The sequence below is a fragment of the Lepus europaeus genome, chromosome 20 (genome assembly GCF_033115175.1).
Source record: "Lepus europaeus isolate LE1 chromosome 20, mLepTim1.pri, whole genome shotgun sequence".
Lineage (NCBI taxonomy): Eukaryota > Metazoa > Chordata > Mammalia > Lagomorpha > Leporidae > Lepus > Lepus europaeus.
In genome coordinates this window covers 10,955,071-11,027,159 of record NC_084846.1, presented here as the reverse complement: position 1 = coordinate 11,027,159, position 72,089 = coordinate 10,955,071, and the positions used below count along the sequence as shown (strand labels likewise).

Sequence of the window (72,089 nt, the reverse complement as noted above, 5' to 3'; positions counted from 1 at the left end):
GTTCCTGGCTTCAGATTGGCGTAGCTCCAGCCACTGTGGCCAACCGGGGAGTGAACCAGTGGATGGAAGATCTACCCCCCCCCCCGTGTAACTCTGATTTTCAAGTAAATAAATACAGCTTTTTAAAAAAAGAAAGTAAAGCAGCCTGGGCTCAAACAGCATTCCAGTATGGGGTGCCAGCATTGCAACAGCAGCTTAACCCAAAGCACCTGCCTAGCCCTGGCCATTGCAGCCATCGGGGGAGTAAACCAGCAGATGGAAGATCTCTCTCTGTCACTCCCTGTCTCTGTAATTCCGACTTTCAAATAAATAAATAAATAAATAAATCCTTTTTAAAAATATTGTGACTGCAGGGTTGGCACTGTGGTGTAGCAGGTAAAGCCACCACCTGCAGGGCCGGCATCCCATTAGGGCACTGGTTCAAGTCCCAGCTACCCCCACTTCCAATCCAGCTCCCTGCTATGCCCTGGGAAAGTAGTAGAAGATGGCCAAGTGCTTGGGCCCCTGCACCCATGTTGGAGACCTGGAAGAAGCTCCTGGCTTCAGATCTGCTCAGCTCCAGCCATTGTGGCCATTTGGGGAGTGAACTAGTGGATGAAAGACCTCTCTCTCTCTCTTTCTCTCTCTGTCTCACTCTGCCTGTCAAATAAACAAACTTTTTAAAGTCCAAATCATAACAGAATGTGCTAATTATTAATTTTCTGTATTTGTGAGATGCTTATATCTTTGTATGATGCTGGTTTTGTTTTTATTGGCATTTGATCATTGGAATAGTAACATGTTTTTATTCCTTTTATTTGCTTTAAAAAGCAGAACTAGGTTTTTCATGTTAAAAAATTCAGAAATTCAGATGTAATTAAATTTGATCTTCTTCTTTTCTCAGAAAGTGGGCCAAAGATGAAATATTGAAAAAAATTTGGATGCTTAGCTTCTCTTTAGAAAAGCATAAAGATGGTTTAATCTTGAGAGTTTAAACTGCTGATAATCAACGCTTCTATCACAACAAGTTAATGTTGCAACAGAGAAGCAGGCGGAAGATTCCAGAGACTACACTCACAGAGAGTACTTTTCTAGGACATGCACTTGATTCCATATCGTAAAATATTACCTTTTGGAGGGCCATTGAGAATCTCTCTCTCTCTCTCTCTCTACCCCCCATTTCATTTTTTAAAAGATTGATTCATTTATTTGAGGGGCAGAGTTACATAGAGTGGGAGAGAGAGAGAGAGAGGTCTTTCATCTGCTGTTTCACTCCTGAAATGGCCACAATGGACAGAGCTGAGCAGATCTGAAGCCAGGAGCTTCTTCTGGGTCTCCCACATGGGTGCAGGGGCCCAAGCACTTGGACCACTTCTACTGCTTTCCTAGGGGCATAGCAGAGAACTAGATCAGAAGTGGAGCAGCTGGGACTTGAATCAGCACCCATATGGGATGCTGGCAGTGCAGGACATTGCCACAGTGCTGGCCCCTAACTCTATCTTTTTCCCCTGGCTTTACTTTGGATTTACTGAATCAGAGCTTCTGGGCTCAGAGACATGTCTGTGATGCTCCTACAGTCAAGGTTCAGGAAACACAGAGCTGAAGCCAGTGCCTCCCACAGTCTGACTCAGGAATCTCTGAACTTTGGGTTTTATGAGCAGGAAGAAGGTGAGATGAGGCATGGTGACTTAGCTGTAGAGCTGCACCACGTTGGGCCACCTCCCAGATGTGGAAAGACACACTCTTTCTCAACAGTTAGAATCAGGCTTTGCCACACCCTGATGTGAGCCGCCATCCCTTCCCTTTCCATCCTCTTTGGAGGTTTGCTGTGACTTCTCTGCCTTGTCTCCACCTGTGAAGCCTGACTGATTCCAAAGCCCATCTTGTGGTAACCAGATGTGGACAGAACTCCAGACACAGAGGGGACTGGCTTGTGACCACTCCTTGAAGCTTCTGTCTCTTTGAAGACAGAATAGCAATGCATGCAAGGTAACAGTATCTGATGTGCAGGATGAAGGGTGGATGTGGAGGACCCAGCACAGTGCAAGACCCTGGGTAGAAGGCTCAGGCTTGCTGTGCCTCCCTCTCCTAATGGGGGCAACGTGCGTGCCCCTTTCTTCCTCCAAGGTCAGCATCTCGGAGTAGAACACAGAACGGGAAAGGATTTATCCACAGTTCCCCGAGGCCTCTAAAATGCTTGCCGCGAATGTTTCTCAGGGTTTTCCAGCTGAGAGCCTGGGCAAAGCTTTTCTGGGAAGGACCACTGAGCAAGCATTTCCAGCTTTATGAGCCGCATGGTCTCTGCGGGAACTACACACTTCTGCCTCTGCCATTCCAGAGCAGCTCCGGACGGTGCATTAACAATGGTCGTGGTTTGGCACCAATAAAAACTTATTTTGTAAGGCAGGGAGTCTTGTTGTGGTCTGTAGACCCCTGGACTAGGCTGGCACCATCCTGCATAAAGCAAGGGTCTTTTCTGCAATACCCATGGCAGATGGTGGAATACATCTTTCTCTCTCTCAGGAGTTGGGTTCCTGCCACCCATGTGGGAGACCTGGGTGGAGCCTTGGGCTCCTGGTTTCAGCATGGCTCAGTCTTGGCTATTGTGGGCATTTGGGAGAGTGAAGCAGAAGATAGAATTTCTCTCCCAGGCTGATTAAAATGTACAGGGGCCAGTATTGTGGCATAATGGGTAAAGATGATGTCCCTGATGCTGGCATCCCATACAGTGCCAATTCCAGACACAGCTGCTCCACTTCCAATCTAGCATCCTGGTAATGCACCTGAGAAAGCAGCAGAGGATGACCCAAGTGCTTGGGCCCCTGCCACACACATGGGAGACCTGGAAGAAACTCCTGGCTCCTGGCATTGGACTGGTTGTTGCAGTCAATTGGGGAGTGACCCTGTGGATAGATCTCTCTCTCTCTCTCTCTCTCTCTCTCTCTCTTTCTCCTTCTCTCTGTGTGTGTGTCTCCCTCTCTTTCTGTAACTCTGACTTTCAAATAAATAAATAAATCTTAAAAGAAATGTGCCTGCTGTAGTTTTGTTGAATTTCGATTCCTGCCTGGCATTGCTTTGGCAGAGCTGGACCAGGTGATTCCATGGGTCTTGTGTAGTCTGTGGGCTGGACAATCCCCACCCCTTCATGAGACCCACAGAGATCCATTACCACCCCACTCAGCAGAGAGAATTGTCCTTTGTTGGGTGTTCCATGGGCTCGTAGCTGGAGGGAGATGACAAGCATAGAAACAAAAATCTCCAACTCAGTGAGGCAAAGGTTATTGCTGAGTGAATGTGCTAGGTGGAGATGGGGAGGAGGCTGGGTCTGGAGCCTGATGTATTCCTAGCTCCTAGAGGAGCATTAGCCTTCACCTGATGTTTATGGGATAAACGGGTGGATGAACACACAGGAGTCTGTCCTGTATAAGGTTATGGAGAAGGGTGAAGCAGCCTTAAATGGTGATGTGGGAGCCAGGACTTGAAGAAGCAACTGTGAATGTGTGTGTGAATCTTGTGCATTTGTGTGCCTGTGTGTGCATATATGTTTATGAATCAATACATTTGTGGAAACATGAAATGGTAGATTTATTTTTTATTTGAAAGGCATAGTGCTCATTCTCCCTCTCCCTGCACCTCCTTCCAGCCTCCCCTCACCAGAAATATGTCCAAAGGCAGATCTAGTTTGCCTTAAATTTCTACCCAAAGTAGGATAGAATAGAATAGAGTGCTTGAATGACAGGTGCCCTTGAACCCAGAGAGTTCTAACCCCATGTGCCAGGAGAAAAAGCAAGGCAGGCATAATATCAGAATATATGATTTGCCAGTCAGGAATTGCATTGTATTCTAATAGCACCACGTTACAACACACAGACCCATTTACATGGGTTAGATGCTCTGGCTCTGATTACTCTACTTTGCAACCGATGATGATGAAGACCTTTTGCAATCAGGGTGATAGGAGGGCAACAACAACAAAAAAACCCAGTTATTATTTTTTCCTGTCTTAATAAACTTTTAAAAAGCAATTTATTTATTTATTTGAGAAGCAGAGTTCTAGACAGAGAGAGGGATAGACAAAGAGAGAGAGGTCTTCCATCCCCTGGTTCACTATCTAAATGGTTAAATGGCTGGAGCTATGCCAATCCGAAGCCAGGAGCCAGGAGCTTCTTCTCAGTCTCCCACATGGGTTCAGAGGCACAAGCACTTGGGACATCTTTTACTACTTTCACAGGCACATTAGTAGGGAGCTGGATTAGAAGTGGAGCAGCCAGGACTCAAACCAGTGCCCATGTAGGATTCTGGCACTGCAGGCAGTGGCTTCACCCAATACACCACTGTGCCAGCCCATACACCTAGTTCTTGTCCACCCTTCATCCAGCTTCCTTTGATGTTAACATGCATTTGTTAGAACCAACACTGACCAAGGAGCACTAACTATGGACAGGATTATAGCCTGTCACATAAGGTGTCCCCACATCCGAGTGCTTGTGTTTGAGGTATCACCCCTGCTTCGGATTCCAGCTTCCTGCTAACGTGCACCCTAGGAGGCAGCAGGTGAGGGCTCAAGTAAGTTGAGTCCCTGCCACCCACAGAGAGACCTGGATGGAGTTCCCAGCTCCTGGCTTCTGCCTGGCCTGGTCCTGGCTGTTGTGGGCATTTGAGGGAGTGAACCAATGGGTGAACTATCTGTATCTCTCAAAGTCACACATTGATGATAAAAGAAAGGGCGATCAGCTAAACTCTGGACTTCATTCAGCTGAATCTTGTTTTTCTATAAATGTCTTTTTCCAGTCAGTCATTTTGTTTCCTTAATGGCTTCCAATTTGCATCTAATTTTTTACAACCATGGCCATGTTCAACAGCACTAGTAAGGTATTTTACAGAACGGCCTTCAATTTGAGCCCATTTTTCTCATTGTTAGCTTGTGGTTATGGCATTTTCAGAAGAAAAAAACTAAATTTATCCACTTCCTTTAAAAACTGAACTCTGGAACTGGTACTGTGGCACAGTGGATTAAGCTGTTACCTGCAGTGCCGGCATCCCATATGGGCACCGGTTTGAGTCCTGGCAGTTCCACTTCCAATCCAGCTCCCTGCTAATGCACCTGGAAATTAGCAAACATGGCTCAAGTGCTTGGGCACCTGCACCTTTGTGGGAGACCTGGAAGAAGCTCCTGGCTTTGGATTGGCATAGCTCTGGCCATCGTGAACATCTGGGGAGTGAATCAGTGGACAGAAGACCCCCCCCCCCCAACACACACACACTCTGTCTCAACTTTCTCTGTTTATAAGTCTGCCTTTCAAATAAATAAATGCATCTTTAAAAAAACCTAAACTCTGGACTTTAGTAGTTTTTCCTTTATTGTTCTGGGGTCCAACCTGGAGCACCACACTGATAGAGAAATATGTCCCTCCCGACTATCTGGTGAGAGGAAAACTCAGCCAGTCAGGTTCAGTGAGTAATGCTCCTGTCATGTGGTAGAACTTGTCATCAAGGAGCTCTGTGCTGTTGTCTAGGTAATGAGAACTCTACAAATCTTGGGGGGGATTTTCATGTGTTTTCTGTAGAGTCTCGCTTGGAACTGTCATTCAATTAGCCAACCCTAAAAATTTGTTTTAAAGATTAATTCACTTATTTGAGAGGCAGAGTTACAGAGAGGGAGAGTCAGAGATAGAGAGAGTGAGCACACCAGAGAGTTTCCATCCACGGTTTCAAACCCCCAATGGCATCAATGGCTAGGAACTCCATCCAGGCCTCCCACATTGGTGCAGGAGCCCAAGCACTTGGGCCATCCTCTGCTGCTTTCCCAGGTGCATTCGCAGGGAGCTGGATCAGACACATAGCTGCTGAGACCCAAACCAGCACTCCAATGTGAGAGGCTGGCATTGCAAGTGGCCCATGGGAGACCCAGCTTTGAGTTCTGGGTTCCTGGCTATGATCTGTACCAGTCCCAGCCATTGTGTCTACTGGGTAGTGCACCAGTGGTTGGAAGATCTCTTTGTCACTCTCCAGGTCAAATAAATGAACACATCTTTAAAAAGGAAGTCTTTCCAGCCTGCAGGGGGTGTGTGTTATCTGTCATAATGACTCAAATCTAACACTGGAAGGAGAAAATGGTCACAAACTGTATAAATGAGCATGCACAACTGTGTGTCAATAAAACTTTATTTATAAAGACAGGCTGAAGGCTGATTTAACAAATAGACCACAGTTTTATGAAATGCCAAAAAATCTGAGTGTATGGACCACAGGGATGCACAGGGGTGGGAGCACAGGACTCGGTGTGTGCGTCACCCCAGCTACCTGGCCCTGCATCCCCAGCCCTGCCTTGTCCACCTTCTCAGCTTTTCCAAGGATAAAGCTCCAATCACTGCATGGCTACGGCACCACCATGGCCCTAAGACCCATGAGTCTTCCACTTACCATGTCCTCACAGGAGTCACTTGCCAATAAGGGGTTCAGCTGGGTCAGGGAATGACATATCTTTGCTTCCTGGGTGCTGAGAGGAGAAACACTGTGAGGTTACAGCTGAGTATAGTAGGAAGGACGGTGTGATTGATTAGTCATGTCTGCACTGCACACCAGGATGGAGAGAGCAGCACAAGTAGTAAATAGTTGCAATCCTGTAACTAGTTGATTTCCAAGGTCCCTTATAGCTTTGAAACTGTGTGGTTGAGTGTCTGGAGGATTCCTTAGGGGATATTCTAGAGATGTCCAATCAAGTGTAGATTCTCCTAACCTCTGCCTTTATGACAGAAGCAGCAGGAGGTTCCTGATCCTCTCTTCATGATGGACACACCTGGGAGGCGGCTGGCCATCGGGAGGAAGAACCCAACACCATCATTGCTTTCCCATCATCCCCATGGTTGAAGCCCAGAAAGAAGATTCAAACACATTAATTCAAAGCTTAATGAGCTTTTATTGAATACTCGATACGCTGATCACAGACTCATTCCCTGCCCTCCAGACCTGGTGATTACAGATTTTGATCCTGAGTCAGAAGACAGGGATCAAGCAGAAGGAATCATTTTCTGCAGAAAGCAGGAGTGGGAGACAGTAGAGAGGGAGGGAGCAGGGAGAGGGCCCCTAGCTTGGTCAAATGTGAACAAATGTAGGGGAGCCGAGAGATGCATTTAGCTGAGTGTTGATAGGGGGTAGGATTGGAAGGATGTGAGAACTCGGGATAAATGAGATTGGCTTTGGTCTATGCATATCAGGAAGCCACTGAGCCTCCATAGGTGTTCTAGGGAGATGGTGGTGGGGAGGATTTATTGGACTGAGATAAGCTGGAAGAGAGGCAAGGGGAGACATTGGCTGCAGAGGTGCAGATCCGGGATAATGGAGCCTGGAGTCTGAAGGGTTACACTCAAGGGGGAACACAGGTGTGGACGTCACCCTAGGTTGGGCAGGATGGAGTTGGTGTGACTGGAGTTGCATAAAGTATCTAGGAAGAGAGAGGAATCGAAGGAAACAGCTGAATTCCCATCTTGGAGCCTGAGGTTGAAGATTCCATGGAATATTGGAGGAGGGACTGAGAAGGAAAGAGAAATGATCGCCATGAGGTTGCTATGGTGACAGATGTGGCTTCAGGCTTTTTGAGCAGGAAAGAGCAGGGCTGGAGACAGTGAGACACAGATCATAGACATGGAAGACAGTGTCTGTGATCCAGCTCCTGGCCTGCTGCTGAAATTCCCCAGAGGTGAGCTTGGCTGGAGTTCTAGTTTGAACATCTACACATCTTCTGGAAAAGACTTCTCTTGGGCAGCGCTTCCAATGAGAGACTAGGCTAGGCTGGAGGTGAGGACTTGGCCCTACTCTGTCTTACTGTGTGGTGTCTGAGAAGTGATTGAACCTTTCTGACCCTCTACTGTGTGTCCTGCAAAGAATGAGTGGATCCCAAGGGATTGGCCATGGCGTCAACATGGTTCCAGGTGGCTCGAAGTTGAAAGTGTGAGAAGAGATTTTTTTTGGATCTCCTTTCTGGGGTAGAATACAGAGTCCAGGTTTGTGGCTGGGGGAGAGGCATTAGGATGGAAAGAGCCAGAGCAGGAGGAGGCAGGGCAGCTGTGTTATCTAGAGAGGACATGAGGTCATTCCAAGGAGATTGTGTTGGGGCATCCAGCTGTTCGCCAAGGAAGAGAGGTCATGGAGAGACAGAGAGAGGAGGATTCTTACCTCCTGGAATCTGAAGTATTTGGGAGAAGGGAATGGGTATGTGTTCAGGAAGAGGTGACAGCCCCAGGTGAGATGCAGGATCCAGCAAGGGTGAGGTGGTTTAGCAGGTGGTGTGCAGTCTTGGCCTTGTTGGGGACACCCTTGAGCTTTATGTGGTTTCTTTGTGCAGGTGATTCCCAGGAGAAAGATAAGGAGAGGAGCAGAAAGTGGGATCTGAGAATGTCCTCTAGGTTGCACTAACCAAGGTAGAGAATCCATCCGGAGGGAGATGATGTTAATGCTGCTGTCATGTCCTGGGCTTGTATTTGGCTGACTTGCTCTCAGAAGGACAGAGGCTCATCAAAGTGCTAAAAGTGTTGTATGTTGGAAGATGGACTGGGTACCACAAAGTCTAGGGAGGAGGGAATGCAAGATCTCTATCTTCAGCATCTGAAGCTCAGCCTCTCCCTGCCTCTACTGCAGGTAGAGCTGTTTCCGGAGGGTGCTTTGGATTTCAGGGTTCACTTTTCTCACTTTGCCTTCCTGGGACACCTCTGCTTTTGCCATCCGCTGGGTCACCTGAAGCAATAGGTGTGGTCAGCTCAGGGGGGCTGGACTCTTGGAGGGGTGGGGCTTATGTGTAGAAGGTTGGAGAACAGGGGTTGGTAGATGTCTATGAGCCAGGATGAGAGAGCTTTATGGTCTCATCCTATGTCGTAGTTTCTATGCAGTCATTGATTGAACATCACTCACAAACACACACACACACATACATACACACACAATTTCCTCTTCCAGTTCTCTGTATAGACACATCAACATTAAAGAGCAAAGTCTGCCCAACCATTGGTTTCATCCAAGGGTTTTTTTTTCATAGACTCTTCCTCGAAACTCTTTGGGTTTCCAGTTGCTGCTGGAAGATGGAGATCCTAGTTTCTTGGTGGATCCCGGGTTGGGTTGGGTGCATAAGGGAGGGATAAAGGGAAGGAGGAGGCTCAGCCTATGCCACTCACTCCGTGCTTGGATTGGCCTCCTGGATTGGCCTCCACGTGCTTTGTCTGGGCTCACCTCAGTCAGAAGTTCCAGAATGGGGCCCGTCCTGTTCACGAACACGTCGGTCAGGGTCTGGATGAAGTAGGAGCCTTCCTGGTTGTGTCTGTAGGCTATGTAACCTGGGAGACATCCAGAGGTGGGCTTGGGGGAGCTCAGGGCATGGGGGTTTGGGGAAGACATTCAGAGGTCAGGAGCAGTGGGTGAGGGGGAGGAGCCGAGCCAGCTGGGAGCTCCTACCCTCCACTGTGGAGTAGACGTGGAGTGTGTCTGTGTATGTGGGGATGGTCTGGGGGCTGTCTCTGGTGATCATCATCATCTGGTCTTCACCCACTGTCTCACCAAGGTCTCTGTGTTCTGAACACCAAAAGGAGGGAAAAGCAAAGTCAGAGAGAAAGATGGGAAAGAGGTCCAAGTCTGGGATTGGGTTGAGCTCTGTTCCTACCTCCTCGGCAAACCTGCACGATGTACACCTTGGGTTTGGCTCTCAGGGCCTTGCAGTTCTTGTTGTTGAGGACCTCAAAGAGGTCCTCCAGCTTGACCATCTCCTCGTCTTCTCCCTTGAGGGCGCCCTCATCTCCATGAGCCATGAGGACCACGAAGGCACAACTGACCGGGTCTTCCCAGGCATCTATGGTCTGCTGGAACTTCTCCAGCTCTTCCTGGAATTGCTGGAGCAAAAGAGCAAAGAGCAGGCTCAGGGAGAGCCCCAGAACCCACCCACCACTGTGGTGTAACCCCTTCTTCACCAGCATTTAGGCTACATGGTCCCATACCTGGGCAGTGGGGTCTCTCTTCACAGCGCTCTCAAATCCCAGCTGCTGGAACATGCGCTCCAAGGCATCCAGATCTGCCTCGGAACCTTCCCGAGCTTTAGTGACACACAGCGTCAGGGCCAGGCGGGCGCCTGACATGTCATACCTCTCCTGGACCAAGGGCGACAAAAATCAGCAAGGGGAAGGAGATCAAGGGAAGCCGGAGACACCCTCCTAGGATGCCTGGGGTCGGGTCTCAGGTGAAATACAGGATGTCCAGTTACACTCAAAATTCCCACAAAAAATAAGTTTTTGGTATAAATATATCCCTGATATTGCATGGAATATACTTATACGATAAACTCATTTGTGGTTGATGTGAAGTTCAGCTTAACTGGGGAGGAGAGGGTCCTCTCTTTTCATTTTTCCCAACCTTGCAGTTCAAGTGTGAAATTGGACAAATCCCTGAGGCTCAGTTTCCAAACAGAGAGACAATGAGCGCGTATGAGATTTTGGAGGTCTCCTCCAGGCTCATGTTTGGTGGCTGCGCCTCTCTCTCCATTCTTCCTGAGAGAATTCTGAATATTCCTCCGTGACTTCCTTACTTGCAGAGATCTCAGAGTTTCTGAAGCTAACACTGAGCTGCTATCTACGGCATCTGAGACAGAAGGATACTGGGATCATAATGTCTTGTTTTTTGAAGAGGAGGTGGGGCTTCTCAGTAACAGTAGTGACAGGAGCTTCAGCTTTGTTAATTTCTCTCCACCTTGGGTTGCCCCTCTGATTTTTCTTTTTGCCATCTGGCTGAACACTAAGTTCCCTGTAGCTCTGAGTACCAGTCATAACTGTTTGATTCCTCCCACTCTTCATGAAACATTTAGCATCTCTCATCCCTGTTCTCCTTCTCCTCTCCCCCCTGCACCCAGCCCACCTCTTGCAATGGCCGAGGGTTGCTCATTTCTGCTTCAATTCCGAGGCCCACTCTCAGCACCCCTTTCAGATCCTGGTGATGAGAAGAAAGCAGGATGAAGATCTCCAAAGGAAGGCAGAGAGGATTGGAGGGCAGAAGGGTTTGTGTGTCTGGGTCTTTGAGACTGAATAGCACCGCAGGCATGGGGACGTGGTACAGAGTCAAACTGTTAGGAAAGAGGAACCAAATGTCGTGAAGGAGGCAGCGCCAGGTGCACAGTTCTGGAACCAGATCAACCAGAATCAGGTCCTGCTTCCATCCCACCCAGCACTGTGAGATTCAGCATCTCATTCCCCTTGTTCAGACCAAGTGTTCCCATCTTAAAAGGACCTGGGAAGAGCACTAGATTATGAGCAGCACTGGCAAAAGCAAGTTAAGTCTTGTGAGCCCCTGTCAACCTTCTGGAAGTTGCTTGCCCTTTCTGTTTTCCAGCTCTGCCAGTTTAGGCTTGTGTTAAAGCCATGCCTTGGATTCCTATTCTTGTGACTGACCTGGCAGCTGAGTTTGTGGGACTGAAGGCCTGACCCCTTTTTCTCTGTCTCCATCAGAACTGACAGTGTGGGCATTCATACAGAGGTGGTGTCCAGGAGAGAACTTGTTGGAGAAGCAAACAATAAACAAATGAACAGGTTAAGGAAATCTTGGGTGGATGAATGGATTGGGAATTTCTTCAGTTCTGCCCACACTGATGAGAGTATCCATTCATGAGAATGTGAATGTGTGTGTGAGTGTGTGTGTGTGTGAGTGTGTGAGTGTGTGTGTGAGAGAGAGAGTGAAAGAGAGAGGGAGGGAGGGAGAGAGAGGGAGGGAGTGTGAGAGAGAGAGATGAAGAGAGGGAGGGAGATATAGAGAGAGGGAGGAAGAGAAGGAGGGAGGGAAGGAGGGAGGGAGAAAGAGAGCTAATAGCTACCAAATCACTTACCAGTGGTAGGACAGTTGCCCCTTAAGTCCAAGCCCAGGCTTGCCACTCACCTAGCTGCCAGGGCAGGGCTGGTCTCAAGAATAGACTGATGGTGTGGGATCTTCTCAGGTGTCTCCTGAGAGGCCTGGCTCTGAATTGGGCAGCTCAATCCTCTGGCCCTTTATTGTCACTCAAGATACCTCATGACAAGACAGACACACCCTTGGCCAGCCCTGGTGTGGAAATATAAGCAAACATCCATGCGATAAGCAATGGCTCAATAAGCCCCTGCGGCTAAAGGGCTTGAGATCAGGCTCTGGTCCCAGCCCAACCAGAAGATCCCCCACTCCCACTCCTATTCCAGCTCATCTGGTTATCACCACCCATCATTCCCATCACTAAACCCATTGTGTCCATTCCACCACCTTCCACAGTGTACATAACACCAGCCTCACTTTCCTAGTGACTCATCGAGTCATCAAGAGCCCTACCTGTCTTCCTGGGGGGCATTGTCACCCCCTTTTTGCAGATGAGGAAACTGAGGCTCGTCGAGTTGAAACTGCTGCCCAGGTTGATGAGCCAGTCACTGGCACGGTTATTGTTCAAACCCAGGAGGGTCTGGTGCAGCTGCTTCCACTGGAATTTCATGTCTGCCTAACCCCTCTCTTCTTGTCCTTGTGACTTTCCTTCTTTATTCTTTTCCAGAATTTTATTTTATTATTACATTTCATGTTAATAGTTTCTATTATAGATAATTCATGTACCATCAAGTGCACCAAGGGTTTTTAGCATACTCAGTGTCACAATCCTACCAATAGTCTATCTTAGATTTATCATGTCAAAAAAAACACCCTGTAGCCATTACTTGTCACTCCCAATCCCTCCACATGGATCAGCTCTAGGCACTCACTAATCTGCCTTCTCTCTCTCTAGATTTCTCTGCTCTGAACATTTCACAGTAATGGAATCATATTACATGTGATCTTTTGAGCCCGACTTCTGTTTAGCATGACGTCTTCCAAGGTTCATCCATGTTGTAGCACGTATCATTCTTCTCCATGGCCAAATAATATTCCAACACATGGATAGCCCTCATTATGTTTGCCATTTATCTGTTGATGGACATTTGGATTGTTTCTGCAGCTTGCTAGCTTGAAGGCTACTGTTATTTGTGTGAAAATTTTCATTCCATTCTATTTCTAAGAGACGAATGCTTACACAAACTTCTTTCTTTAACACAACTGAACCATTTCTATTTCTCTGAATATTTATTTTGCAATTCCCAGCACAAGACTAGGAAGTTTGCCTTCAATTCTGTCTCAGTATTGACTCCCACATAGAAAGCTGCTTATGGGTCCAAATTTTTTTTTAATTTATTTAAGGTAAGTAAATTTCATATATTTGCTATGTACATATTTAAGAACATAGTGATACTTCCTACCCTCCGCTCCCTCCTGCCCATGCTCCCATCCTTTCTCCACCTTCATCTCTTCATTTTTTTTTGACAGGCAGAGTGGACAGTGAGAGAGAGAGACAGAGAGAAAGGTCTTCCTTTTGCCGTTGGTTCACCCTCCAATGGCCGCCGCGGTAGCGCGCTGTGGCCGGCGCACCACACTGATCCGATGGCAGGAGCCAGGTGCTTAACCTGGTCTCCCATGGGGTGCAGGGCCCAAGGACTTGAGCCATCCTCCACTGCACTCCCTGGCCACAGCAGAGAGCTGGCCTGGAAGAGGGGCAACTGGGACAGAATCCGGCGCCCCGACCGGGACTAGAACCCGGTGTGCTGGCGCCGCAAGGTGGAGGATTAGCCTGTTGAGCCACGGCACCGGCCTCATCTCTTCATTTTTAAAATGATCTTTATACTCATAAGATTAACCATACACAAGTGAAGGGTTCAACAAATAGTAAGAAAGCAATTGTTTCTCAACAGTAGAGACAAGGGCTGTAAACAATCATTGAATCTCAATCCAATTGTTCTTTAACTTAACTTTGTTCATTTAACTATATGTATCGATCATCTTATGTCAGTACATAGGGAACAAAACTATTTATTGTGTTCTTTAAAACAACTTTTAACTAAAGAATAAGCTATATGCAGGGGCAGGTCCTGCGGTATAGTAGGCTAAGCCTCTGCCTATGGTGCTGGCATCCCATTTGGGTGCTAGTTTGTGTTTCACTGCTTCTGTTCCCTGCTAATGGCCTGGGAAAGCAGTAGAAGGTGGCCCAAGTACGTGGGTCCCTGCTCCCACGTGGGAGACCTGGAAGAAGCTTCTGGCTCTGCATTGGCCCAGCTCTGGCTGTTGTGGCCATTTGGGGGAGTGAAGCAGTCGATGGAAGACCTCTCTCTCTCTCTCTGTGTGTCTCTCTCTCTTTCTCTCTCTGTCTCTCTCTCTCTGTCTGTAAGTTGGACTCTCAAATAAATAAATGAAATCTTTTTTTAAAAAAATAATCTATATGCAGAAAAGTGCATGTATTGTGAGTGCAACTTCATGGATTTTCACCAACTCAACACACCCATGCCACTAGCACCCGACCAGCCGAGGAGCATGACCAATTCCCTGCTTCTGAATTTCCTCTCCTGCTTCCTCCAGCTGCTACCATACCCCTCCCTTCCCCAGACATGTCCTAACACAGGACACTATAGATTAATTTCCTCTGCTTTTAATATTTCACGTGGAGTCACACCATGTGTGCTGTGTGTGTGTGCATGTGGTTGGCTTCATTAACTCAATCTTATGTTTGTGAGGGTCAATATTTTTAGTGTATCATGTAGATCTTGAGTCTTATTGCTTTACAGTCATGTTCCATTATCCAGACTTCTGATATATTTTACATCTATTTATCATCTATCTATCCTTCTGCTCATCCATCTCTCTTATGTCTATGTATCTATCATCTGTAATTTATCTATCCATCTCTCTTTCTTATATCTATCTATGTATCTGACATCTATTATCTATGTATCTATCCATCAATTTGTCTCTTTCTTATGTTATCTAACTCTATCATCTATCTATCCATGTACCCATCCATCTCTCTTTCTTATGTCTATGTATCTATCATCTATCTGTTATCTATCTCTCTTTATTATATTTATCTATGTAGACATCTATCAATTTCCCTCTTTCTTATATGATCTATGTATTTATCTATCTATCCGTCTGCCCACCATCTCTCTTTCTTATATCTATTGTCTATCATCTGTTATCCATTCACCCATCCAGCCACCCATATATCTATGATCTACATGTATGTATGTTTTTATTTACATCCATATCTATATTTATTTCTGAATCTATATACTGCACATATAAATGTGTATATATATATTTATGCACTGGGCTTAAAAATATTAAGATTGTTGCTACTCTCCCAACCCAGCTTTTACCCTATGGATTTGATACTGCTCTCATTGAGAGCATCTGTTCACTGTTGTGTCTGTCGATTGCATCTACCCTGGCCATTATTGGTGGGCATTGGGTGGATCCCAGTTTTCAGATGATGAGCTGTGAAGCCCTGAACATCCAAGTACATGCCTCCTTGGTGAATAGGTGTGTGCATTTCTGCTGTGTATACTAACAATGGAATCATGGGCTCAGCAGGAATGTTCAAGGGCCCTTCAACATGTTCATGAAAAATTGAGCTAAGTGTGATGTTTATTTTGGTGCAAAGACTGAAATTGGAATGTACAATGGGGGTCTTCAGAAACTTCATGAAAATGCATATTACAAAACAACAAGGCTAGGAGCCAGGAGCTTCCTCTGGGTCTCCCACATGGGTGCAGGAGCCCAAGCACTTGGGCCATTTTCTGCTGCTTTTCCAGGCACATTAGGAGGGAGCTGGATTGAAGGAGGAGCAGCTGGGACTTGATCTGGCACCCATAGGGGATGCTAGTGCCATAGACGGAGGCTTAGCCTATTATTCCACAGCATCAGCACTGAATGTTCTTGTGACTGATTTCAAGCTGTCCACACAGCATCACTGGGGAGGGAGTTAGGAGGAAGTGGCCTGGGAACAATTCAGGATGGGGAAGATGTCTCTGCTGTGGTCCAGGGAGGCTGTGTCAGACAACCCAACAACTAACTAGGGCTACCTTTAGCATTTGTTTATGTATTGGAGAGAGAGAGAGTAAGGAGAAGAAAAGAGAGGGAGTTTATTCACTCCCCAAATGCCCACAATAGCTGGGGCCAGGACAGACCAAAGGCAGGAGCCTGGGACTCAATCCAGGTCTTCCACATGAGTGACAGGGACCCAACCACTTGAGCCATTACCACTGCCTCCCAGAGTGCACATTAGCAGGAAGCTGGAATCTGTATGGAGTTGAGACTTGAACTCAGGGCACGGCTACCTTAAGCCCCATCTTAACCATTGTGCCCAATGCCCTCTCCTACTTTTGAGAATTTCATTGAATATGCAGGAAAGATGAGGTGGGTGGATGAGTGTGTTAGAATGTCCCAGTGTCTCTTAGAAATGGTTCCTCAATCCCTCCTTAGTTCATGGAAGTTTAGAGCTTGAGGGGGCAGGGGGTAGGGTCCAGGCTCCCCTAACAGACACATGTTTACACGGTGTCAGCGTGTGAAAGGGGGATGTGTCGCTAAGAGATAGAGAAATCATTAGTTCACTAATCAATCAGCTATATCGGTTAATCATATCAATCAGAGTTATTGGACAGCCAGAGAAGGTTACACAGACTCCATGGAGAGATGTAGGCCTGGGAGTTACAGGGTGACTTGTTGGCTTTTCAGTGGAGTTGCATTTTCCCTGGGGTCTGAGGGATGAGCAGGTGCTTTTCAGGTGGGCACAGGGAGGAGGCAGTCTTGGAGAGAGATCCCATCAAGGGTGCAAGGCTCCATGCCTCCTCCTGTGTGGCCAGAGAATGGGGTGGAAGGGACAGTAATTCTGAGAGGTAAGTCCAGGCAGGATTGGAATTCCAGCAGATCAGAACCAGCACTGTGGCACAGCGGCTGAAGCCTCAGCCTGCAGCACCAGCATCCCATACACGCACCAGTTCGAGTCCCGGCTGCTCCAGTTCTGATCCAGCTCTCTGCTAATGGCCTAGGAAAGCAGTGGAGATGATCCAAGGCCTTGAACCCCTGCACCTGCATGGGAGAACCGGAGGAAGCTTCTGGTTTCTGGCTTTGGATTGGCCCAGCTCCAGCTGTTCTGGCCATCTAGGGAGTTAACCAGCAGATGGAAGATTCATTCTCTCTCTCTCTCTCTCTGCCTCTTAAATAAATAAATAAATCTTAAAAATAAAGAAATCCAATAGTTCTATAGCAGATTATTATGTTGATGATTTTGTAGGGCTCAAGCGTGATGTTATCAATATCAAATGGCCCTCGGCAGAAGAAAAAAGATTCCTCAACCTTGGAAAAGGCAAATCCAGGGGTTGAGGGCTGAATCCAGGTATTGAGAAGTGAGTCCATGTGAAGACAGGTGAGTGCGGGTAAGAGATGCATCCAGGAAGGGATTGAATCATGGAAAGGCTTGAGGCCACACCAGCGAGTTTGGATTTGGTTGGGTTGAAGGATGATGGCTGCGTCGGTTTTCCCAGGACTGAGAGAGATTTTTCTGGTATGTGGAGATTCCAGTGCTAAGAAGCCACAAAAGTCTTTAACTAGGGAAGCGGGCTGGATCCCCAGTGAACAGGTGACAGGGAGCCATGGAGGAATCTGTACTATGATTGACATGACAATAACTCTTGTTTGTTTAAAGAGCTATCAGATTGTAGGTAAAATGAAGATTTTGCAAGAAACAGCCTCTGATCCATCCTGGACCACATCCGACCCCAACGTCCATGCCCCCTGTGCATGGCCAGGGCTGAACCAATCCTAAGCAAAGAACCAGGAGCTACATCCAAGTCTCCCACATGGGTGCAGGGGCCCAAGCCCTTGGGCCATCTTCTGCTGCCTTCCCCTGGAGCATTAACAGGGAGCTGAATCAGAGTGGAGCAGCCGGGACTGGAACTGGTGCTCATATGGGATGCAGGCATTGCAGGTAGTGGCTTTGCCTGCTATGCCACAGAGCCAGCCCCTGACTTATCTCCCAAGTGGATCAGGGGTGACGTGTCCAGGACCCAGACCCCCTACCTAGGACTGTTTTGCAAAAGAGTGAAGGGGTGACTTCAACATGCACCTGCTCCCAAAACTCCATTCTCATGGGGGCTCACAGGCCTGGGGGTTAGGCATGGCCAGGGAGTAGCCAGGGTCCCAGATGGCTCAGGCCTCCCCAGGGGCATCCATGAACCACAGTTCTGCAGCCACAGAGCACTTTCTCCATCTGCTGTTCCATTGGCTGCTCTCACACCAGCCCGGTGCTCCGGCCTCAGCCTCAGCCTCAGCCCCTGATCTTGGAGGTGGTGACAAAATTCAGGGTGGTGTCACATGGCTCCCAGACTTCTGGCAACAGTTGCTCATCCCGGCTCCCTTGAGGAGTTCAGCCATCTACAGGTGCCCTAACACAGATTCTTGGCATCAGATCAGACAGGGTGTTGTTAGCCACGATCTGATCCTAGGGAAAATGCTGAGGTGCCCCAGGCACTCTGCCTCCCTGAAATGCCTCGGAGTTGTGCAATCTAAATTCACAGTGCAACAGGGAAGGGCACCCATCCCAGCCACAATTGTCAGGCATTCATCTAGTTGGAGAATTTGATTGCCATTGTGTGTGTGTGTGTGTGTGTTCCTCCTGGTATCAACTGTCAGATACTTTTATAATAAAAGTTCCAAATTTGTTTAGGGCCATGATGAGGGGACTTCAGAATGTTTGTGGAGAGAATGGAATGAAAAAATAAGTTTCTCTGGGTGCAAAAAAATTTTGAATTCCATGCATAACAGAGATCTTCAAAAAGTTCATGGGGCTGCACTGGGGCACAGTAGGTGAAGCTTCCTCCTGCAGGACCAGCATCCCATATGGGTGCTGGTTCAAGTCCCGGCTGCTCCACTTCTGATCCAGCTCCCTACTAGTGCACCTGGGAAAGCAGTGGAGGATGGCCCAAGTGCTCAGGCCCCTGCACCCATGTGGGAGACCTGGATGGAACTCCTGGCTCCTGCTTCAGCCTGGCCCACCCTTGGCTTTTGTGGCCATTTAGGGAGTGCACCACTGGATGGAAACACACACACACACACACACACACACTCTCTCTCTCTCTCTCTCTCTCTCTCTCTCTCTCCTTCTCTCTCTGTAGTTCTGCCTTTCAAATAAATAAATAAATCTTTAAAAATAAATAAGTTCACACAAATGTGTATTATGATAAAACCAAATGTGGATTTCAAAAATGTGTTACACTTTAATAAACTGACTTTCAAAAATTATTTGAGAGGCAGACAGCCACATGTGCGTGCATGCACACACACAGAGGGATCTTCAGTTATCTGGTTCTCTCCCCAAACGCCTACAACAGCTAGGGCTTGGTCAGGTTGAAGCCAGGTCATTGGAACTGAATCCAAGTTTCCAATGTGGGCAGCAGGGGCCCACCTTATTGAGCCATCACCTGCTGCTTCCCACGGTGCACAGTAGCAGGAAGCTGGAGTTGGCAAGTGGGACTCCAAGCCAGGCACTGCAGTGTAGGACACGGACGTCTTAACAGCTCAGCCAAACACTCACCCTTAAACATTTCTTTTAATTCTATTTTGCATGAAATTTTAAATTTTTAAAGATTTATATCTTTGAAAGGCACAGTTATAGGGCAGGGTGGACAGGAGAGAGAGAGAGAGAGAGAGAGAGAGAGAGAGAGAGATCCTACATCTGCTGGTTCACTCCCGAAATGGGCCACAACATTCAGCATTAGGTCTAGAGCCAGGAGCTTCTTCCAGGTCTCCCACAGGGGTGCAGGGGCCCAGACTCTCGGGCCATCCTCCACTGCTTTCCCAGGCTACATCAGAGAGCTAGAGTGGATACAGTGTAGCTGGGACTTTGATCTTAGGCTGTGCCATCTGCCCACCCTACCTACCTCTACTTTCAGTCCCACAGGAATTCTGTTACCCGACTTTCTCTCACCCAGTTGTGTGGATTCAGGGATGCCCTCTATTCTGTAATTTAATTACAGGATTATATTCTGTAAATTTAATTATATTCTGTAAATTTAATTACAGGAACTCTAGTCCTGACAACTGTGCAGCCTCAGGGACAAGTGGAGGCTTGAGAGTGAAGCTGGGGCTGGCATTGTGGCATAGTTGGCTAAATCTCTGTTTGCAGTGCTGGCATCCCATACAGTGCTGGTTCGAGTCCCAGCTGCTCCCCTTCCCATCCAGCTCTCTGCTAGAGCCTGGGAAAGCAGAACAGGATGGCCCAAGTCCTTGGGCCCCTGCACCCATGTGGGAGACCCTGAAGAAACTCTTGGCTCCTGACTTCAGATTGGCGCAGCTCCAGGCATTGCAGCCATTTGGGGAGTTAGCCAGCAGATGGAAGACCTCTCCCCCCCTTCTCTCTCTCAAGTAAAATATGATCCTATAAAAAAGAAGAAGAGTGTAGCTGATTTCCAAGGGTGCAAACGCCTTCTGAGGTCAGCTCCTTTGGACTCCTGAGCCCTTTCACTTCCCGTCCTTCCTGGTCCAAGGACAAACGAGGAAGAAATTGAGTGAGGCTTAGCTGCCCTGTGTGCCCATGATGTGACCTCAGAGGAATGAATGAGCACCATCCAAACGGTTCTGCGGGAACCGGAACACATCCCAAACACTGTCCTTCCTGTGATGGTGAGCTCACCTTGCGTGTCCAATTTCTCCACCCAAATCCATCCCTGGGGCAGTGGCGCGGTGCTCCCATTCCTGCTTGCAAAATACATACCAGACAGAAAAATGACACATGGGTTTTAGAACTGTGTTTGCACTCAAGCTGGCTAATACTTACAAAAAATTTTTAAAATGTATTTGAATTTTCTTTCTTAAAAATATTTATTTATTTTATTTGAGAGAGAGAGAGAGAGAGAGAGAGAGAGACAGAGACAGAGAGGTATTCCATCCAATACTTCACTCCCCAATTGGCCACAATGGCCGGAGCTGCACCAATCCAAAGCCAGGAGCCAGGAGCTGGATCAGAAGTGGAGCTCAAAGTGGGATGCCAGCGCTTCAGGCCAGGGTGTTAACCTTCTGTGCCACATGCCGGCCCCCTCCAAAAAATTTTATTTGAAAGGTACACTCAAGCAGAGATGAGTCAGAGACAGAGGGATAGAGGAAGATTATCTACCTATCTATATCTATCTATCATCAGTCTCTCTCTTCCATCCACTGGATTACTCCCCAAATATCTATAACAGCCAGGGCTGGGCAAGATCAGTGTCAAAAGTTGCATTCTCTCTGGGTCTCCCAATATGGGTGACAAGAACCCCAACTACTTAAGCCACCCTCCCGCCTCCTAGGGTGCACGTTAGCAGGAAGCTGGAATTAGAAGCCGAGCTGCTGGGACTGGAGCCCAGACCCTCTGACACAGGTGTCCTAAGCAGTGTCCTGATGCCCAAGCTCACACTTCCAATTCCCTTTTCCCATGATGTTTTTTTTGACAGGCAGAGTTAGACAGTGAGAGAGAGAGACAGAAAGAAAGGTGTTCCTTCCATTGGTTCACCCCCCAAATGGCCACCATGATCCGAAGCCAAGAGCCAGGTGCTTCCTCTTGGTCTCCCATGTGGGTTCAGGGCCCAAGCACCTGGGCCATCCACCACTCCCTTTCCAGGCCACAGCAGAGAGCTGGACTGGAAGAGGAGCAACTGGGACAGAACGGGCATCCCAACTGGGACTAGAACCCTGGGCACTAGTGCCACAGGCTGAGGATTAGCCTAGTGAGCCACGGTGTTGGCCTTCCCATGATGTTTTTGAAATACCCCTGCCGAAGTGGGGGGAATGTCTCTAGCAAGCCTCCTATGGTGGGAGGTGATTGGACCAGAACTACGGTAATGCATGTACCCTCTGGAATTGGAAGCTGTCTCCGTGGGACTTCCTGGTTACAGCAATGCCCACTTGGAGCACTGAGAGGGGCTAAAGTACCTGAAACGCTCAGAACATTTCCTGGGGGCTGGTGTTCTGGTGCTGCGGGTTAAGCTGCTGCTCGGGATGCCTGCATTCCCTCTTGCAGCGCTGGTTCAAGTCCTGGCTTCTCTGCTTCGGGATCCAGCTCCTTGCTAACGCTCCTGGGAAAGCGGTAGCGAGAACCCAAGTGCTTGGGTCCTTGCCACCCGTGCTGGAGACCAGGGTGGAGCTGTTGGCTCCTGGCTTCAGCCTGGTCCAGACATGGCTGTTGTGGGCATTGAAATCAGTGGATGGGGGATCTCTCTCTCTCTCTCTCTCTCTCTCTCTGATGCACTCTATTTTACTTCCTAAATGTCTTGAATTCTTCTGTCCCCAACGTCACTTCCTCTACAACTAGTCCAGATGGGTGGCACCTGTGACCTTGTTCAGCAAGAGCTGACCCCTTGTGGAGCCCCCATCAGCTGCACATGGGTCTCCCCCTCATCCCCACCGAAGGCCCCTTCTGTGTCCCCTTGTGCTGGCCAGCCCTGGCCAGCTCGCTGCTGTTTTGGAAGGAGTGTGGAAGAAGGTTGGGCAGCTAGAAGCTGAGAGCGTCCATGACACTGAACCAAGTCCTCCAGGCGGGGCTGGCTGGCAGCACTGTAGGACGTGACACCCTCAGAGCAATTAGGGTCGGCTGCAATCATTATGTGAGGGCAAGATGGAGATAAGAGACTGACCTCAATGTGTGCCACGGGCAAGTAGAGATGGTGGCTGGCGGTGACTCTCCCAACCAAGAGTCACAAACATGTTTTTGTATTTGGAAATGGGCGAGGGAAGAGATGGAGGTGGGGAGAATGGGCGTGGGGGCACCCCCCTCCCTGGAAGGACATGCAAGGGCCCTGTGGTGAGAGATGACTGATGGAGAAGGGATTTCTGGAGACAGGCGCATGCACGAAGCCACACCACCATCCAGGGGTGGGTGCTCTTAGCTACCCATCATTCCACAGAGGACCTATCCAAGGTCAAGGGGATTTGTTGATGAGATGCTGAGGTCGCCAAGGACCAGAGAAGCTGGGGGTGGAACACGCCTGTGAGAAATCAGGTCTTGGAGACCCTGTCCTCACGGGCATGTCTGCTTGTGCGTGGGTGAGACCTGAGGTTGCTTCCTGGTGTTACACATGAGAGGCTCCTCCCCCATCTTGGGGGGAATGTTTTTATTTATTTAGAAATTTTATTTATTTGAGAAACAACAAGGAAGAGAGAGAGAGAGAGAGAGAGAGAGAGAGAGAGAGAGAGAGAGATCATCCACTGGTTCAGTCCCAAAATGGCCATAACAGCTAGTACTGGGCCAGGATGAAACCAGGAGCCAAGAACTTCATCCTGGTCTCCCACATGCATGCAGAGGCCCAAGGAGTTGGGCCATTCTCTAATGCTTTCCCAGGCACATTAGCAGGGAGGTGGATGGGAAGTGGAGCAGCTGGGACTTGAACTGGTGCCCATATGGGATGCTGGTGCTGCAGATGGTGGCTTAACCCATTACCTCCTACTATCCACTGGGGTTGTAGCATGAGGTCCAGTCCATCCTCATGGGGAGGCGCTTTGTGCAGGGCATGGACATGAGGAGGTGGGGACTGGGGTCAGAGCTGGAGCCTGCTCACCACAGGAGGAAATCCTGTGGGTTGCTGCCACACCATAAACTCAGAAGACATTTGCTCAGCGCAAGAAGCAGGGCAGAAAGACAGATGCTGTGTGAGCACATGTGTACGTGGGATCTCTGAAAGCAGGAACTAGAGCTCTTGGAGGGTGGGGAAGGAGACATGGGCTGGGAGGCAGGAGACACTGGAGCTGTTGGCCAAAGGCAACATTTTCATGCATGAGATGAGACAGTTCTAAGGCTGGCATAGGAGTGTAGTAGCTTAAGCCTCTGCCTGCAATGCCAACATCCCCCATGGGTGCTGGTTTGAGTCCTGATTGCTCCATGTCCCATCCAGCTCTCTGCTGATGCACCTACAAAGGCAGTGGAAGATGGCCCAAGTGCTTGGGCCCCTGCGCCCACATGGGAGACCTGGAAGATGCTCCTGGCTTCTGGTTTCTGGCTCAGCTCCAACCCTTGCAGCCATTTGGGGAGTGAACCAGTGGATGGAAGACCTCTCTGTCTCCTTCTCTCTGTAACTCTACCACTCAAATAAGTAAATAAATATTTTAAAAATATGTTAAAAAGAGATAGTCACATCTGATGTTGGGCCTGGGTGTCATTACTAGCTCCAGGAAGTGATTCCAGCTTCTTACTAATGTGCACCTGGGAGGCAGCAGTGATTCTTCAAGGACTTGGGCCCCTGCCATCCCCACGGGAGACTCAGATGGAGCTGCAGGCTCCTGGCTTCAGCCTGGCCCAGTCCCAGCCATTGCAGCAAGCTGGGAAGTGAACCAGCAGATGAAAGATCTCTCTCCTCGTAAAGCAAAATAATTTTTAAAATGATTTATTTGTTTGAAAGGCAGAGTTATGGGGGAAGAAGGTGGAGAGAGAGAAAGAAAGAGAGAGATATATTGATTTTTCATCCACTGCTTTACTTTACTCCCCAAATGCCTGCAACAGCCAGAGCTGGGCCAAGCTAAAGCCAGGAGCCTGCAGCTCCATCCAGGTCTCCCACATGGGTGCAGGGACCCAAGCACTTGGGCCATCTGCTGTTGCTTTCCAAGCCACATTAGCAAGGAGCCGTATTGGAATTATAGCAGCCAGGACTTGAACAAGCGCCCAGAGGGGATCGGGCTCTTGTAGACGGTGACTTTACTGGCTAAGCCACAGCGCTGCCTCCCCCAAAACAATTTAGAAAAATAAAATGTGCCTTCTGTAAAGTAGTAAAACAATGCTGATTAAAAAAATAACTGTAGAATGTGCTGGAATTGCATTTTCTTAAGCTAGGGGGAAACTGCCCAGGACGGCCCAGGCAGGGCTGCTCTCCTTGAGGTCCCTTGGCTGTATTGCAGATGGAGATGGTGCAGCCAAGACTCCATCCAGCCCCAGGGACAGATCTCTTGGATTTTGTGCTTGCATTCACTCCCTGAGAGTATGTCCCTTGCTCCCCGGCTGCACCACATGTGCCCTGCCCAGCTCCCTCGCCCCTCGGGTGGAACAACCGAGACACACGCTTTAGAATGTGGCACCTAGAATTTCATTTTTAATGGCTGAATGGTATGCCATTGTGTATTTTTTTTAAAGAAAATTATTTAAGGTGTTCAAATCTCCATTTCATGGGAGAAATTTCCTTTCATGTCATGTATGTATTTCATTAGTTTGTGGATTTGCTTCTGATTACTTCTAAGTAATCCTATGATCAATTTTTTTGAATTCCATTTCTGGCATTTCTTTAATCTCTTAATCTTCACAACCTAGTATTGAAGTGTTGTATTCTTTTGGTGGCATATGTTGTCTTCCTTATTCTCATTTCTTGATGCACTTAATAGGCATTTATGGGGATAGTTGTGGGCTTTTTCCCCTCTGTGATGGCTATTATCATTGGACTGTGGGTGAAGCTGAAGATGGAAATGGGGGTAGCAGGCATTTCCTGGAAAATCAGAACACGTCCAAGGAGTTTAGAGGGAGGGAATTGGAAGACTGAGTTGGGATATGGAAGGATATGCAGCAAAGTAAGGGTGTTTGTCCTTAGTATTCATTTATTTAAATATTTTTATTTTATTTATTTGGAAGAGAGTTACAGAGAGAGAAGGAGAGAGAGGGAGAGAGAGGTCTTCCATTTGCAGGTTCACTCCACAAATGGCCGCAACAGCTGGAGTTGTGCTGATCCGAAGCCAGGAGCCAGCAGCTTCTTCTGAGTCTCCCACAGGGGTGCAGGGGCCCAAGAATGTGGGCCATCTTCTGCTTTCTCAGGCCATAGCAAAGAGCTGGATCGGAAGTGGAGCATCCAGGACTCGAACTAGTGCCCATATGGGATGCCAACGCTGTAGGCGACGGCTTAACTTGTCATGCCAAGCGACTGCAACTGGGGGCCAGTGCTGTTGCAGTAGGTTAATCTTCTGCCTGCGGCACTGGCATCCAATCCAGCTCTCTGCTGTGGCCTGAGAAAGCAGTAGAAGATGGTTCAAGTCCTTGGGCCCCTACACCTGCATGGGAGACCAGGAATAAGCAGCTGGCTTCTGGCTTTGGATAGGCACAGCTCTGGCCATTGTGGCCGTTTGGGAAGTGAACCAACAAGGAAGACCTTTCTCTCTCTCCCCTACACTCTCTGTAACTCTAACTCTCAAATAAATAAATAAATAAAATACTTAAAAAAAGTAAAGTGACTGCAACTGAGCATGTCTCTGCATTCATCACAAAGATGAGACCCACAGGTTGCTACAGATGCCACTGTGCACCAGCAGCTCATGAGATGCGTATTCCACAGGATCTCCTCTTGTCTTGGGTGTTTACGTGAATGACGTCATCATGGTTTGAGAAGTCAGGGAGCAAACCAGAGAGATTGACATTGTGGCTGTTTCCAGGCTGTTGAGGCTGAGTATGTCTTAGAGTCTCAGTCTTTCTCTGTGTGAAATTGGGCCAGATCTTCGCTTGTACATACTGAGTCTAGGTGCCTTTATATTTAGGTTTCATTCTTCCACAGAAGGTACATACCACTATTTTCTCTTTTGTGGAAGTGTGTATGTGTGAAGTTAAATGAGGATGCCATGTTATTGGGTATATAGATTTTTATGTATGTAATCTTCACTGAATCAAACCCTTCCATAATAATATACTCTCCTTTCCTCATTTTATGATCTATATCATGAATTCCACATCCTGTGATGTTAATGTATCCAACCTAGCTTTCAAAAATAGTAGGTATCTATATAGATACAATTTTTACATTTGAAGCAGTTATGGGAAAAACGTGAAAATGATTTTATAATAAATTGGAAAAAAACCTTTTTTTTTTAAGCTTGAAGTGTCCCATTTATTTCTGTAATATATTGAGGGAGAACATGTGAACATTTTTTAAAGGTTTATTTATTTATTTGAAAGGCAGAGTTAATAGCAGTGGAGGCAGAAAGAAAGAGAGAGAGAGAGGTCTTCCATTTGCTGGTTCATTCCCCAGTTGACTGCAATGGCCAGAGCTGTGCTGATCCTAAGCCAGGAGCTTCTTCTGAGTCTCCCACATGGGTACAGGGGACCAAGGACTTGGGCCATCTTCTGCTGCTTCCCCAGGCCACAGCAAAGAGCTGGATCAGAAGTGAAGCAGCTGGGACTCGAACCAGCACCCATATGGGATGCCGGCACCACAGGTGGTGGCTTTATCTGCTACACCACAGCCTCGGTCCCATAAGCTTATCTTTTTTTTAAACTTTTATTTAATGAATATAAATTTCCAAAGTACAGCTAATGGATTACAATGGCTTTCCCCCCCATAACATCCCTCCCACCTACAACCCTCCCCTTTCCCGCTCCCTCTCCCCTTCCATTCACGTCAAGATTCATTTTCAATTCTCTTTATATACAGAAGATAAATTAAGTATAAATTAAGTAATGATTTCAACAGTTTGCACCCACACAGAAACACAAAGTGAAAAATATTGTTTGAGTACTAGTTATAGCATTAAATCACAATGTACAGCACATTAAGGACAGAGATCCTACATGAGGAGTAAGTGCACAGTGACTCCTGTTGTTGACTTAACAAATTGACACTCTTATTTATGGCATCAGTAATCACCCTAGGCTCTTGTCATGAGTTGCCAAAGCTGTGGAAGCCTTCTGAGTTCATCGACTCTTATCATATTTAGACAAGGTCATAGTCAAAGTGGAAGTTTTCTCCTCCTTTCAGAGAAAGGTACCTCCTTCTTTGATGACCTGTTCTTTCCACTGGGATCTCACTCGCGGAGATCTTTCATTTAGGTCCTTTTTTTTTCTTTTCCATGGTATCTTGGCTTTCCATGCCTAAAATACTCTCATGGGCTCTTCAGCCAGATCCGAATGCCTTAAGGACTGATTCTGAGGCCAGAATGCTGTTTAGCACATTTGCCATTCTATGAGTGTGCGGTGTAACCAGCTTCCCACGTTGGATCGTTCTCTCCCTTTTTTGTTCTATCGGTTAGTATTTTCAGACACTATTCTTTTTAGGTGATCCCTTTGATTCTTAGTCCTATCATTATGATCAATTATGAAAAATTTATCAAATGGATTAGTGAGATGGCATTGGTACATGCCACCTTGATGGGATTGAATTGGAACCCCCTGGTATGTTTTTCACTCTACCATTTGGGGCAACTCCAATTGAGCATGTCCCAAATTGTACATCTCTTCCCTCTCTTATTCCCACTCTTATATTTAACAGGGATCACTTTTCAGTTAAGTTTCATCACTTAAGAATAACTGTGTATTAATTACAGAATTCAACCAATTGTATTAAGTAGAACAGACAAAAAATACTAAGAGGGATAACGTATTAAGTTGTTCATCAACAGTCAGGGCAAGGGCTGATCAAGTCACCGTTTCTCAAAGTGTCCATTTCACTTCAACAGGTTTCCTTTTTGGTGCTCAGTTAGTTGTTACCGATCAGGGAGAACATATGATATTTGTCCCATTGGGACTGGCTTATTTCACTCAGCATAATGTTTTGGAGATTACACCATTTTGTTGTAAACGACTGGATTTCATTGTTTTTTTTTTTACTGCTGTATAGTATTCTATATAGTACATGTCCCATAATTTTTTTATCCAGTCTACTGTTGATGGGCATTTGGATTAATTCCAGGTCTTAGCTATTGTGGATTGAGCTGCAATAAACATTAAGGTACAGACCGCTTTTTTGTTTGCCAATTTAATTTCCTTTGGGTAAATTCCAAGGAGTGGGATGGCTGGGTTGCATGGCAGAGTTATATTCAGGTTTCTGAGGAATCTCCAGACTGACTTCCATAGTAGCTTTACTGGTTTGCATTCCCACCAACAGTGGGTTAGTGTCCCTTTTCCCCCACATCCTTGCCAGTATCTCTTGTTGGTGGATTTCTGAATATGAGCCATTCTCACCGGGGTGAGGTGAAACCTCATTGTGGTTTTGATTTGCATTTCCCTGATTGCTAATGATCTTGAACATTTTTTCATGTGTCTGTTGGCCATTTGGATTTCCTCTTTTGAAAAATGTGTCTTGAGGTCCTTGGCCCATCTCTTAAGTGGGTTGTTTGTTTTGTTGTTGTGGAGTTTCTTGATCTCTTTGTAGATTCTGGTTATCAACCCTTTATCTGTAGCATAGTTTGCAAATATTTTTTCCCATTCTGTTGGTTGCCTCTTCATTCTCCTGATTGTTTCTTTTGCAGTACAGAAACTTCTCAATTTGATGCAATTCCAATAGTTAATTTTGGACTTGACTGCCTGCACCTCCAAGGTCTTTTCCAGGAAGTCTTTGCCGGTGCCAATATCTTGCAGGTTTTCTCCAATGTTCTGTAATAATTTGATAGTGTCAGGTCATAGATTTAGGTCTTTAATCCATGTTGAGTGGATTTTTGTGTAAGGTGAAAGGTAGGGGTCTTGCTTCATGCTTCTGCACATGGAAATCCAGTTTTCCCAGCACCATTTATTGAATAGACGGTCCTTGCTCCAGGAATTGGTTTTAGATCCTTGATCAAATATGAGTTGGCTGTAGATGTTTGGGTTGATTTCTGGTGTTTCTATTCTGTTCCATTGGTCTATCCATCTGTTTCTGTACCACTACCATGATGTTTTGATTACAACTGCCATGTAGTATGTCTTGAAATCTGGTATTGTGATGCCTCCAGCTTTGTTTTTGTTGTACAAGATTGCTTTAGCTATTCGAGGTCTCCTGTGTCTCCATATGAATTTCAGCATTATTTTTTCCAGATTTGAGAAGAATGCCTTTGGTATCTTGATTGGTATTGCATTGAATGTATAAATTGCTTTTGGGAGAATAGACATTTTGATGATATTGATTCTTCCAATCCATGAGCATGGAAGATTTCTCCATTTTTTGGTATCCTCTTCTATTTCTTTCTTTAAGGTTTTGTAGTTTTCATCATAGAGATCTTTAACGTCCTTGGTTAAGTTTATTCCAACGTATTTGATCATTTTTGTGTCTATTGTGATTGGGATTGATCTTAGCAGTTCTTCCTCAGCCCTGGAATTGCCTGTGTATACAAAGGCTGTTGCTTTTTTTGCATTGATTTTATATCCTGCTACTTTGCCAAAGTCTTCTATGAGTTCCAATAGTCTCTTAGCAGAGTTCTTTGGATCCCCTAAGTAAAGAATCATGTCATCTGCAAAGAGGGATAGTTTGAGTTTTTCCTTCCCAATTTGTATCCCTTTAATTTCTTTTTCTTGCCTAATAGCTCTGGCTAAAACTTCCAGAACTATGTTGAATAGCAGTGGTGAGAGTTGACATCCCTGTCTGGTACCAGATCTCATTGGAAATGTTTCCAACATTTCCCTATTCAATAGGATGCTGGCCGTGGGTTTTTCATAAATTGCTTTGATTATATTGAGGAATGTTCCTTCTGTACCCAATTTGCTTAGGGTTTTCATCATGAAAGGGTGTTGAATTTTATCGAATGCTTTCTCTGCATCAATTGAGATAATCATATGGTTTTTCTTCTGCAGTCTGGTAATGTGGTGTATCACATTGATTGATTTGCGAATATTGAACCATCCCTGCATACCAGGGATAAACCCCACTTGGTCTGAGTGGATGATTTTTCTGATTTGTTTTTGTATTCTATTGGCAAGAATTTTATTGAGTATTTTTGCGTCTATGTTCATCAGGGATATTGGTCTGTAATTCTCTTTCAATGCTGCATCTTTCTCTGGCTTAGGAATTAAGGTGATGGTGGCTTCATAGAAAGTATTTGGGAAGATTCCCTCTTTTTTGATTGTTCTGAATAGTTTGAGAAGAAATGGAGTTAGTTCTTCTTCAAATGTCTGGTAGAATTCAGCAGTGAATCCATCTGGTCCTGAGCTTTTCTTTGTTGAGGGGGCCTTTATTACTGTTTCAGTTTCTGTGTCAGTTACGGGTCTGTTTAGGTTTTCTATGTCTTCCTGGCTCAATTTAGGTAGGTTGCATGTGTCCATCAATCTGTCCATTTCTGATAGATTTCCCTGTTTGCTGGCATACAACTCTTTGTAGTAATTTCTGATGATTCTTTTTATTTCTGTGGTGTCTGTTGTTACATTTCCTTTTTCATCTCTGGTTTTATTGATTTGGGTCTTTTCTCTTCTTTTTTAATTAGTTGAACCAATGTTGTGTCAATTTTATTCATTTTTTCAGAAAACCAGCTCTTCGCTTGGCTGAATTTTTGTAATTTTTTTTGACAGGCAGAGTGGACAGTGAGAGAGAGACAGAGAGAAAGGTCTTCCTTTTGCCATTGGTTCACCCTCCAATGGCCACCGCGGTAGGCGTGCTGCGGCTGGCGCACCGCGCTGATCTGATGGCAGGAGCCAGGTGCTTATCCTGGTCTCCCATGGGGTGCAGGACCCAAGGACTTGGGCCATCCTCCACTGCACTCCCTGGCCACAGCAGAGAGCTGGCCTGGAAGAGGGGCAACTGGGGCAGGATCGGTGCCCCGACCGGGACTAGATCCTGGTGTGCCGGCGCCGCAAGGTGGAGGATTAGCCTAGTCAGCCGCGGCGCCGGCCAAATTTTTGTAATTTTTTTGGATTCAATCCTATTGATTTCTTCTCTGATTTTTAATTATTTCTCTTCTCCTACTAGATTTGGGTCTGGTTTGCTGCTGTTTTTCTAGATCCTTGAGATGCGTTGAAAGCTCATTTATTTGGTGCCTTTCCAAGTTCTTGATGTAGGCACCCATTGCTATAAACTTTCCTCTCAACACTGTTTTTGCCGTATCCCATAAGTTTTGATATGTTGTGTTGTTATCCTCATTTACTTCCAGCAAGTTTTTGGTTTCTCTTTTGATTTTTTTCTATGATCCAGTGTTCATTCAGGAGCATGTCGTTCAGTCTCCATTTGTTTGCATACTCTCTAGGGATTCCTGAGTTGCTAATTTCCACCTTCATTCTGCTGTGGTCTGAGAAGCTGTATGGTATGATTCTAATTCTTTTAAATTTGCTGAGACTTGCTTTATGGCCTAGTATGTGGTCAATTCTAGAGAAGGTTCCACGCACTGCTGAGAAGAATGTAAAATCTTTAGATGTAGGATTGAAAGTTTTGTAGATATCTGTTAGATCCATTTGGGCAATAATGTCGATTAAATCTGCTCTTTCCTTGTTGATCTTCTGTCCGGATGATCTATCTATTTCTAAGAATGGCGTATTGAAATCCCCCAGTACTATTGTATTGGAATCTTAGTCTCCCTTTAATTCCCTTAACATATCTTTTAAATAAACCGGTGCCCTGTAATTAGGTGCATATACATTTACAATAGTTACATCTTCCTGTTGAATTGAACCCTTAATCATTATGTAGTGCCCCTCTTTGTCTCTCTTAACAGTTTTTCTCTTAAAGTTTATTTTGTCTGATATTAATATGGCTACACCTGCTTTTTTTGGTTTCTGTTGGCATGGAATATCTTTTTCCAACCTTTCACTTTCAGTCTGCATGTATCTTTGTTGGAAAGATGTGTTTCTTGTAGGCAGCAAATAGATGGGTTTTGTTCCTTAATCCACTCAGCCAGTCTGTGCCTTATAACTGGAGAGTTAATTCCATTAACATTCAATGTGACTATTGATAAGTAGTAACTTTGCCCTGCCATTTTCCCAAAGATATTTTCTAGTATTTGCTTTGAGCTTCCTATGATCTTTCACTGGTAGGTTTTCTTCATTTACCTTCTTTCATATTGATGACTGTGTTTCTGTGTTTCTGCATGTATCACATCTTTAAGCATCTTTTACAGGGCTGGACGAGTGGCAACAAATTCTTTCAATTTCTGTTTGCTAAGAAAGGTCTTTATTTCACCTTCATTCACAAATGAGAGCTTTGCAGGATATAATATTCTGGGCTGGCAGTTTTTCTCTCTTAGTACCTGGGCTATATCTCGCCATTCCCTCCTAGCCTGTAGGATTTCTGATGAGAACTCTGCTGTGAGTCTAATTGGAGATCCTCTGAGAGTAATCTGATGTTTCTCTCTTGCATATTTTAGGATCTTTTCTTTATGTTTGACTGTGGTGAGTTTGATTACAACGTGTCATGGTGAGGATCTCTTTTGGTCATGTTTATTAGGGGTTCTATAAGCTTCCTGTACTAGGATGTCTCTGTCCTCCAAACCTGGGAAATTTTCTGCTAGTATCTCACTAAAAAGACCTTCTAATCCTTTCTCCCTCTCCATGCCTTCAGGGACTCCTAGAACCCGAATGTTGGGTTTTTAAATAGTATCCTGTAGATTCCCGACAATATTTTTTAGATTTCTAATTTCCTCTTCTTTTCTTTGGTTTGACTTTATACTTTCCTGTGCTCTGTCTTCTGAGTCCAATATTCTCTCTTCTGCTTCGCCCATTCTGTTTTTAAGGCTCTCTAATGTGTTTGTCATTTGATCTATTGAGTTCTTCATTTCATTATGATTTCTCTTCACTATCACAGTTTCATGTTCTACTAGTTTCTGTATTTCATTTTGATTCCTCCTTAATATTTCATTTTCACGAGATAGATTTTCTATCCTGTCCATTAAGGATTTCTGTAGTTCAAGAATTTGTTTTTGAGAGATTCTTAATGTTCTTATCAATTTTTTTGAGATCTGCTGCTTGCATTTCCTCTATCTCATAATCGTTCATAATCTTGAATTTGGGTGTCTTTTTCATTTGGGGGCATCATAGTGTCTTCCTTGTTCTTGTTACCTCAGTTTCTGCGTTTGTTGCTTGGCATTTTGGAGATATTCTTTGGTTTCTTCGCTGTGGTGTTTTTTCTCATTATACTATGACTCTAGATTAAGTGGACTGTCGGCTTTTGATGGATCCTTAGAGGCTGTGATGGGTGTGGCCAGAGAGCTCTCTTTGGTTCTTCAGGGTTAAGGGTCTGCCAAAGGTGACTCACCCAGGTTGTTCTCACTCTCGTTCTCTTTTTTTTTTGACTCAGAAGGGAAGTAATTCCACACAGCTGAGTGGAATTGAGGGTAGTTGATGTATGAAATCTGGCCCCTGTGGGTATTAGTCTGCTCTACCCCATGGACCACACAAAGGGTTTATGCAGTCCTCAGCGTGGTCTCAAATTTCTCCGCAGTCTCTCACCTGGTTGCCTAGGTTACCAAGTTTGTGTACTTGGTGAATTCTCTCGCCCACCCTCAGATTTTCACAGTCTCAGTTCATTAGCTCCACACCTTCACTAGGTCCTAACCTCCTATTATTTCTCCCCACCAGAGTCAGGTTTTTCTGCTTGGCTGATGGCAGGTGCCGCTTTATGTATGTCCAAAATGGCGCCTGCTCTTTGGCTTGCTCGGCTTTGTAAGGTGAGTGGAGAGAGAGGCTAGTGCCCATGCCGGTTCCCCTTATTTATTTATTTATTTTTTCTCTCCTCCAGTCAGCCTGTTGAACTTTCCCCAGCGGGGCTTCAAGCCTTGTTCCCTCTAGGCTCTTTCTGCCTTTCCCTGCCAATGTCTCAGGTTACCAGGTTTTTGTCTCACCTCCACTTCCAGCACTGGCACCCAGACTCTGCGGCTGGTCTTCCACACCGTGGGCATCCTTGTTCTCCCCGAAGGTCCTCCGTGTCACATCCACTAGATCTGGAAGAGTTTTCTCTGCAATTTTTTCCCGAGCCTTTCCCTGAGACTACAGTAACTCCACTTTTATTGAACTATCTTTTCCCAGACTATCAGTGCACGCCCTCACTTTCCGCCATCTTGGCTCCGCCCATGAGCTTATCTTTTAACTTCATTTTTCCATGACCTGTTTGAAGTACCCTCACAGATCAGTGGTAAGACTAAACAGATAAAAGACTGTGCCTAATACCACTGAACACTGAAGCTCTGGGATCAGGTGAAGCTGAAAGTCATGTTCATTTTTGGGGACTGGGCAGTGTGAACGTCAGGCTGGGAATTTGGTCACAGAGAACTGAGTCCACAGAATTTCAGCGTCAGTCCCCCATAAGGCTTACCTGTAAGTTCTGAAGTTGGATGACCAGCTTTGTAATATAGAAAGATATTTCCGTCTCATGTAAAATGGGGCTGGAGTGGATCCAGCCTGCAGCATCTGCGAGAGATGACAAGAAGCTGAAATAAGGCCATGGAATTGGGAACCAAGAGCTCAGGAAGGAATGGAGATAGTTGGGAGGTAGAAGGAGAAAAAAATCAGTGTCATCTCATTGCCAGCAATAGCCTGTTCTTCACTGGCAGGAAGGCACCGTGTTAAGCTTTTACACATATTGGTTAAATCCGTGGACCACCTTATGGGCGTGGGTACCTCAATCCTCAATTCATGGGGATGATGTTGATGTTTAGAAGGGTTCTGCAGGTACCTCAAGTTCAGTCAGCCACTGTGTGGTAGATCTCAGTTTCAGAGTGTCACCATACACATTTAACAGGATTTATTAATGCATGTTACCCAGTCTTCACAAATTGTCTACTTTCACTACTTTTTGTTTTTGTTTGTGAACTGTGCACATATCCCTTTGCTCATCATTTTCCTGTGGCAGTGATTCCCTCTCTTAAAGTATGTGTTTATTTGAAACTAATAGAGAGAGAGTGACAAATTCTCTTCCATTCCCTGGTTCACTCCCCCAAATACCCACAACAACTGGGACTGGGCCAGGTTGAACCCAAGAATGGCAGAAATGCAAGTACCTGAGCCTCCCAGGGTCTACATTAGCAGGAAGCTAGAGTTAGAATAGAATTCAGGCCTCAAACCAGGGATGTGAGCATTCCCATTGGAAGCTTAGCAAACTACACCTCAACTCCTGTCCCGAATTTGGGTCTTCCTTAGGGGAAAGATGATGTATCCATGACCTGTGTCCATTCTTTTCCTGTCCTATCTGATTAAGGATTAAAAGAACATGGGGTAACATGACTTCAGGAGGCCACAGTGCTGTCTGTATATGCGTGTGTGTATGTGTGTGTGTATGTGTTATAAGGAATAAGCAGTTCTCCAAAGCAAGGTCTTAGTGCTAATCAACTCTGTGAAAGATCCTTTACATGCAGTTGAATTTGGTTTTGCTTGCTAGTATTTCCTTGAGGACTGTTCATCAGGATATGGCCTGTTATTCTTTGGGGGGGTCTCCTTCCTGTCTGTTAATGACTGTTACAACACAGATGCCTGAATGTCAGCTAAGTGAAGATAGGAAGGGTTCTATTCTGATGAGGAGGATACCTTTAAAACCAAAGAAAGAGTGGTCTGCAAAAACTTCATGAAAAATGTATCTTATGAAAAAAACCGTGCATGGATTTCAAAGTTTATTTGTCACCAAAATAAGCTTATCTTCTTTTTTTTTTAAAGGTTTGCTTTATTTATTTCAATAGGCAGAGTGACAAAAGAGAGAGAAAAAAGGATCCTCCTTAATAACCGGGTCTGGACCAAGCCAAAGCCAAGAGCTGGAACTCCATCCAGAGCTCCCCTATGGGAGGCGGGGGCCCAAGCTCTTGGGGCATCTTCTGCTGCTTTCCCAGGAGCATTAGCAGGGAGCTGGAACTCAAACCAGTACAACCATATGAAATGCCAGTGTTGCAAGCAGCGGCTTAACCCACTGCACCACAACCACAGCCCAAAGCTCATCTTTTAATTCCATTTTGGTGAACTTTATTTCAAGGATTCTCATACTACCTAGCTCTGTGCATAGGAGATCTGGAAACTGGTAGAAAATGGTAATTATCAGGGGAATGAAGGGTGAGAAAAGAGTTGTTTTTAATGGGAATAAAGTTACATTATATGAGGGTACGTCACTAAGCTCATGGATAAGTGAAATGAAAAGTTTTTTTTTTTTGGTGCAGAAACTCTTCTAAAAAGATTTATTTATTTGAAAGGCAGAGTTACAGAGAGGCAGAGGCAGAAAAAGAGAGAGATCTTTCATTTTCTGGTTCACTCTCCACATGGCTGTAACAGCCAGAGCTGGGCTGAACTGAAGCCGGGAGCCAGGAGCTTCTTCTAGGTCTTCCATGTGGGTGCAGGGGCCCAAGGACTTGAGCCATCTTCCACTGCTTTCCAAGCCCATAGCAAAGAGCTGGATTGGAAGTAGAGCAGTGCTGTAAACTGGGGCTTTAACATGCTGTGCCACAGCACTGGTCCAGGTGCAGAAACTTTTTAAAATTCCTTCATATAATTTTTCATTAGAGGCAATTCCATGAACTTTTGAAGATCCCTTAAATAGATGATTAATAGATTGTTAATTTCTGCCTCTCTGCCATTCAACCTAGTACCTGTCACTTCGGGCCATTGCAGAGCCAGGACTCCAGTCTCGGCACTTCGATATGGTCTGTGGGCAGCCCAGGCAGAGTCCTAACTGCTGCACCACACACCTCCCCCTGGGTTCCTTTTGGACTTTGACATGCATGACAAGCAGCACCTCTTGGCCTTTTGCACTGCTCCTTCCTCCTGCTAGGTGCACAGTTCTTACCCCGCACCCTCTCTGTTCAGACTATCTTTTTTAAAGATTTATTTATTTATTTGAAAGGCAGAGTTACAGAGAGGCAGAGAGATAAAGAGAGAGGGAGGGAGAGAGAGAAAGAGAAAGAGAGAGAGAGAGAGAGAGAGAGAGAGAGAGAGAGAGAGAGAGAGAGGTCTTCCATCTGCTGGTTCACTCTCCAGATGGCTAAAATGGCTGGAGCTGTGCTGATCTGAAACACCTGGGCCATCTTCTGTTTCCCAGGCCAGAGCAGAGAGCTAGATTGGAAGGGGAGCAGCTGGGACTCAAACTGGTGCATATGGGATGCCAGCACTGCAGGTGGCTGCTTTACCCACTATGCTACAGTGCTGGCCCCAGGCATTATCTTTTCTACCTGTGTGGCCTGGACCACAGAAACAACATTCACTCACATTCCCCTTTCCACCTTCATATGTGTTTTCCTGGAAATGATAGCCATCTGATATGTTATACAATGATCTCTTTATTTTTTCTCTAGGATAGAATTATAGAGACAGCACCATAAACTCATTGCCTAGGCATGCCAGGAGCAAAGTTTGGGCTTAATTTACATTGAAGAAGGTCATAAAACAATTTCTCGCTGAAATTGTGGAGGATGTGAGTTACGGGGGATGCCACAAAGAGAGGACCAGGAATTCCTAATGACATGGCACAGGAGACATCCTAACGGATTCATAAAGAATTAATCATGCTATTTTTTCTCTTTCTTGACAGTCACATACAGCACATAATAGCATAAACCAACACACAGATATCGGAATTTCTTCTCCTGGGATTCTCAGAGGGCCCAGCACTGCAGCCCCTCCTATGTGGGCTCTTCCTCTCCACCCACCTGGTCACTGTGGCTGGGAACCTGCTCGTCACCCTAACCATCCTCTCAGACTCCCAATTCCACATGCCCATGTACTTCTTCCTCTCTAATCCATCCTTATTGGACGTCTGCTTCACCTTCACCACCGCCCCCAAGATGCTGGTGAACATCCAGACACAGAGCAAAGCCATCAGCTATGCAGGCTGCATCACCCAGATGTTCTTAGTATTATTTGCAGGGTTCAGTGAGTTCCTCCTGACCTTGATGGCCTATGACTCATCTGTCCGCCCCTGCACAACACCATCACCATGAACCCCTGGCTCTGTGGACTCCTGGCTTTGGTTTCCTGGGTCGTTGATGTCCCGAATTCCTTGGTACAAAGCCCAATGATGTTGCAGCTGTCCTTCTGCACAAACTTGGAAATCCCCACTTTTTTGTGTGAACCTAATGAGCTGGTTCATCTAGCCTGTTATGACACCTTTCCAAACCACATGGGGGTATATTTTTCAGCTCTGCTGCTGGGTGGAGATACCCTGGCTGGGATCTGTTACTCTTTCTTTAAGATTGTCTCCTCCATCTGTGCAGTCTCCTCAGCTCAGGGGAAGTACAGGGCATTTTCCACCTGTGCCTCTCACCTCACTGTCTTCTCCTTATTATATTGCAGCTGTCTTGGTGTGTACTTTAGTTCTGCTGTGGCCCACAATTCACACTCAGGTGCCGCTGCCTCGGTGATGTACACCATGGTCACCGCCATGCTGAACTCCTTCATTTATAGCCTGAGGAACACAGACAGAAAGAGGGTTCTGAAAAGACTCCTTGGGGAGAAACTCTAAGCTCCTTTTCTTTAGGAAAGAGCTTTTGTCTCCAAGCATCAGAGAAATGAGAAGACTTTGATCAGACTATTGAAGCTGGATGTGTTCCCTCCTTTTCTGTGGTCCCATTTCTTGGATTTCCACTTCTCTACTGAAATTAACACACTTCACTTTAGTGAGCATCCTGCTGTGCTTTTTCTGGCATCTCACCTGTGTTCTCCTTGGTCACAGAACTTTCTCAAAGTTGTTTTCAGTCTTGGACTAGAAACATATTAATTATAATTATATAATTATATTAATTCACATTAACATAATGATGTTGCTCAGCTGGCTTAATTCAGACCAAGCCACTTTTCTTTCTTATGTGTTTATTCATTCATCTGTCTGTGGGCACCTGGATCGGGAATGTCAGTTTGGGTCCCTGCACCCAGGGAGACCTAGAAGAAGCTCCTGGCTCCTGGCCTTTGTTCCACCCAGTTCTGGCCCTTGTGGCCATTTGCAAGTGAACCATTGGATGCAAGACCTCTCTCTCCCTATGTCTCTCCCTTTCAGAGTCTGTAACATTGTCTCTCAAGTAAATAAATAAATCTTTTTTTAAAGTATTATTTCTTGTAAACCCTGAACATAGGAAGTATGTATTTTTGTGTGTGTGACTTGCATTTCTTTTTATCACTGTTTTATTATTTTACTATAGAATTTTTTCAGTTTTTTGGTTAACTTTTATTCCTAGATTTGAAAAGTATCACTTGTATATGGGATTGTTTTCTTGATTACTCTATTGTGAAGTTCATGATTAGTGTCCAAAAATACTCCTGTTCTTTTTAATGTTGATTTTGTACCTTGTGGCTTTACTGACTTCATTTATCAATTTTGACAGTTTTCTTTCTTTTTTTTTTTTTGCTAAAAAGGGCTTGGTTTTTCTTTAAAATATTTTTAAAGATTTATTTTATTTGAAAGAGTAACAGAGAGAGGCAGAGGCAGAGGCAGTGGAGGGGCAGAGGCAGAGTCAGAGGCAGGGGAGAGAGGGAGTGACAGGGAGAGAGAGAGAGAGGTGTTCCATCTGCTGGTTCATTCTCCAAATGGCTGTAACCACTAGGGCTGAGCCAGGCTGAAGCCGGAATCAGGAGCTTCTTCTAGGTCTTCTACGTGGGTGCAGGAGCCCAATCACTTGGGCCATACTCTGCTGCTTTCCTAGATGCATTAGCAGGGAGCTGGATTGGAAGTGGAACAGCTGGAACTCAAATTGGTGCCCTTATGGGATTCCAGCACTGCAGGTGATGGCTTTACTCACTGTGCCACAGCACTGGCCCCCAGTCTAGGTTTTTGTGTACATAAAGTCATTTCATCTGCAAACAGGCATAATTTATCTGCCTCATTTCCAAAAACTATGCATGGATTTCAGAAACTTTTTACATCACAATAAGTTTCTAAAATTTCATTCTCTATGACCTTTTGGAATTACATGCCTGTGACTTTAGGATCAGTAATTAGGGCAGGAGAGCCCTTGAAGGATGACTCACAAAAAGAGTTGCTTCAAATACATGAAAGCACAAGAACTGAAAGTGTTAGGTGAAGGAGGCTGGGTATAGGGGCCACTATGTTCCTTGTCTTTTCTTTCTGCCTCTTGATTGAAAGCACAGACAGCTTGGCTGGGTGTGGCCTGGATAGTTGTGGGGTTGCCCCCCTCCCCCAGCCAGGCCTCAGACACTCACAGATATTGATAAAGGTGTTACACGTGGTCCTCAGAACCCTGGAAGAATCTGGCCCTGGCCCTGAGCCAAAATTCCTTAAGGCTGGAGGTTGTTATGTTAAATGAAAAAAGTCAGAGAAATACATCTACTGACTGGCATGTTATCACTTGTACAAGGGTACTTCTGAACATTTGGGTAAAAATAGACTTCAAAGGTAAATTTACTATGGTGCAGGGTTTTTGGAAATTTGTGCATAGTTTTAACTTTTTTTCCAAATACATATTTTCCATACAAATTTTGAAGATCTCTCATCTGCAGGAGCAAAAACATTGGTCTCATAGAAGCAGAGAATGGAACTGTGGTGACCAGAGGCAGGAAGGGTGTGGGGAGAAGAATGGAGAGGGGATAGGATGCAGGGCTGCAGTTGGGTTGAAGAGAATTACATGACAATATTTTCTGGTGTTATTTGCCCAATTTTGGTTTTTTCAAATTATAGTAATATTATTGAAGTATAACAAATCAACAGAGACAAATACAAAATGCATGAGGACAGTTTATTGGCTTCCTATACAATAAGTGCACTCAGTATTAACTTAGGTCACGAAAACAACACTAGCATCTCAACCCTTGTCCCACATTCCCTTCTAGTTATAAGGAAGAGCCCCTTCTGGCACAGTATGGTGATTCTGGTTGACAACCGTGAACTGTAGCAAGACAGCTGAACTGTTTTCCTTCCAAGTTCTTCTGAGGGCCCTCTTTATGTGTTTGTTTCTCAGACTGTAGATGAAGGGGTTCAACATGACGGTGACCATGGTGTACATCACTGTGGTTATTGCAGTTGAGTGTGGGTTTCAGGTAACAGAAGAACCAAGGTTCACACCTAGTGTCATGTGATAAAAAAGATGATGGAGAGGTGAGAGGCACAGGTGGAAAATGCTTTGTACTTCCCCTGAGCTGAGGAGATTGCACGGATGGAGGACACTCTCTCAGAGCAGGAGTCAAGGATCCCATTCAGGCATCTAAAAGACAGTAGCAGAGCTGCAGCATAGATCACCACATCACTCAGAAATCTGTCAGGACAGGCACTGTGGACCTCCTGATGCATTTCACAGAAGTGGGAGATTTCCAGGTCTGTGCAGGACAGCCTCAGCACCGTTGAGCTGTGTGACAAGGCATGCAGGACACTGATGACCCAGGACACCAGAAGCAGCAGGACACAGAGCCAGGGGTTCATGATGACAGTGTAGTGCAGGAGTTGACAGATGGCCACAAACCAGTCACAGGCCATCACAGCCAGGAGAAAATTGTCCAACTCTGCAAGAAGCAGAAATAAGAACATCTGGGTGATGCAGCCTGCATGGGTGATTCCGGTGGAATGAGAAGGCCATGCCAAGATGGCTGCTGGCAAGTGAGTGTCAGTTACTCAGGAATGGCTTTGACACCCACCTGGCAATGGAGCCTGCCTGGAAACATGCTGTGATTAGATGGCTTTGGAAACCACATGGCAATGGAGCCTGCCTGGCAAAAGGCTGTGATTGGTTAGGGCATAAACGGCCCCTTGACCGGGTTGGCTGCCTTGGCTATTTAAACTGCTGTACCAACTGAAATAAACAAGTCTGTGGGCTGCTCACCTCTGGCCCACTTTCACCTGACTCCTGGGGTCTGTGTGGTGACTCTGTGCCTTTTGCCCCCACCACGCTCCTCGTCTCAGAACGAATCAACCTCAACATCTGGCGCCAATGTGACTGAGAAAGAGACAGCGTGTCAGACTCAGCAAGGTCCCCCCTTGATTTCAGCAAGAAGGCCCCTCGGCATTTTGTGTGATGTTCAGTTCTGTGAGGGTGAGCACAGGACCCCTTCCTATGCTCCTTTCCTTGTCCTTGTCCTTGGTCTAAGTGACCCCAGGTTAGGTACACACTGCCTAGAAGCATAACGCTGCTTCTCAGCTCCTCGTTTTACTTTCAGTTTGCCCGGTGAATTCACATAAGGGACTGGTCATTCCAGAATTTGGAACCAAGTCATCTTCCCTCACTCGAGAGAGGTGACACTCCAGAGACATGGAGTGTCCGTATGTGGGCATATGGCCTTGACCTAATGAATCAAGGAAGTCCTCCAATAAGCACAGGACATACTTACGATCTGATACACCACTGTCTGTTCGTCTAACATAGGGAACCTCCTGCATAATGCCATCAGCCGCTGAGGTGCTAGGAATTTGTTTTGTTATGGCAGCAGTGCTGCTCTTAAACACTCAAACATGGGAAAGATACCCCCCTCACAGAAGCACACACATATTACCAAACACAATGAATCTGTGATTGATAAGAGCCTGTCACTCCAGGCCTCTGCCTCACAAGTAACGGTTGATGACTTAGGGAGAGAGAGCTCTGACAGTGAAAATGACATGACAGCAGACAATGTAGCAATGCCTACTCAGCCACCCCCCCAAATACCCGTGGGATGAACTTAGATGACCTCAATGCAATAACCCATGTGAGATCATCCCATCAGCATGCAGTGAGAATCCCCACATTTGTGGCAGTCCCTAGACACCCCAGGTTCTCAGGGCAGCCGCTAGACCCCATCTCACCCGCATGTTTGCCGTTAATGTATGAGCGGACACAGAATTCAGGCTCTGGATTCCAACGCCCATAAATGAACTTACTAAGCTAAAAAAGGCTTCTCAAGAGTCAGGCCCCGACTCTCCCTGCTTTGAACAGGTGCTCATACAATGGGCAGCGAACCTTCAAACTCATTTTGACCGAGTTACACTGCTTGAAGCATGTTTGTCGAGACCACAGTTTTTACAGTGGAAAGCCTATGAGGAAGAGGCTGAAATTGTGGCAAGGAATAATGCTGCCTATGGAACAGCAGTAAACTTTGATATGCTTACAAGCCATGGCACCTACATATGTCCTCATGAACAGGCCCACATTGGAGTAGTTGGCTATTTTGATCAGGTCAGAGATTTGGCACTTAGAGCCTTAAAAAATATAAATCCTCCTAATTGTAGTCAGCTCTTTAGAAACCTAGTTCAAGGCCCAGGTGAATGGTTTCCCGATTTCCTTGCCAGAGTCTTGGAGGCAGTAGAGAAAAGATTACCACTTGGCTCTGATCGAGACAATTTGGTCACACAATTAGCTTGGGAAGGTGCTACCAAAGAGGCAAAAGCTGCAATCACCCCAGTCCATAATGAAGACATTTCTAAATGGATAGTAGCCACAAAGGAGGTAAACCTTGCTGATACACCCATATAAGCCCTAACTGCAGCCATTAACAAACTGAACACAAGAAAGTCCAATGACCTTCCCAGTTTGTTGGGGATGTCAGGAAACAGGACACCTATGGTGAAACTGCCCAAACGTTGACAGATGGGGCAAGCCTAAAACGCTGTGTCCCAGATGTAAGAAAAGCTTTCATTGGGCAAAAGATTGCAAGACCAAGCCTTTAAACTCCCAGCGGGGTGACCCTCAGCCCAGCAAGTAAGAGGGAGTCCCACCACCATTAACTGGTGATGCCTATCTTCAATCTGAGGCCAAAATTGGCCCTATATTTAGATGACATTGCCTTTGTGGGCTTACTTTATACGGGGTCATATGCCACTGTCTTAAAAGCTAGGGATGCAAGAAAAATGCAACATTGGAAGACAGTGCCCGGGCCTGACCTCCAAGGCACTGGAGGATTAAAATTGTGTTGATCAGGTTATCATGCCTGTTACGTGGTGAGATGATAATGGAGATATGGGAACCATCTTTCTACTAATTGCTGAGGTTCCCATGACCTTATCAGGGAGAGATATGCTCTCACAAATGCAAGCAGTCCTTACTATGGATCACAAATCTCCACAAGCCAATAGCTTTAATGAAGAGCCTACAAGTAAGATTCACCCCAAATTCTAGGGGCCACTGCTCACCTCATACAAAAGCCAGGCCCAGTCCCCATTGAATGGGAAAAACAGGAAACATCTGGGTAGAGCAGTGGCCAATATTACAACCCAAACTTTGCATGCTTAGAGAATTGATACTGAAACAATTGGAAAAGGGACATATAGAGCTCTCCACTAGCCCTCACAACACACCCATTTTTGTGATACCAAAGAAACAGGGAAAATATAGGCTACTACAGGATTTGAGAGCCATCAACAAAATTATAAAAAAGATGGGAACATTCCAGGCTGGCATTCCTCATCCAGGGGCCATTCCTAATGGATACCACATGGTTACCATTGATATCAAAGACTGCTTCTTTTCCATTCCTGTCACGGAGGAGGATAAGGCCTACTTCACCTTTACAGTATAGGAGCCAAATTTTCAGCTCCCCACAAAAAGATTTCAGTGGACGGTATATCCACAAGGCATTGGAAAAGCCCTGCCATTTGCCAAAGATACGTTTCTTATGTGACCAGCACACTTAAAGATCAGTGCTTGGTCATACATTATGTGGATGATATCTTACTTGCTCACAAGAATGCAGCAACTATGAAGGCCTAAGTGAGAAAGTAAGAAATTTACAATTCTTGGGTTTGTCTATTGCCACAGAAAAGGTACATTTTCCTCCCTTTCAATTCTTGGGTTATCGAATCTCCCATATATCTCCAATGGGCCCAAATCTAAAAGTCAAGCATAAATACCCACTTAATGAACTTTAGCAACTATGTAGCCAAATCAATTGGCCGAAGCCCTTCCTTCCCCTAACACCTGCAGAACTTAAACCGCTATTCAATTTACTAAGGGGAACAGCCCTTCTACAAAAATCAAATTGACACCAGAAGCCAAATCCGCTATAGAAAAAATCAACACCCAGTTGTCAAATTTAAAATCCTTTAGATATGATCCTCAGGTGCCTCTATTTGCCATAACCATATCTACCCTCAAGACCCCTTTAGGAGTTAATTGGCAACAACGTGGACCACTTTTTTGGGTGCACATAGTCTGGAGCTAGTGTTGTAAAATAGTTAACAATATAGATGCCATCCTTATGATGGGACTTAAATTAAGATATTATGCCAATAAGATATTTAACACAGAGCCAGACCTATCACAATTAGAACTGTCCCCATTAATGCAGAGTAGCACGCTCTTTCATACTTTAATGATAAATTTCCCAGGGGACAGGCTACTCCAGAAGTTACAAACCGTAGAAATAGACTATCCAAAACATGCTTTCCCTGCTAATCAACCTATATCCATGGCACCATGTGCATTTACAGACACCAACAAGCCACTGGAATAGTGATCAAATCCTCCACAGAAAAAGATAAGATACATGTAGAACCCCATGGGGGATCAGTACAATTGGGAGAAATAAGGGCAATAGTCAAGGTTCTACTCCTTAGCCAGGATGGGCTGGTAAATATATTTTCGGACAGCAAACATTCAGTACAAGTAGCGAAGACAATCCCTTTTGCAGTCTTTAACCCAACCAATAAGCCAATTGACCAGATGTTCACAACACTTTAAGAGCTAACTGAGAACAGAGAACACCCATGGTGTATCTCACATGTAAGATCACATACTGGGTTACCTGGCTTTATTTTCCAAGGCAACAAAAAAGGTTGATCATCTTATCACCTGCAACATGGCTTCCATTGGACACCTAGAACAAGCCCGTATTCTACACCAAAAATTTCATATGTAAGCAAGCAACATAAAATTGCTTTTCCCAGAGCTAACAATGAGCCAATGCAAACACCTAGTGTGCTCTTGCAAGAAGTGTGCACCCCTCTCCCTGTTAGACCCCCTGCAGCAAGCAGGAGTGAACCCGTGAGGCCTTGCTCCTAATAAGCTATGGCAAGTGGATGTCACCCACAATAACACCTTTGGTAAACTTAAGTTTGTCCACATGGTGGTAGATACTTATTCAAAGGCTGTGTTTGCAATAGCCCAATCCGGAGAAAAGACTAGCCTGTGTGTGGTCATGCCATTCCTGATTACCATTGTTCCTCATTCCTACCCCCACCTGAGCAAGTGCTCCTGTGGTCTCCTGTTTTGAGTGCTCATTAGTCAACAACGGGTAAGATCCCCTGGGGGACAACCTAAGACAGGCACAGTTGTGTACGGAGACTACATAGAAATGGGGTCAACAATGGTATGGCCAAGAATCATGCCTCCTGTTGCTCAAAAATAAACGAAAAGGGGGAAATGTGGTGGAATGAAAAGGACATGCCAAGATGGCTGCTGGCAAGTGAGCATCAGTTACTCAGGAATGGCTTTGAAACCCACCTGGCAATGGAGCCTGCCTGGCAACAGGCTGTGATTGGATGGCTTTGGAAACCACATGGCAATGGAGCCTGCCTGGCAACAGGTTGTGATTGGATGGCTTTGGATACTGCCTGGAAACAGGCTGTGATTGGTTAGGGCATAAACGGCCCCTTGACTGGGTTGGCTGCCTTGGCTATTTAAGCTGCTGTACCAACTGAAATAAACGAGTCTGTGGGCTTCTCACCTCTGGCCCGCTTTCACCTGACTCCTGGGGTCTGTGTGGTGACTCTGTGCCTCTTGCCCCCACCACGCTCCTCCTCTCAGAATGAATCCATAGCAACAGGTGATAGCTTTGCTCTGCATCTGGATGTTCACCAGCATCTTGGGGATGGTGGTGGAGGTGAAGCAGACATCCACCAAGGACAGGTTGGAAAAGCAGAAGTACATGATGATGTGGAGGTGGGGGTCTGAGAGGATGGCCAGGATGATGAGCAGGTTCCCAGCCTTAGTGACCAGGTAGGTGGAGAGAAGAGCCCACATAGGAGGGGCTGCAGCACTGGGTCATCTGAGAATCCCAGGAGAAGGAATTCTGGAAGTCATGTGTCATTCCATATTACTATGGTTTGGAGATGACTACCACAAATGAATAGCATTCACGTAAGGCAGTATTACCCATGTAGTTGATATGACACAATTTATATTTTACTCTCAAGAAATTAATTTTTGGGACAGGCACTTGGTCTTGTGGTTAAGATGTCTGTTAGCTCAACTACACCCCTTATGGGGGAGTTCCTGGGTTGAGATCCCAGAAGTCTTATTTCCTGTTCCTGCTAATGCACACCATGGGGAGCAGAAGATAATGACCCAAGTACCTGCATCCCTGTCACTAACATGGGAGACCTGGGTGGAGTTCCCAGCTTCTGTCTACATCCTAGTGTAGCCATGATTCTTGCAGGCATTTGAATCAGTGTGTGGGAATGGAACTTCTTTCCCTGTGTCTCTCAAATAAATTTCTATAAATAATTAACTTTAAAAAAGAAATTTCCAGGGGCCAGCACTGTGGTATAGTGGGTTAAAGCCCTGGCCTGAAGCACCGACATCACATACGGGCACCGGTTTGAGTCTTGGCTGCTCCTCTTCCAATCCAGCTCTCTGCTGTGGTCTGGGAAAGCAGTAAGAAGATGGGCCAAGTCATTGGGCCCCTGTACCCATGTGGGAGACCCAGAAGAAGATCCTGGCTCCTGGCTTCGGATTGCTGCAGCTCCAGCCACTGTGGCCAACTGGGGAGTGAACTATCGGATGGAAGAACTCTCTCTCTCTCTCTCTTCCTCTCCTCTTTCTGTGTAACTCTGACTTTCAAATAAATAATTATTTTAAAATAAGAAGTTGTGATCTATATTATGTGTGTGGGTCTGTTCTAGAAGATCATTATGGCATCTTGGACTCTATGTTCCTGGTCCTCTCCCAGCATTTTTCCTCAGAGGTTGCTCACTTCAAAGTGTTAATGAGAAATTATTTCATGCACTTGAGGAGTGTAAGTTAAGAACCAACCACATACCAGGAATTTTCTTTTTCTTATTTTATTTCTTTTGGAAGGCAGAGTGCAGGGAGAAAGAAAAGGAGAAGGAGAGAGAAAGAGGAGAGGAGAAGAGGCGAGAAGAGAGATAGAAATATTCCATCTGATGATTCACTCCCAAGATGGCTGCAAGGGCCAGGGCTGTGCCAGTCTGAAACCTAGAGCCAGGAGCTTCATCTGGGTCTTCAACATAGATGCAGGAACCCAAGGACTTGGGCCATCCTCTGCTGCTTTCCCAGGTGCATCAGCGTGGGGCTTAATTGAAAGTAGAGCAGCCAGGAATTGAACGGGAGCCCATATGAAATGCTTGCCCTGCAGGTGGTGACTTAAACCATTACACCACAACGTGGACCCTGAAGGTACTTTCAATATAATGTGTACAACATGCTGATAAAAAAAAAAACTCCCTGTGATCCAGTGATGGAGAAATAATATTAACAAATTAAGAAAAATTACACTTGTCAGATGGTGACAGTACAATGAAGAAAACACAGGTGATGAAAAGCAGAGAGGATGGTGGGTGCTGTCCAGAGAAGACCAGCTGTCATGGTGATGTTTGAACAGAGACCTTAGGGGTGGCAGAGCATGAGCTACAAAATTTATTCTGGAAATGTGGATCTGGGAGGGACTAGTCATTGCAAAGGCCCTGGGGTGATGCTTGCTTCCTGAAAATCTGGGCTTTGGGGGAGGCAGCTGGAGAGGACAGTGTCCTGTTGAAAAGAATCCCTTTCTTGCACCCTCTGTGGATTCAGCACTGGTCTCTATTGGCTCAGAACCACTTCAGAATTTTTGAGCCTGGGGCACCCCACTCTAAGGCTTGATCTCATTCCATGAGGTGGTCACACCATGTATTTGTGTGCACAGAGTTACCACATATATGCACATAAATGTAGAGGCACAAAAGCACACACAGAGCATGTCCACACACATACAGAGGTACACGCACACACAGGCATAGACACACATGCACAAACACACAGAAAGGCATAATACACTATGGACTCCCAGGCCACGTCACTCCTCACCCCCAGCCACATTGACACAACAGAGATTTTCTAGAAGCTAATGAAAGTGCATGTTAGGAAAATACTGTGCATGTGTTTCCATATTGTTTTGCACCAAAATAAAATCATCTTATAATTCCATTTTCCATGAGTTTTTGAAGTCCCCTGATAAATGCATTTATGCAGAAAGAGATACAAGTAAATGAGAACTCATGGAATTAAAAGAATGCAGGGATGGAGCCAGCACTATGGCATAGTGGGTAAACTGCCACCTGCAGTGCTGGCATCAATATGCATGCCAGTTTGAGTCCCCGCTGCTCCACTTTAGATCCAGCTCTCTGGTATGGCCTGGGAAAGCAGTAGAAGATGGCCCAAGTCCTTGGGCCCTGGCACCTACATGGGAGACCCAGAGGAAGCTCTTGGCTTTGGATCAGCTCAGCTCTGGCCGCTGCAACTAATTGGGTAGTGAACCCACAGATGGAAGACCTCTCTCTCTCTCTCTGTCTCTCTCTGCCCCTCCTTTTCTCTGGGTAACTCTGACTTTGAAATACATAAATAAATGTTAAAAAAAGAATGCAAAAAAAAAGAATGCAGGGAGAATACAACAGGGTTAAATTCAGTAGTTTCAAAACAAGTATCAAATAAAACTGAATGAAGCCTCAAACTTAATGAAACAAAATAAAAAGTGCAGAAATATTAAAATATCAATGTGTATTAACAATTCAGTTGACGAAGACCTCAGCATATCAGAATGTGATGTGTAATGTTCCTAGAATGCTCTAGATGGAGCAAATGCTCAAGTATCATTGGTTGAATGAATTGGGAATTAAGTCTCAGTATATGTGGACACTTAATGTATGGTGAGATTGCATTTTGATTTAGTAGGAAAAGAGGTTGATTATGGAAGAACAGGTAATGTAATTGGTTGTCTATCTGGAAGAAAATGGAGTTGGTCCCTACTTCAGCTGTCCAACAAATAGAGAGATTAAAGAAATCAGTATAAAATCACAAACTTAATTTTAGATGAACTTTCAGAATTTATGTTGAAAAAAATGTAAAAAAATAAAGGAAGAAGAAAGGAAGGCAGGAGGGAGAAGAGGAGGAGGGAGGCAGGAAATAATTATTCCGCTTTTAGAACTGTATTTACAAACCATAATGAATCTGTTAAACCTACTTAAAATTAAAAAAAAAAAGATTTGTGGTGGGCAAAATCATGCTAACTCATTAAATTCCAAGTTTTTAATTCTGCAACTATTTCAACAGCATCATATTTCTTTTTTAAGAAAGGTAGATTTATTTATTTATTTATTTATTTATTTTTATTTATTTGAAAGGCAGAGTTACAGAGAGGCAGAGGCAGAGAGACAGAGAGACAGAGAGAGAGAGGTCTTCCATCCTCTGGTTCACTCCCCACATGGCTGCAATGGCTGGATCTGTGCTGATCCAAAGTCGAGATCCAGGAGATTATTCCAGGTCTCCCACATGGATGCAGGGGCCCAAGGACTTGGGCCATCTTCTACTGCTTTCCCAGGCCATAGCAGAGAACTGGAACTGAAGTGGAGTGGCTGGGACTTGAAACGGCACCCATATGGGTTGCCGGCACTGAAGCCAGTGGCTTTACCACAGAGCCAGCCCCGTATAAGAATACTTTTTTTGAATTATTTTATTTATTTGAGAGAGGGAGTCTTCCAGCCGCTAGTTCACTCCCCACATGGCCACAAAAGCAGGAGCTTCACTGATCTGAAGCTAGGAGCCAGGAGCTTCTTCTGGGTCTTCCACACAGGCGCAGGGACCAAGCACCTGCCTCTCCTCTCTCTGTGTAACTCTGACTTTCAAATAAACTAAATCTTAAAAAAAATCATCATCCTGGAAGAAAAAAATTTTTTTTTCATTTTTCAACTTTTTTTTAACTTTTATTTAATGAATATAAATTTCCAGTGTACAGCTTATGGATTACAATGGCTTCCCCCTCCCATAACTTCCCTCCCACCCGCAACCCTCCCCTCTCCCACTCCCTCTCCCCTTCCATTTGCATCAAGATTCATTTTCAATTCTCTTTATATACAGAAGATCAATTTAGTATAAAGATTTCAACAGTTTGCACCCACATAGAAACACAAAGTGAAACATACTGTTTGAGTACTAGTTATAGCATTAAATCACAATGTACAGCACATTAAGGACAGAGATCCCACATGAGGAGCAAGTGCACAGTGGCTCCTGTTGTAGACCCAACAAATTGACACTCTAGTTTATGGCGCCAGTAACCATCCTAGGCTGTCGTCATGAGTTGCCAAGGCTATGGAAGCCTTCCAAGTTTGCCGACTCTGATCATATTTAGACAAGGTCATAAAAGACAGAGTGAGGATAGTAACCAATGATCCTAAGAGTGGCATTTACCAGGTTTGAACAATTATACAGCATTAAGTGGGGAAGAGGACCATCAGTCCACACAGGTTGGGAGTAGAGCCATTGGTGGTAGAGTAGAGGTTATGATTACAAAGGAATGAGGCCCAAGTGCACTAGACAGGGCCTAGGACAAAGGGCAGAGTCATTATTAGAGGAGCTAAGAAAGGTGCTGTCTAAGCTACAAGTAATTTTTCTGATTGAGAGGCAAATAGAACCTGATAGAAGGGGCTTTAGGCCTTGTAAGTTAAGAGGCCCAGACCCATCTGTCTCTTCACATGGGGTATATCCTAAGGGAGGTGTGAACCACCTAGGGGAAGGCACTCTGTTGACTTTCATTACTTGGCTGGCCTGGGAGGAGAGCTGGCCAGGTAAAGGCAGGGGGCATCTCTAACAAGAAATTTACAGTTCTGCCTGCAATGTTGCTGACCCTACTTGACCATCCCCTCAGCTGCAGTGGTCACTTTGGAAGTTGGGCTGAGTGAAGGGCTTTTCAGCTTAGAGCCAATAAGATCTGTGGCTCTGACCTGGGCATCCTTCGACTCCAGGGCAGGTCCATTTCCAGTGATCCAACTCTTGGCAGAGCTGCCAGGGCTCTGCACAAGCTGACTTCTGCTGAAGCCCAGGCTTACCGCATTGAAACCCACTGCAGTGGACTGGCCTGTTGGGTCTCCTTGAGGGCAGATCACTGTACAGATCAGCCATTAATAGGCCAGCCACCCATTGCTTCTGATGCCTAGCTTTCTTTTCCTCCTGGTTTTTGTTAAAGCAGACCAGAGGATGCAAGTCAAGGGAGTGCCCAAGTCCCATCTCTAATCTTCGGTGGCCTGAACTACAAGTCTATAATCACAGGAATGTTCTGTAGTAGTTTTTCTAAGGTTGACAATGCCCATGAGGAAAATTATATTCTCACTTTAAAACTTTCTTTCCCTTTGGTCTGAAAGGGAGGTTTTTTTCTACTTACTGTATACTTCGCTGATGGCGAAGTGAATCTAGCTATGGGATTATTATTTAAGTTCTTATTTTGGCTATGCTATTACAGAAAAATGTTAGCCATCTCTTTTATAAGGTCTAAAGATTAAATTGTGCATCCTACAGATTCCTTTATAATAGAATTAGTTTCCTACCTCGAGGAGAATAGAGAAATGAAAGAACAAGTTGGGCTTAGAATAGAGAAATGAGGGAGCAAGTCCTAGATCGCTTGCTGACAATAGCAATATTACATGAATACTTAGCAAACCGTTTCAACCATTAGATAACAACTTAAGAAAACATTTACCAGAAGGTCCAATGCCTTCTATAAATTTTAAGAATCATGTATTTGAAAACACCTCTTAAATATCTAATATGGTGTAGTTTGTTTAGCCAGTAAACTTAAGCACAACCATCTAAAATGTTTTTAGTTTCTTTCTACCAACAAGTTTAAAACATATGATACACAGATTCAGGTCACACAAATTAAAATGTATCTTTGATTAATTTTAGCAGCTTAAATTTATGGACAATCTTATCTATAAGCCAATTAAAATAAAACTCTTAATAAAATTTTCCAATGTGGACATATGATATGTACACACATATAACATAGCATAATAGACCAATAAAGCAATTTTAATAATAGCTTTTAAAATCTTTAACTCTTTTTGTAGATTGCCAATTGATTTGAATTGCTTTTTGTTTTTAGTAACCTCAGTTAACCATACTTTCTCTCAGTTGGTACTGTTAATACATTATTGGCTTCATCTGTTTAAAGAGCCATCCCAAAGTACTGAATACAATAAAAGTGGCTGGAAAGAGTCCATAGGAACCTATAGGAGGACAGCTAAACACAGAACCAACAACGCTTTAGTTTTATGAGCAGCAAATCATATATAACTGTGGATGAGAAAAGACTTTAAGTCGCCATGTTTAAAATTATAAACTCATCAACCAACAAGAGGCACTTGCTTACTTCACAGTATTTTTGAAAGCACCTGTAGGATTTTACAAGTGTTGAACCCTTTAGGCCTCTGGGGCTTTCTCATTAAGATAACTATCATGTCTAGTAACACAAGATCATTAGGCTTTTTAATTCTCAACCATTTGTATTAATAGCATTTTCCATTATAGAAACTTAAAGTCTGGTACCACATCACATCTTGACAGTCCTTCTAATATAATCCAAATAGACTGATTAGTTGGTGTCTCTATAAGATGAGAGACATAGGTCCTTCGATTTTTTCAGTTGGGCCCAAACTGGAAAAACCGAAGTCCAGGATTTACTGGAAATTTTAGAGACGAGATTGTTTGAAACTTTGATGTTTTGAATGCCTGTCAAGAATGCCAAGAAGGCTCAAAATCCAAAATATCTGGTTGAAATAAGATTCCTTAAAATCATGACATAACATAGACCAAATTTGATCATTGTTACAAGGTGATTATTCAAATCTTTGAAAATAAGCACATATTTAAATAACCCATAGCTCTTAATAAAAATTCAGCTGTTTTTGAACAATTAGAATTTAGCAGACATCAAGAGAACATAATAGATTACTTTAACACATTGCTTTAACAGAGCATCAGAGTTTAATTCTATGTCAAAGAGAAATTGAGCTTCCTGTGATCTTTTGCTGTGAGGTTTCCTTCCTTTACCTTCTTTCATATTGGTGACCATGTTTCTGTGTTTCTGTGTGTAACACATCTTTAAACATCTTTTGCAGGGCAGGATGAGTGGCAACAAATTCTTTCAGTTTCTGTTTGCTATGAAAAGTCTTAATTTCACCTTCATTCACAAATGAGAGCTTTGCAGGATATAGTATTCTGGGCTGGCAGTTTTTCTCTCTTAGTACCTGGGCTATGTCTCGCCATTCCCTTCTAGCTTGTAGGGTTTCTTATGAGAAGTCTGCTGTGAGTCTAATTGGAGATCCTCTAAGAGTAATCTGACGTTTCTCTCTTGCACATTTTAGGATCTTTTCTTTATGTTTCACTGTGGTGAGTTTGATTACAACATGTTGTGGTGAGGATCTCTTTTGGTCATGTTTGTTAGGGGTTCTATAAGCTTCCTGTACTAAGATGTCTCTGTCCTTCTCTAAACCTGGGAAATTTTCTGCTAGTATGTCACTGAAAATGCCTTCTAATCCTTTCTCCCTCTCCATGCCTTCAGGAACTCCTAGAACCCGAATGTTGGGTTTTTTAATAGTATCCTGTAGATTCCTGACAATATTTTTTAGATTTCTAATTTCTTCTTCTTTTCTTTGGTTTGCCTGTTTCCTTTCCTGTTCTCTGTCTTCTAAGTCTGATATTCTCTCTTCTGCTTCGCCCATTCTATTTTTAAGGCTCTCTAATGTGTTTGTCATTTGATCTATTGAATTCTTAATTTCATTATGATTTCTCGTCACTATCACAGTTTCTTGTTCCACTAGTTGTTTCATTTGATTTTGATTCCTCCTTAATATTTCATTTTCACGAGAGAGATTTTCTATCTTGTCCATTAAGGATTTCTGTAGTTCAAGAATTTGTTTTTGAGAACTTCTTAATGTTCTTATCAATTTTTTGAGATCTGCTTCTTGCATTTTTTCAATCTCATCATCTTCATAATCTTGAATTGGGGTGTCTTTTTCATTTGGGGGCGTCATAGTGTCTTCCTTGTTCTTGTTACCTCGGTTTTTGCGTTTGTTGTTTGGCATGTTGGAGATATTTGGTTTCTTCACTGTGGTGTTTTTTCTTGTTACACCATGGCTCTAGATTAAGTGGACTGTCTGCTTTAGATGGAGCCTTAGAGGCTTGAGATGAGTGTGGACTGAGAGCTGTGTTTGGTTCCTCAGTGTTGAGGGTGTGTCAAAGATGACACTCCCAGGTTAGGTGTGGTAAATCTCTTTTTCTTTTTTTGATTCAAAAGGGAAGTAATTCCACACAACTGAACGTAACTGGAGGTAGTTAGCAGGCAAATGATATACCCACAGGAGCCAGAGATCGGAAGCTCTTTCCCAAGGACCACACAGGGAATCTCTGCTGCCCTCAGTGTGGGCTCCAATTCTCCTGCAGTCTCCCACTGGGTTGCCAAGTTAGATGCTAATCTCCTGTTATTTCACCCCTCCCCCCAGAGTCAGGTTTTTCTGCTAGGCTCAGGGCCGGTGCTGACCTGAGGTCGCCCTGCTTATGACGTATGTCAAAATGGCACCTGCTCTTTGTCTTGCTCACCTTTGAGAGGTGAGCGGAGAGAGAGAAACTTGTGTCCGTATCGGTCACTTTTTAAATTTTTTTCCTCTCTCTCTTCTAGTTAGCCTGGTGAATTTTTCCCCACGGAGTTTCAAGCCTCGTTCCCTCTAGCCTCCTCTTTCCACTTGCCCGCTGGTGTCTCGGGCTATTGATGTTCGGCTCACCTCGCGTTCCAGCGCTGGTGTGTTGAGTCTGCCGCTGGTGTCCCGAACTTGGGCTCCTACGCTCTCCACGCAGGTACACTGTGAATCACTAGTTCCGGAAGAGTTTCCTCTGCTGTTTCATCCCCTACTCTTCCTTGACCCTGCAGTATCTCCACTTATATTAAACCGTCTCTCCCCTGGACTAATAGTGTGCTCCCTGCCTATTCCGCCATCTTGCCGCTCTCCTGGAAGGAAAAATTAAGGAGCTTTTGCTTGGACTGGGTTAGGGACTTTTGTATGTTCCCTGGTTCTGATGTGTTACATGGATTTATGACAATGATGGCTGATGATTTGTTTGAGATGTGTTACAGAGAAGTACCTGACCCTCTGAAGAAAGCTGCACTGCTCCATCCATTTCACCTCTGATGCTAACACAGCTGGTTTGGGGAGTGTCCAAAAGTAGCTGGATCAAGGGATATTCCAGGAGCCCTGTGGCCATCCCTGTATTCCAGTGCTAAGTCCCATGGAGGCAGCCATTGGGAATGCTGCCAACCACCTGGTAGACCACTCAGCTCTGTGTTCTCTCTTCTCTTTCCTCTTCAGATCTCACAGTTTCCTCTTGGGGAGAAGGAGTGCCCACTTCAGGCACTACATCCCAGCTAGAGACATAGCTGCTGGGATACCTCCAGGAAAACCTGGAAACCAATGTTTTTTTCTAATTACAGGGACAGTGGCATGAACTTTTTTCCATGAGTCCTATTGGAACCATGTATCTCAAGTCCGCTGCCAAGTGAAGAGACCAGAGCGGGACATCCTGCTGCTGCCACATCCCGATTCCTGCCCATCGGGGTCAGTCTGTCACTGCAATGAGACAGGATGAGCACTGGATGAAGTTACCTGGAGCAGGTGAGTGGCAGGCCCAGACCTGCTGCCGCTGTGTCCTGAGAGACTGTCAAAATGGTGACAGAGGAGAGAGCAGAGGATGCAGGATGGTTGAGGAAGAGAGAAAGCGTTCCCTCCTCAGTGGTTTCCAGGAGATGCAGCCCAGCATCAGCATGAAGTTGGTTTGCTTCCACTGTGCTATGCACTCTCTTGAAATTTTAAAGTCAGCCTGCAGCTTCTCAAAGACTTTTCTTCTTGAACTTGAGCTCATCATCTGTCTGCTTCTTCTCCTAGCCCTTCACAAACACCTGCTCACCAGGAGCAGAGCCTTCTGGAAAGTTCCAGCAGTTCAGCATGGTGGGTTACCCCCATGGAAGTGCACAGAGGCTTTTGCATTTGATCTTAGCCAAAAGGCCAATAAGTGGTAGGGGTTAGCTTTTGACAAATCAATGCCTTTGACAAACTGGAGCTTCTCCAAGGGCACAGAAGCGCCCTCCAGCGTTGCCTTGATCATAGTAACTTGTTCGGAGTTCTAGAAGCTCCACCTGAGGCTTTCCGGTTATCCATGTATGTGTGAAGTCTGCAGCCTTTGATGTGGGCATGAGTAAGTTACATGTGGGTTCCCTGTGGTTGCTGTGTCCCAGGAAACTTTTAAGTTCTTACTTCTGCACTGTCTGCTTCAATTTCTCTTCCCCAAGAACCTCTTGCAGGGTCCAGGATAAAGATGCATCTTCCCTTCAGGGCTGAGACAAATCAGGCAAAACATAGGATATTTGTCTTTTGGGGACTGGCTTATTTCACTAGCATAATGGTCTCTAGTTGCATCCATTTTACTGTGAAAGACAGGGTTTCATTTTTATTTTTACGGTTGTGTGGCATTTCAGGGTGTATATATAAATAGTTTCCTTATTCAGTCTTGAGTTGATGGACATCTGGGTTGATTTCATATCATAGTTATTGTGAGTTGATCTTGTATAAATATAGGGGTACAGATAATACTTTCATATGATAATTTCATTTCCTTTCAATTTCTGGAAGTGGAATGACTGGATCACAGGTACATTTATTTTCAGATTTCTGAGGAATCTCCAGAATGTCTTCCATAATGTTTGTACTTGTTTACATTCCTAACAACAGTGGATTAGGGTACCTTTTTCTTGACATCCTCACTGGCATTTGTTGTTTTTTGACTTTTTAAAAATTTTATTTAATATATACAGATTTCATGTATATAGATTATATATATATATATATATATATATATATAGGAACATAACATTACTCCCCACACTCCTACCCTTCTTTCTCTTCCCTTTCCTATTCTCACTCTTAATTTTTACAAAGATCTATTTTCAGTTTGTTTATACTCATAACATTAACCCTATACTTAGTGAAGAGTTAAAAAATAGCATGAAGAAATAAAACACTGTTTCTCAACAGTCGAGACAAGATCTGTAAACAGTCGTTGAGTCTCAGAATGTCAATTTCACTCCTATAGATTACCTACGTGATTGTGATTTTAATTTGCATTTCCCTGATGACTTATGATCCTGAGCATTTTCTCAAGTGTCTGTTGGCCATTTGAATTTCCTCTCTTGAAAAATGCCTGTTTAAGTCCTTTGCCCATTTCTTTTTTTTAATTTTATAAATTTTATTTAAGTTATAGAAGTTTTCTGTATTTCATATATACAGACTTAGGGACACAGTAATACTTCCCCTGAGTTTTCATTTGTTTATATATATTTTTGGATTTTCTTTTTACCTTTTTCAGTGATCCATTGGTCATTCAGGAGCATGTTGTTCAATTTCCATGTATTTGTAAGTGTTTGATTTTTCTTCTTGTTGATCTCTAGTTTTATTCCTTTGTGATCTGCAAAGATGCATGGTATGATTTCAGTTTTTAAAAAATTACTGAGACTTGGTTTGTAGCCTAAAAAGTGATCTCCCCTGAAAAATGTTTCATGTTCTGATGAGGAGAATATGTACTTTGTAGCTGCTGGGTGACATGTTTTGTAAATATCTGTTAGATCCATTTGCTCTATAGTGTGGTTCAATTCTGATGTGTCTTTTGATTTCCTGTCTGTATGATCTATCCATTCATGATGGTGGGGTGTTGAAGTCATCCACTGCTACTGTGTTCAAGTCTCCCAGGAAGCTTAATTTTTTAAAGCTTTTATTTAATGAATGCAAATTTCATGTGTCCAACTTTAGAAATATAATGGTTCTTCCCCCCACCCCAACTGCTGTCCTATCTCCTACTCCCTCTCCCATCCCAATCTACATTAAGATATATTTTTTCTGACAGGCAGAGTGGATAGTGAGAGAGAGAGACAGAGAGAAAGGTCTTCCTTTTTGCCGTTGGCTCACCCTCCAATGGCCGCTGCGGCTGGTGCATCGTGCTGATCCGAAGCCAGGAGCCAGGTGCTTCTCCTGGTCTCCCATGAGGGTGGCAGGGCCCAAGGACTTGGGCCATCCTCCACTGCCTTCCCAGGCCATAGCAGAGAGCTGGCCTGGAAGAGGGGCAACCAGGATAGAATCCAGTGCCCCAACCGGGACTAGAACCCGGTGTGCTGGCACCACAAGGTGGAGGTTAAGCCACGGCGCCGGCCAAGATATATTTTTAATCAACTGTTTATACAGAAGACCAACTCTATACTAACTAAAGATTTCAACAGTTTGCACCCACACACACACACAGTGTAAAAAGTACTGTTTAAGAACAAGTTTCGCAGTTAATTCTCATAGTACAACTTATTAAGGAAAGAGATCCTACATGGGGAGTAAGTGCGCAGTGACTTCTCTTGTTAATTTAACAATTAACACTCTTATTTATGACATTGTTGATCACCTGAGGCTCTTGCTATGAGCTGCCAAGGCTATGGAAGCCTTTTGTAACCACAAACTCTGTCAACATTTAGATGAGGCCATAAGCAATGTGGAAGTTCTCTCTTCCCTTCAGAGAAAAGTACATCCTACTATGATGGCCCCTTCTTCCCACTGGGATCTTACTCACAGATTCTTTATATAGGATTTTTTTTGCAACAGTGTCTTGGCTTTCAGGGAGATTAATTTTTAAGAACTACATAATGAAGAACTTAAATCTTGTTGAGGCACAGGTCTGGAAATGTATAATAGAATTGTGCAGTGTGTACTATGAACTTTTGTAGGGCTCTTTTAATACAGAAAATTGAACATTTTAAAATGTGCCATTTATTGTATGTAATTCTTTTATAATAAATTAAAAGTAAAAATATGAAGTATGATGCAAGGTAGGGTGTAATGCAGAGAGAGCTAACCACACTTAGCAAGGGTGAACTTACTTCTTCAAACTGAGGAGAAAGTAAAGTGTCACATGTGTGGATACAGCAGCAATGAACTTAATGTAGTGCATATTAATAAATTTATTATTTCTGTAAACTGGGAGGTTGAACAGGATGGAGAAACAGATTAAACTGACCATGAATCAGGTACAGACAGAAGAACATTGGATTTGCCCACAATGTCAAAAATGAGACTTAGAAAGGCCAGGTAGACATCGCAGCTGAATGTAGACTCTTGAGGAAATCATTAGAGCCCTGAGCAGCTCCCATCCTGTGCTTCAGTTTGATGATGGTAGCATTGTATCAAACAATTGCACTTTAGGATGGCTTCATATGCAACAAAAGCTGGAGGATACAACAGAAGAGAAAAGATTGGTAACAGATGATGCTAATTTGCTACTTCTAATTTTGGTCATTGGTTTTGATATTTGAAGACATCATTCTTAATTTCTCTACTACTCATGTTTCTTTCAAATAACTGTATTAAAAAGGAACTGCAATGAATTTGCTGTCCAGCTAATTAGGAGACATTGGTTAATTGGAAAATTAATTTTTGCCAGTGACTGGGAAGCACTGTGAATTCCAATTTGAATACAAGAACAGTATTCTAATGAGAACAAACCAAGTGACCAGCTATGACATTCACATCGTGTTAAAGACTACATCATTAGGAAGGGAAGTTTAAGGTTGTAATATAGAATATTATGATGGATTCACACATTAAAACTATGTATTCAGATGTTCATAGCCTAAAATATTATGTAGTCTTAATTGTCCAGTGTAGTTTTGTACATAGAGTAATCAAACTCATGACTGTTCCTTTAGTTAAATGACAGAAAAATAACTCAGTGTGACACAGCTTATCTGAGAAGAAATTAGTCCCATGAAATTCATGTGTTCTATCTTGAGTGGAAATTTTGAAGCACACAGATCTAAGGATGGAATAAACTTGGAATGCAGAGAAGAATGACAAAGAAAAAGAAATAGATATCAGAAAGAACAGACAACCTAATAAGTTAGTTAAATGTTGCAGAGACATTGATCTCAACAGAATGGAAATTATAGGATATAAACAGAAGAAACAAGTTACACTTGTATCTTATATGATCTGTAAGTCTCAATTTCTGGATCCCAAGATTCTATCTCCACAATCAACTGACCAATTTCTGGTTTCTCTGATAAAGAATGTCTTCAAGGCTCTCCTAATATCATTATTCTTCAGACTATAGATGAAGGGGTTCAGCATGGGGGTGTTCACGGTGTACATCAGTGAGGCTGTTGCAGTTGAGTGTAGGTTTTGAGTAACAGCAGAACTAAGGTACACACCCAGGAGTGTGCAATAAAATAAGGAGACAATGAAGAGGTGAGAGGCACAGGTGGAGAATGCTTTATACTTCCCTTGAGCTGAGGAGATGGCACGGATGGAGGAGACAATCTTAGAGTAGGAGTAAAGGATCCCAGCCAGAGGACCAGCAGCCAGCAGCATAGTGGTTAAATAGATGACCATGTTATTCAGAAAGGTGTCAGAGCAGGCACTGTGGACCACCTGGTTCAGTTTACAGAAAAAGTGGGGAACGTCCGGAGGCTGCATGCCAGGAAGCAGTGTGACAAGGAATTCAGGACACTGATGATCCAGCACACCAGAAGCAGCAGGGCACAGAGCTGGGGGCTCATGATGACCGTGTAGGCAGAGGATGACAGATGGCCACAAACTGGTCATAGGCCATCACCATCAGCAAAAATATGTCCAACCCTGAAAACAGCAGTAAAAAGTACACCTGGGTGATGCAACCTGCATAGCTGATGGCTTTGCTCTGCATCTGGATGTTCACCAGCATCTTGGGGATGGTGGTGGAGGTGAAGCAGACTTCCACCAAGGACAGGTTGGAGAGGAAGAAGTACGTAGGCATGTGGAGGTGGGGGTCTGAGAGGATGGCCAGGACAATGAGCAGGTTCCCAGCCACAGTGACCAGGTACATGGAGAGGAAGAGCCCAAATATGAGGGGCTGCAGTGCTGGGTCCTCTGAGAATTCCAGAAGAAGAAACTTTGAAAGTTGTGTTTCATTGCCAGGTTCCATGAGTTGGTTATGACTACAAAACAGAGAAGAATATGACATAAGCATGTGTTATTCACCCATAAGTGGTATCATTTATGTCCTTTAGTCAAGAAGTTATTATATATTTTGTGCAGGGATCCAGTGCCGTTAAGTGAATCCCAGTACCTTATCTGATCAGGAATTCCTGTCCATTTCAACTTCTGCTCAAAAGGTCATCTTTTCATATGGAATATAAGGGAATTTTTAAGTACACCTGACTCAAAGATGATAATAAGTTTTTGAACTTAGAAAAGTGACAAAGGGAAAATAATATTAAATGCAGTAAGAGCTACAAGCAATTTATACTGACATTTTGATGAGAAATGACTTCATGCTTTGAGGCATATAAATTGAATATGGACATTGTTCCATTGCTGCCTGGAAAATGAGTGAACAGTGCAGGAAACAAATGTCCTTACAGTAAAAAAAAAACAGAGAAAGAACAGAAACACACACAAAAAATCATGTGCTATGGAAGATGAGAAGTGGCATAATGAAGACAGCATAAAAAGAGAGAATGCACGAAGGGTGCAGTTTTTACAAGGAGGAGATGTGACAGAAGACTGGGTCGGAGCCAGGAGGCTCCCTGAAAAAGTTCACATGGCAGGAGGAATGGCCCATGAGAAGGCCCTCCAGCAGCTGCTTGTTTCTGTGTGGTGAGGGGATTGAGAAAAAAGGAGAAGGATGAGAGATGAAGTCAGAGAATGGTGAAAAATGAGGTGGCCCTGCTGATGCCCAAGCCTGACAATACGGGAGCCCCTCAGCCCAGCTGTTGTGTCTGTAGCTTGTGATGACTTGATTGGCTCCAGTAACTTCTCATATGGAGACGGGATTCCCTCCTCATGTCTGCATATTGCCTTGAGTTCTGGCCTCTATTACGAGTCACACGTGGAATGTATTGAGTCCAGGTGCCTTCCTCTTCTCCCTGCTCTCACCTCTAAAGACACACACACACACACATGCGTGCACACACACACACACACACTGAAGCACAGTCAGGACTCAGGGCTTAGTTAACACCATGCACTTCTCACACCATATACAATGTTAGGAATGGGTCCTACGGAAATTCTCAGCTTCGGCTTCCCTTTCCTTTGTGTTTATGTGTGTGTGTGTGTGTGTGTTTGTAGCATGTTTCTTCCTCTGTCTAAAGGAATATTTTAAAAATAAACAAAAATAGAAACACCTCTTTGTAAACACAGAGAAAGGGATCCACTAGTCTCAAAGGTCAAAGGAGAAGAACAGATCTAATGAGCTCAGGGAACTCCTGAGGGACCAGGAGCTGCAAAAGCTTCCTTGGCCACAGGAAGGTTTAGACTGGAAGAGCCGGAACTCGAAATGATGCCCACAGGGATGCCGGTGGGGCAAGCAGTGGCTTTATCTGCTGTGTCACAGCACTGGCCCCAACATCAGGCTTAAGATGTTTATGCTATTAGATTCTTTGTTTCATATGTGTCCATCTGGGTGAGATATATAGTTTAAGGAATCTTTTTTATCTAATGTACTAGATATTTCTTATTAGATTTATTAATGAAGTTGCATTAATAATTTGGTGTCTCCAGGAACTGTAGTGATGTCTGCTCCCTTGATTCAGTTGTGTCTCAGATTTCCCCCATTCTTACAACTGTGCTTTGATTATTTATTTAATATATATACTCAATACATATATTAAATAAATAATATATTATATATCTACACACAGAGATTTAGGAATATAGTGACACTTCCCCCACCCCGCCATGCTCCAACCCTTCCTCCCCCTCTCTCTTGCATTCCTACTCTTAATTTTTACAAAGACCTATTTCAGTTTACTTAATGATTGTATAGTTAACCCTACTCTAAATAAAAGAGTTCAACAAATAATATGAAGAGAAAAACAAACTGTTCCTCAACAGAAGAGGCAAGGGCTGTAAATAATCATTGAATCTCAAGGTGTCTATTTCACTCTTATAACATTACATTTCAGGTACCTATTAGTTATCTTGGATCAGAGAAAACATGATATCTGTCTTTCAGGGACTGGCTTATTTCCCTAAGTATAATGGTTTCCAGTTATGTCCATGTTGTTGCAAAAGATAGGATTTCGTTTTTTATGGCTGAGTAGTACTCCATAGTGTATATATACCGTAATTTCTTTATCCAGTCAACAGTTGATGGGCATCTGGGTTGATTACATATCTTAGCTATTGTGAATTGTGCTGCAATGAACATGGGAGTACAGATAAATCTTTCATATGCTGATTTCACTTCCCCTTGATAAATTCCCAGGAGTGGTTTGGCTGGGTCATATGGTAGGTTTATGTTCAGACTTCTGCAGTGTCTCCATACTGTCCTCCACAATTGCTGTACCAGTTTATATTCCCACCACAGTGGATTAGGGTACCCTTTCCCCCACATCCTCTTCAGCATTACTGTTTGTTGATTTCTGTATGAGAGCTATTCTAACTGGAGTGAAGTGAAACCTCATTGTGATTTTGATTTGCATTTCCCTGCTGGCTATTGTTCCTGAGCATTTTCTCAAGTGTCTGTTGGCCATTTGATTTTCCACTCTTGAAAAATGCCTGTTAAAGTCCTTTGCCCATTTCTTTTATTTATTATTTTTATTTATTAGTATTAATTTTTAATTTATTTGACAGAGTTATAGACAGAGAGAGAGAGAGAGAGAGAGAGAGAGAGAGAGAGAGAGAGTCTTCCTTCCATTGGTTTACTCCCCAAATGGCCAGTATAGCCGGCTCTGTGCCAATCCAAAGCCAGGAGCCAGGTTCTTCTCCTTGGTCTCCCATGTGGGTGCAGGTGCCCAAGAACGTAGGCCATCCTCCACTGCCTTCCCGGGCCACAGCTGTACTGGAAGAGGAACAACTGGGACTAGAACCCGGTGCCCATATGGGATGCCTGGTGACCATATGGGATGCCAGCGCCACAGGTGGAGGATTAACCAAGCGAGCCATGGCACCGGCCCCCTTTGCCCATTTCTTAACTGGATTGCTTGTTTTATTTTTGTAGAGCTTCTTGAGCTCTTGTTAGATTCTGGATGTTAACCCTTTATCAGTTGTGTAGTTTGCAAATATTTTCTCCCTTTCTGTGGGTTGCCTCTTCACTTTGCTGAGTGTTTTTCAGTGCAGAAGCTTCTCAGCGTGATGTAATCCCACTTATTGATTTTGGCTTTGATTACCTGTGCTTGTGGGGTCTTTTCCAAGAAGTCTTTGCCTATGCAAGTGTCTTGCAGAGTTTCTTCAATGTTCTTTAATAATTTGATGGTATCGGGTCATAGATCTAGGTCTTTGATCCATTGTGAGTGGATATTGGTGAAAGGTGTTAGGTAGAGGTCTTGCTTAATACTTCTGCACATGATGATCCAGTTTCCCTGCACCATTTGTTAAAGAAACTGTCCTCAATCCAGGGATGTATTTTAGCTCCTTTGTCAAAATAAGTTGGTTGTAGATGTATGGATTGATTTCTTGAGTTTATGTTCTGTGCCATTGGTCTACACATCCGTTTTTGTGCCAGTACCAGGCAGTTTTGATTACAACTGCCCTATGGAATGTCTTGAAATCAGCTGTACTTTGATTTCTGTAGTGATTAGTGCAACAGTGCTCTTAAAAATATTGATGACACCGCCGGCGCCGCGGCTCACTAGGCTAATCCTCCGCCTTGCGGCGCCGGCACACCGGATTCTAGTCCCGGTTGGGGCACCGGTCCTGTCCCGGATGCCCCTCTTCCAGGCCAGCTCTCTGCTGTGGCCAGGGAGTGCAGTGGAGGATGGCCCGAGTACTTGGGCCCTGCACCCCATGGGAGACCAGGATAAGCACCTGGCTCCTGCCTTCGGATCAGTGCGGTGCGCTGGCCGCAGCACGCCAACCGCGGCGGCCATTGGAGGGTGAACCAACGGCAAAGGAAGACCTTTCTCTCTGTCTCTCTCTCTCACTGTCCACTCTGCCTGTCAAAAAAAAATATTGATGACACCAAAAAGCTTTTGTTGATATGAGCTATCTTTATTGGCATTATCAATTACTTAATAGCTAAAACTGAAATAATTATTGAGCAGAACAAATTATGCAAGAACACTTGACACTGTTTATGATTACTATATGTACAGAAAAAATTTACATTTTTATGGGTAGCAGTATAATATTTCAATCCATGTATACAACATACAGTGTTCACATAAGGATAATTAGCATTTCTGTTTCTTTTTTGTAAATGAAAACATTTTTATTTTTGCCATAAGAAACTATGATCTAGTATTAGGTAATAGTTAATGAAAAGTAGAACTTAAAGTTATGATAGGAAGATTGTACAGTATGAACATTATGATATTGGGGCAAATGAATAAGGTTAAACATGACTGTCAGGGCAGAGGAAGCAGTGATGTTGGTATTTAACTCTTCAGAATATGCATGCTTTGGCAATACCTTGCTCAGTGTTTACCATTTTTAATCTTTGGTTCAGCAAGGAAAACATGGCATTTTCTCATAGTGGTTGTGTGTGGGATGTTACCATTAAAATGATAACTGTTTAAAATATATTTTAGTCTTGGCCGGTGCCATGGCTCAACAGGCTAATCCTCCACCTTGTGGCGCCAGCACACCAGATTCTAGTCCCGGTTGGGGCGCCGGATTCTATCCCGGTTGCCCCTCTTCCAGGCCAGCTCTTTGCTATGGCCCGGGAAGGCAGTGGAGGATGGCCCAAGTGCTTGGGTCCTGCACCCACAGGGGAGACCAGGAGAAGCACCTGGCTCCTGCCTTCGGATCAGCGTGATGCGCCGGCCGTGGCGGCCATTGGAGGGTGAACCAACAGCAAAAAGGAAGACCTTTCTCTCTGTCTCTCTCTCTCACTATCCACTCTGCCTGTCAAGAAATATATATATATATATATATATATATATATATATATATATTAGTCTTAAAGAAAATAAAAAAAGATAAGTTACAGTTTGGCACATGCTCAATTGGACTTGCCCCAAACGGTAGAGTTAGAAACATGGCAGGGGACTCCAATTCAATCCCGTCAAGGTGGCATGTACCAATGCCATCTCCCTAGTCAAAGTGATCAGTTTCAGTTCATAATTGATCATAATGATAGGATTAAGAGTCAAAGGGATCACATAAACAAGACAAGTGTCTGCTAATACTAACTGAAAGAATTAAAAAGGAAACAACAATCCAACTTGGGAAGCAGGATACACAGCAGACTCATAGAATGGCAGATGTCCTAAAACAGCACTCTGACCTCAGAATCAACCCTTAAGGCATTCGGATCTTCTAAAAAGCCCATGAGTATTTCAGGCATGGACAGCCAAGACACTGTGGCAAAAAAATGACCTAAATGAAACATCTCTGTGAGTGAGATCCCAGTGGAAAGAACAGGCCATCAAAGAAGGAGGTACCTTTCTCTGAAGGGAGGAGAGAACTTCCACTTTGACTATGACCTTGTCTAAATAAGATCGGAGTTGGCAAACTCAAAAGGCTTCCATAGCCTTGGCAGCTCATGACAAGAGCCTATGGTGATTACTGACACCATAAACAAGAGTGTCAATTTATTAAGTCAACAACAGGAGTCACTGTGCACTTACTCCCCATGTAGGATCTCTGTCCTTAATACGTTGTACATTGTGATTTAATGCTATAACTAGTACTCAAACAGTATTTTACACTTTGTGTTTTGGTGTCAGAGCAAACTGTTAAAATCTTTACTTAGTATATGCTAAATTGATCTTCAGTATATAAAGAGAATTGAAAATTAATCTTGATGTGAATGGGATTGGAGAGGGAGTGGGAGATGGGAGGGTTGTGGGTGGGAGGGAGGTTATGGGTGGGGAAAGCCACTGTAATCCAAAAGCTGTACTTTGGAAATTTATATTTATTAAATAATAGTTATAAAAAAAGAAAAAAAATGAAAAATAAAATAAAAAAATAAAGAAAATGAGGGGAGCTGGCATTGTGATGTAGCAGGTAAAGCCACTACCTGTAACATCAGCATCTCATATGGACACCAGTTCCTGTCCTGGCTGATCCACTTTTAATTCTGGTCCCTGATACTAGCCTGAGAAAGTCAGCAGAAGATGGCTCAAGTGTTTGAGCCCCTGTCATCCATGTGGGAGACCCAAATAATACTCCTGGCTCCTGGCTTCTGACTAGCTCAGCCTTGGTGGTTGTTGCCATCTGGGGAGTGGAAGTGAACCAGCAGATGGAGAATCTTTCTCTGTCTTCCTCTCTCTTTCTATCCCTGACTTTAAATAAATGCATAAATCTTTTTATACACACACACACACACACACACACACACACATATATATATATATATATATATATATATATATATATATGCCAGCTCTGTGGTGCAGCAGATTAAAGTTCTGGCCTGAAGCGCTGGCATCCCATGTGGGTGCCAGTTCTAGTCCCAGCTGCTCCTCTTCTGATCCAGCTCTCTGCTATGGCCTGGGAAAGCAGTAGAAGATGGCCCAAGTCGTTGGGTCTCTGCACCCATGTGGTGAGACCTGGAAGAAGCTCCTGGCTCCTGGCTTTGGATCGGTGCAGCTTTAGCCATTGCAGCCATCTGGGAATTGAACCAGTGGATGGAAGATCTCTCTCTCTCTCTCTCTCTCTATCCCTCTCTCTCTCTCTCCCTCTCTCTGTAACTCTGTCTTTCAAATAAATAAATCTTTAATATATATATGCATATATATAGATATATATTAGTCTTTCAAGTTTGCAGCACCATTTTAAAGTCTGCTTAATTGGAACATTTTTATTTTGTTATTTAACAAACTATTATTTCAAACAGTTACTGTCCCAAATACTTATTGGAAATTCAGCACTGGAGAAAATATAAAAGAAAAAAAGTAAGTTCAAATAGCCAGAAAGCTGAGTATAAAATAGAATCCCCCCCCACAAGTTTTTAAACAGCACTTTGCTGCAATTCCCATTACAGTCAATACTGAATTCACCCCAAGGGAGTAGTCCACATGAACTCTGAACTTTGAATAAGTTCTAGAAAAACTGAAGACCCTCAGATGCATGCAAGTAAGAGTCTCCTGGAAAAATTACAATTTAATTTTCCAGTGTTTGTCCTCCCAGAAAACTCCAGTAGATAACCTTTAGTGGGCACAGAGTTTAACTTTCATACTAGGAATTTGCACAGAGCACAATGGCATATTATTTTGGATATTTTTCCATTACAGAATTGATTCTGGTTTGTCATAATAAGCTTGTGGAAGCCACCAAGTTTTATTCTGACAAACTTAATTTACCTAGCAGTGAAATCTTAAAGGCTGCTGGCATCATTATCATTCATATTGGCAGGAGTAAGGATGTCTGACTGGTGAGATAGCATTAATGAAACTCAGATTTGCCCTGAGAGCATTTCAGAGTGCACGCTATGGTCAAAGTGTAATATTACCAGTATCTACACAGAAGGGAAATGGACATTGTGATTCCAAAGACCACAGCTTCTTTAAGTTAGAATTTCAAATTTTCCAAGGGTTAGTTTTACAAAAATTGTCATAAGGCTAGACTTACAGAACAGAAAACAGATAACTGAAAGTTACTGTACCCTTTGGAAAGCAAAAGCTTCTTTCCATTTTTCCTGTTTTATTGCAAATACCAATAATTGGTATCCTCAGATTTCAAAGTAAAAAAAATGCTGAAACTCTTATCTTCAAATCTAGTTTACCATCATGATGTATCCAGGAAAAATTATGATTAAAGCCTTAAGTTCAAAATCAAGAAGGTATTTTTAAATGGTAAGAAGAAAAGATGTTGAAATAAGAAATATTTAGGGGGTGGTGTGTGATGTAGCAGATAAAACCACCTCCTGCAGTGCTGGTATCCCATATGGGTGCCCGTTCAAGACCTGGCTGCTCCACTTCCAATCCAGCTCTCTGCTTTGGCCTGGGAAAGCAGTGGAAGATGGTCCAGGTCCTTGGGCTCCTGAACCCAAGTGGGAGACCTGGAGAGGCCCCTGGCTCCTGGCTCCTGGCTCCTGTCTTCAGATCAGCACAGCTCCGGCCATTGCGGCCAACTGGGGAGTGAACCAGTGGATGGAGTGTGGAATCAGTTCATGCAGCCATCCACCTGGTCCTGGCCACCAAGTGATCAGATTTCCCCATGAGCAACCTGGCCTGAGGCAGACATGGACCTAGCCCTGGGCCTCCTTCAGGAACTGCCCCCTGTGCTGACCTTCATCTCAGCAGCACTCCCACTCCCTGGCCTCTTGTTTGGTGGCAAAGTTGCTGCACACATTCTCTCTCTCTCTGTCTCTCTCTCTCTCTGCCTCTCCTTCTCTGTGTAAAACTCTTTCAAGTAAATAAATAAATCTTTAAAAAAATAAATATTTAAGGTTACAAATGACTAATAACTATATACAACAATTTTTTCTGCTTTTCCCTTGCAATTCAATCATTTACAGAAGTTTAACAAGTTATCTCTGCTATAAATTCTAGGTTATGTATTTGTTCCAGCTTGCTTTCTTTTTGTACTAGCTCTTTAATAAGTTTCAGCTTACTTTTCTAAGTGTTTAAATATGAGTCATTTTACAAGGAAGAAAGGTGATATTTATTGTCAGGATAAATGCGAATTGACGAGCCTATATTGCATTCCTTATTTTTTTCTATTAGTTTTTCTTAATAGAAAGGTTTGATTTAATAAATATAAATCTCATAAGAGCAACTTTTGGATTATAGTAGTTCTTTCTCCCACACCTGCCCTCCCACCCCCAAACCATCCCACCTTCTACTCCCTCGCCCATCCCATGCTTCATTAAGATTCATTTTTAATTATCTTTATATAAAGAAGATCAATGCTATACTAAGATTTCATCAGCTTGCACCCACACAGACAAAGTATAAAATACTGTTTGAAGACTAATTTTACAGTTAATTCGCATAGTATAACACATTAGGACAGAGTTCCTACACGGGGAGCAAGTACACAGTGACTTCTGTTGTTGATTTAACAATTAGCACTCTTATTTATGAGGTCAGTGATCACCCGAGTCTCTTGTCATGAGCTGCCAAGGCTATGGAAGCCTCTTCAGTCCACAAACTCCAAAATTATTTAGACAGGGCCATAATCGAAGTGGAAGTTCTCCTCTCCCTTTAGAGAAAGGTGCCTCCTTCTTAAATGGCCTCTTCTTTCCACTGGGATCTGACTCACAGAGATCTTTAATGTAGGTCATTTTTTGCCACAGTGTCTTGGCTATCCATGCCTGAAATGCTCTCATTGGCTTTTTAGCCAGATCCTAATGCCCTAAGGACTAATTTTGAGGCCAGAGTTCTATTTAGGGAGTTTGTCATTTTGTGAGTCTGCTGTGTATCCCGCTTCCCATGTTGGATCATTCTCTCTTTTTAAATTCTATCTATTACTATTAGAAGACACTTGGTCTTATTTATATGATCCCTTTGACACTTAATCCTGTCTTTATGATCAGTGATGAAGTTAAACTGCCTGGCTCATCCTGGATGAGGAATGTCTCCTTGCTGGCACCTGACAGCTTGGCTGTGGTGGCCAGGAGGACAAGGGTAACCCAGTTCCTGAGTTGAGGTCCTACTTCATGCCACAAACCTTGTCCCTGAGTAACTCCATCAGCAAGATCATGTTAAAGACAGGCAGCAAGACCCTGGGGGATGAGTGGCAGTCTGTCTCAGAGATCACCTCTACTTGCTACTCCATTGTCAAGTCACTGTCTCAGGAGGG

General features: G+C 44.3%; 1 protein-coding gene and 2 pseudogenes across 1 annotated transcript; all 3 read right to left on the bottom strand.

Moving 5' to 3' along the window:
- Positions 1-8,607: 8,607 nt before the first annotated feature.
- Positions 8,608-10,902, bottom strand: LOC133749871 (caspase-14-like). The gene is made up of 6 exons (XM_062179236.1): positions 10,870-10,902; positions 9,960-10,109; positions 9,629-9,854; positions 9,424-9,540; positions 9,202-9,305; positions 8,608-8,712 (listed from the first exon to the last, which is right to left on the bottom strand). Exons 1-6 carry the CDS (start codon positions 10,894-10,896, stop codon positions 8,608-8,610), a joined length of 729 nt encoding a protein of 242 aa, XP_062035220.1. The 5' UTR covers positions 10,897-10,902.
- A 30,315-nt stretch (positions 10,903-41,217) lies between these two features.
- On the bottom strand, positions 41,218-57,495 carry LOC133749295 (olfactory receptor 7A10-like; annotated as a pseudogene).
- A 3,923-nt stretch (positions 57,496-61,418) lies between these two features.
- On the bottom strand, positions 61,419-62,379 carry LOC133749294 (olfactory receptor 7A17-like; annotated as a pseudogene).
- Between the last annotated feature and the right edge of the window lie 9,710 nt (positions 62,380-72,089).

Coding starts and splice junctions, on each gene's coding strand:
- LOC133749871 (XM_062179236.1), bottom strand. CDS start 10,896: ATGAGCAACCCTCGGCCATTGCAAGAG. Junction 9,855..9,959: donor AGAGAGACCCCACTGCCCAG/GTATGGGACCAT, acceptor CTTTTGCTCCAG/CAATTCCAGGAAGAGCTGGA. Junction 9,541..9,628: donor CGTGCAGGTTTGCCGAGGAG/GTAGGAACAGAG, acceptor TTTGGTGTTCAG/AACACAGAGACCTTGGTGAG.